Genomic DNA, 60,948 nt, shown 5'->3' on the forward strand with positions numbered 1-60,948 from the left:
TACTGGGACCAACATGGCTACACCACCACTACATACATGAACAGAGAATTGCTATGTACCCTTTTCCACAATACAAAAACCAGAGGTCACACAATGAAATGAATAGTCATCGGGTTTAATACAAACAAGAGGAAATACTTTTTCACACAATGCACAGTTAACATGTGGGACTCATTGCCACGGGATGTTTTGATGGCCAGAAGTATAATTGGGTTAAAAAAAGAACTGGATAAGTTCATAAAGAATTAGCCATGCTGGTCAGGGATGCAATGCCATGCTCAGGACAACTCTGAACCTCTGGCTGCCAGAAGCCAGGGGACGGTCACTTCAAAGCTGTCCTGTTCTGTATACGCTCTGGTACAGGATACTGGGCTAGATGGACCATTGCTCTCAACCAGTACAGCAGCTTTTATGTCCTCTTCCTTGGGAAGATTAGTTACCTCCCTGTTTCCTCTCATGTTATATTTATACAGTAGTGTTAGTGAGGGCAGATCAGTGTACGTGCAATCCTACTGTTATTGACTCCCTGTCATTCATATGACAAAGTTACAGAGTAAAAAACAGGGTTGGTACCATTTCCAATGTTTAAATCTGTAGACTCTATAAAAAGATTTATGAACAACAGAAGTAAACATTATGTGCACATATCATAGAAGGAAAACACCTATGCAGGAAGGAGTCTGAGCAATAACCTATTGCAACTAAATGGTTATTGTCCCTTTTGTGAAATGAACTATATACAGTAACAACAGTAAATCTTCTATCACTCACAGTCATAGAATATCAGGGTTGGAAGGGACTGCAGGAGATCATCTAGTCCAACCCCCTGCTCAAAGCAGGACCAGTCCCCAAATGGCCCCCTCAGGGATTGAACTCACAACCCTGGGTTTAGCAGGCCAATGCTCAAACCACTGAGCTAACCTTCCCCCCAGGCCTCATGCAATGTCTGTCTATACCACTGATTGGGACACCCCAATGATCATTCTTCTCTGGTGTAACATAACATTCCTCCAATTGCTTTCTTAAAGGCTTGCTAAGTAGCCCAGGTTCCTCCTGTGCATTATTCTTCCATTGCCCCAGGGAAGGAAGGCTCAGAAAGCCAAAGCCTGATGTGTGGGAGCTCACTTCCTCTGTTCAGAGCCAAGCTCCTAACAATCTTATTGGTTACCCAATTTAAAGCCCTTCTAGAAAGCTAGGTTCTCTGGACAAGGTGGAAGTGGAGACCCCTCTCCACACCCCGCAAAAGAACAAGGTAAACCCAGCCATCACTACTTACACTGCCTGAAAGGAGTTGTTGGAGAAAACCCACTGAAGGATTTTTGGGAGGGGGAGAAAAGGAGGGAGCGTATGGGACGGGTTGTGCCCCTAAAACAATGTCCAATGTAAGAGGTGAAGGGAAGTGGTGGAAGGAAGGGACGGAGTCTGCTTGGAAAAGAACTTCTAGAAGGCTTTGATCTACTACTTATTTAAACCCTATGTTTCACTTTTATGTAGAGAGCACAAAAATACATTGCCTTTCCCCAATGCACATGCAAACCCATTCTAGGGACATGATTCAGCCTACGGGTTGCTTGCAAACAATCAGTCTTAAATGATTTGCTACTCTTGGAGTGTGGCTAGCCACCTAAACTCATCTGGTGGTAATTTCTGCTGCTAAGTTTTTCAACACAAGGGAAAGTCTGATTTCAAAATGGCCAAACACACACTTGTGGTTTTGTATGGAATTTGGTGCCAGGTTTATGTGTGCACGCATGAGATTTTTGCTCTGCACAATGTTTGCAAGAATTAGTCACTCACTCAAATGTTTGCAGAAAGTAGTCAAAGTACAGCTACAGAAAAGCCAAAAAGCCTCTTGGAACAAATGTTTGCACATATTTCTGTTGTGCAAGACACCGAGCTCAAACCTTGACCGATACCCATTCCTTCCTTGGTGCTTACACCCTTCAAAATACTTGTAAGCAGTTACAATATGATATAGATATTTGGCTAACTGGCTAAATAACTAAATGGCTGGTTAGTTATTTCAGTCTCACTTCATAAATTAGTCCCTCCAGACTCCAAATCATTTGTTATTCTGGGAGCTCCCTCCAGAGTTGGGCCTCTTCCAAATGCTCACGTACATCACCCGCTAGTGGTGCTGGTAGAAAATTGCCAGGTTTAGCTCCTAAATTATTTAGGCCATTGGTTATGAAGGGGGTACCTGTTTCACAGCACTGCATAGCCTGTTTCTGTGATGGGTCACAGGTTCACCCTGTATAGTCCAGGGATATGGCCGAGGCAGCTCAAGTTCCAACCCCTCTGGTCAGTTGATCCTAGACTCTAGCAAAAGGAGACAACTCGGCTCCTTGGTCTAATCTTTCTAGGTTGCCTCCTTCCATTAACAGCAGGGTGTTGGAAAGGCTCCCTTTACTTGTTAAGACAAGGACTCCCAGCTAGTAACAGGTATAGAGACCCCCCAAGGGAAAAGTATTTCAAATTATACATAAAAAGGGCACTGGGCAGCCTGTCATAACTTTAAATTACAAACCAGTACAATCCATTTCCTGATCATCTTCAGCCCCCACCCCCTTACAACAATGCACCCATTGTCAAATACATCCCAGTGCCCTACAATGCCTCGAGCCATGTTCCTCATCCGAATTTTAACCCCGAATGCCACCAAATTCAGGCTACTGTAGACCAAGCTTGGAGGGAATGAGATCAAGGATCACAATGAACAATCTACAACCTAACTGAAATAAGTTGCTGGAGTCTAATGCCGTCTCAAAATTAGTACTTCATGACCGTCTTATTAGCAATCTCTGCCAAGGACTGAGAGCACGTCTACACTACAAAATCAAGTCAACCTAATTTACATCACCATAGAGCTGCCACAGTAATTACATTGCTTGTGTGTGTGTCTACACTTTGCTCCTTGTGTCAGTGGTGCACATCCTCACCAGAAGCGCTTCTATTGATTGTCCTGTCAGTGTGAGCCTCCTGAAAGCTAACAACAGTCGACATAAGCAACGCAGTATCTACACTGACACTGCATCAACCTAATGACATTGACTTTGACTCTACCCCGCTCATGGAGGTGGAGTTAAATTGGCATAGCAGGGCAGTGACATCGGTGGGAGCATGGGCATCGGGTGGAGCCCCCCTCTGCGGAGGCTAGCCCCCAGCTCCGCCCCTTCTGCCCACACCATCTCCACAGTTGGAGTCCCGAGACCCCCTGTGCTTCCCCCCGACCCCCGTGGCCAGACCCACAAACCCTGCTCTTGCCCAGAGGAGCCCTGGTCCAGCTGCAGCCCGGAGCATCCCCCTCTTGGGTTAGAGGAGCCCCTGAGCCTTCCCCTCCCCTGAGCAGAGGAGCCCCAGCCAGCCAGGCCAAAGCCCCGAGCCTCCCCGCAAGCCTGGAGGAGCCCTGGCTGGGCTGGCCGAAGCTGCGCTGTGCCTCCCCTCCCTGGACTCAACCCACCCACCACCCAGGGGAAAAGCGTCTGTAGAAGATGCTTTTGATATGCCCCATGCAGGTTCTGGGGCGGCTGCCAAAGCAGCATGTGCCTCCTCAGCCATCCTAGAATCTGCATGGGGCATAATAAGAGCAAAAACTTTGCCGCCAAACCCTGCAACCGGGGGTCTGGCAGCCATGCCGGAGGCAGAACTTCCCGTGGCCTATTATACTCACTGCCCATGGGTGGGAGTGAAATTTAAGTGTTGACATTTCCATGGTTAGGCTGATGTAAGCTACCCTCCCCGCAGAAAGGTGTCTCCTGCTCATATCCTGTGATGTCAGATGCAGGCGTTGCTAATAGCCTGGGTGAGATTAGCATTCTACCCTCCGGGACGGAATGAGTATTAGGACCCTACGCTTCCCCACTCCCTTGTTTCGGTTACGTAAGCACCCGCTCTTGGCACAATCATACCAAGAAACTTTCCTGGTATTCAAACATATTGTGATATTTTTAGCTGAAATTAACACACATCGCTTGAGTAGGTGAGGCACAGGCAGGAATGTGGGTGGGGAAAGCACTTTGGTTTTCTAGTGCTAGGAATTTTATAGCTCTTGTCATTCCAGCCCGGGAGAGGAGGAAAGGACGTCAATACCTCTCAGGACCACTCCTCTCATGAGGAACGCCCTGTATTCCTTCACAAGGAGTGGTTTCGCTTTCTTTGGAATTTGAGCGTTCCTCTTCTCACATTCTCCCTATAATTAAGTTTCTAGGAAACAGATGATCTTGGATCCCTAGTGCACATGCAAGACAGAATCTGAGATTCACAATCCTCCACTGTGGAACAGGAGCCAATGTCCACTGGAAGGAAGAGGCTTGTGTTCTGGCTCACCTTTTACCCCACGGTGCTCCTTGAGTTGTGGTTTAAGTTTTATCAAAAGGCAGCCCCCTACTCCAACAGCATAGTACCCCTTAAATCATACTGCAATGCTTGTTCAGTACTGACTTGGACACAGGGCTGCCGGGGGGGGGGGGGGGGGGAAGAGAAGCAAGTGGGGCAATTTGCCCCAGGCCCCACAGGGGCCCCCATGAGAATATAGTATTCCATAAAAAAAAGTTGCAATACTATAGAAGGGGCCCCCAAAATTGCTTTGCCCCAGGCCCCCTGAATCCTCTGGGTGGCCCCGCTCAGACAAAAGCTTGCCACACACTGAGTCACCTACACCACTCTCAGCTATATAAAGATTTTCCTTGGCGGCCTTTGAGGGTATATCTACACAGCAATTAAACACCCCAGCTGGCCTATGTCAGCTGACTCAGGGGCACAGAGATGAGGCTCCAAGGCTGTAAAATTGTGGTGCAGACGTTCAGACTAGGGCTGTCACCTGGGCGTTGGGACCCCGTGAGGGGAGAGGATCCCATAGCCTGGGCTCCAGCCCATGCCCCAACATCTACACTGCAATTTTACAGACCTGCAGCCCGATCCCCATGACCCTGAGTCAGCTGACAAGCTCCTATCATGGGTGCTTAATTGCTGTATAGACACCGTCACATACCGACCAGCAGGGCCAACCCTGCTTCGCTTGTGAGATCCTAAGCCAAGGTGGAACTCACACTTATGGAACACCTTAGGAGAGCAATTCCCAGTCTTTTTGTTAAAAGCTCCCTTATTCATTGGTGGATAAACAGGCTCTCCCTCCCATTTCCTCCTCTTTTTCATTCCCCCCTTTCTCTTTATTGTGTGTGTTTATTTTCAGTTTTACTCCCCTTACTCACTGGAAAGCTACATGCTGCTCAGGGTGGGTGGGACGGGGGCATCACTTAGTAGCGCTGGGGGACTGAGATGCTCTCACAGTGTTTGCGCCTGTGAGCTGCTATTGGATCCTACAGGCAGTTGTGTTAGAGATCACTTCAGACACAGGGGGAGAATGTAGATTTTAAGGACAATTTCAGTCGGGAAAACAGTGGATTTAGGGTCATATAACTCTTGCCCACCACCACCACTAATTCTTTTGCCCCCACCCCTGTGACTAGTCTGGAATCTCCAGCAGTGGGAAGCAGTGTTTTAAACATTATTGCTGTAAGGAAGTGGCAGGAGGAATGGAGCACTGGGAATGTCTCACACCTCCTGGGAATACAGAACCATGAAAACAACATTTTTGCCAGGGCAGAGAGAGTACTATTGTTAATGGCCAGAAGATACAGAGACTCTCATTGCCTTCTCATACCACATATCAACTAATATTTAGAATGGACAATAAGACGATTATGCTAATCAGCACGAGTTTGGCAGAGCTGACTAGGTTAGTCATGAGTGATAAAGCTACTAGCTTGGCAGCTCACTAATGAGCCCAAAAAACAAACATGTATAGGGTAGCTTTTAAAAAGCTGTTTTTTATTTTTTTTAAATCTATCCCTCCAGCTGTAAAGCCAAGGTCTATTACCATTGGTTTAGCTGTGTAGGGCTTAGGGAGAAATAAAGTTAAAGCAGTTCTCAAGCTATTTATCATTGTGTAGCAATGTGTTACCATGGGCCGCAGGTTAAGAACCCCAGTGCCCCCCTGCTACAATCCTCCCACAGACCCCCTTGCCCAGAGACTCATCCATAGAGCAGGGCCAGGAGCAGAGCCCTGTTACACTGGGCACAGGACCCAAGCCCTGCCGGGCACCAAGGACCCTGGTGCAGGGCCAGGAGTGGAGACCCACGTAAAACCTGGGGGTGCACCAGCATATCCCACTCCCATAGTTCCCTCACCTATGCTGACCAGCACCCCATACCCTCTCAATGCCCAGAGCCCGCCCCCCCGCCCCCTCCAAGACCCACTGCAGCACTCAGACCCACTGCTGGCAGGAGCACTCCAGCAGGGCTGCCTGCCACTGTCTTCCCCCCAGTTGGCCCTGCCAGGCTGGAGCAGCAAATTTTGAATTGTTTTTTAGCACACCGCTATGTGCTAACTAGGCTGCATGCAGCCCATGGGTTGAGAACTACTGGTTTGAAGTTTTTAAAAGGGAAGGAGCACCTAGTGGTTACAGTACTAGTATGGGTTGGTTTCCCTGTTCCACCACACACTTCCTATGAAACTTGGTGCAAATCACCACTCAGGGTCTGTCACCAAAAACAACTGGATGGCAGCAAGCTGGGTGACTGTTCTTTTGCACCTTGCAGATGCTTGTTAATGTGCTTTCTCAAAAAGAACTACCAGATCAAAGCGCTGTAAGGAGCTGTTACATGCCAGCAGGGTACCCACAAAGAGACTGTAGCAGACTGATGGGGGGTAGAATCGCATCCAGCTTCCTGCAGGCTAATTATTCCTGTAAACAAGCCCTTAGTCTGTGCTTCAATGGGGATAACAGCAATTCCCTACCTCACAGAGGTGCTGTGAAGATTAACTGTATCACTGTAGTATCTGAGCACCAGAGCGTCTTTAAATAAGTACTTGATAGTTTTAGGTACATTTGTACATAAGATCACAAAGTCCAGTATTGTGAGCTGCTCCTGAGACCGAAACAAGTGCTTGAAGTCCCATTGAAAAAAGTGTGAAACACTCCTTTACAATAACATCGCTCTTGTGTCTAGCCCTGATGAGTTACAAGCTGTCACCCTTCCACAGGCTTCAACCAACTGATAGCATTCTACTCTTTTGGGAGGGAATGGACTCAAGAATTTGGTGGTGCACATCCATTTGAAGCTGCTTGGATGTTTGGTATCAGTAAGTTGTTATTGCAAATGACTAGGATAAATACCTGGTAAGGCAGTCAAGGTTAATGATAAATATTTTGCATCAGATGACCATCACCTTAGGCGTATGGTTGTATTATAGGCAATAGAGCTCGTCAACAGTATTGTTGGAAAATGTTATTTAAACTGTACATTGTAAACTGAAATTTTGCAGGAATGTGTTTGATCTTGATGAACTTTCACAAGGAAGTTAGAACACTTGCTTTTGATAAACACTTTAACCTTAACTATTCCTGACTTTTACAAATTGTATTTAATATTTAACATTTTAACATTTACAAACTGGCCCTGAATCAGTATTTCAGAAATTTTTAAATTTCAAAATTTTGGTTTTTCCTTCCCATTCAGAACCCCCTCCTCCAAATATCTGCATTTCTAGGGGAAGGGAAATTCTTGTTTCTGACCAGCTCTAACAGACACTTTGTAAACCACCCAGACAGCAGAATTATTCAGTTGCCTGAGGAGGTGGTATGTTGTTTTAGAAAGTAACTGAAGAGCACCCTTTCAGCTCATATTAGCACTGGTTTACTACCTGTGGGAATTAGAACCAGACTGCTGGTGTATTGAAAAGGAAGTTGAATTCTTTCTTCCACTTTTTACAAAGAGGTTCTCTTGCTTCTTATATTCTACTAAGCTCAGAAGCAATACACAAAGGAGGCACTATTGGGATAAAGAGGAAGAGCCAGAAATAGAACATCTGATAATCAATTACTGTTCTTCCAGCATAAAGGGCTTTGCTGCTTGACTGTGTAAAACTGCCCCCTAGTGTTAGCTCTCAGGTACTACAGGAGCATAGAAAGCCATGTACATCAGTCTGCCCATGCCTCTCTATTTTCTTGGCATTTGTCCTTCAGCAGGAGTAGACTATATGAAGTCACTGCAATGTATGGGACATCAGACAGCTGCCACAGAAAGCATGGTGACAGCATATGCTGAGTTGACGTCACAGTAAGGGTGTGGGTGGAGAAGATGGTGACCTACAGGGAAGGGAAACCCCTTAAAACGGAACTTTGAAAGTTAGCAGAAGTGCCACAATAAGTTAGAATACACAGAAAGGTAAAAAGATTTGTGGTTGAGCAAAATATATTTGGAGTTTTTGCCCCAGCTTGAGTGTCTCTGTTTAAGGCGAGAATCCTATCCTGGAGCATCATATGCATACCCTGGAAAATTTAAGGTGCTTCTCAGTTTTCTTCTTCCTTCCAATTGTCTTATAAAGAGGCACTGGCTGAGGTTTGGATGGTGAGTGATGATAGGCTGCAGCATGATTGGGGGAAAAAAGTGTCCATAGGCCAACATGTCCCATGTAATCCCTATAAAAATGGGCTTTGCCAGGAGACTGTTGCTTCCAGGTCAAGGGGACAGTCCAGCTGCAGGAGACGACTCCCTCTTACAGCCCAGCATTAGAACAGATACCAACCCTCAGTAGGAGGACGGGTTCTAGCATACTACCAGGGTGAACCTGCACCCTATGACTGAAGACGGTGCTGGAGACACAGACATGATGGAAAATTTCTTTCCAACTGGCCTGCCATTTAAAAGTGTAGTTCTGGAGTTCATGTTTGATGGAACTACTTTGTGGTAGGTACCGCCCCAGCCCATGTAAACTCAAAGGGGACAGAAGTTTAAGTATCTGGCTAACGGGCTTTCCTTTTCTTCATTTTTCCACCAGCCACCTTGTTCCTGACACCTGTAGCTCCCTCTGTGTCATCGTCATCATTGGCCTCATCCCGGGATCGCTTCTTTTTCTCTCCCTGCTCCCGCAACTCCTGAAAAAACAAACAACCACCCCCCCATACAAGGTGAGCGATTGCTAGAGCTCTCCACATTCAGAGAGAAATTCAGGGCAATGGAGAGAGGCAAGGGACAAAGTGAAACGTACCATACGAGCAAATCTCTGGGCTTCAGCCACACGCTCCGTTAGCATCATGACCTCCTCCTCCTGTGTGGGGAATACAGGCAGCTTCTTGCCAATGAGGTGCTCAATGCGCTGGAATAGTTCCACATCATACCTGGAAAAACGAAAGCCCGTACAGATCAGTCTTCCCAGGAATACTTTGGTTCTCTTTAGCCACAGCCTCCACCCCGAGTCAGCCAGCCGTATGTAGCTCCTATCAGAGCTCACCACACTGAACTCTGTCTGCTCCTCAGGGCAAAAAAAGAAGCTCCCTACTCATGGAGCAGGAGGACAGGTGTGTCCTACTCTGAAGCAGGCTGGAAGAGGCAGGCACACCCTGATGGTACTTACTGAGTGACAAAGGTGATGGATTTGCCAGACCGCCCAGCTCGAGCTGTCCTCCCCACACGGTGAATGTAATCCTAAAAGCAAATATCTCAGTCAGCAACAGGATGTGCTCCGCCAAATACTGAACTGAAAACAGTCCCTGGAAATGCGCTTTGTGCCCAAGTATACTGAGGCCCCAACAAGCAGCAGGTAAATGGCTACACAGGGAGGACTATTCATTTCCCTAGGACAAAACAGAAGCCATGAGGGAGGGGAGAAACAATGGTCAGGATTTATGCTCAAAGGAGTAGCATGTGTAGCTCCCTGAGAATTGAGGGGATGGTGAAAGCAGCTTTCTAGTTTGTTCTCTGGCATTAACCCATCTCTGAATTATGGTATAAGCCTATAACAGTGCCTCTTCTCATTTTTTCCTTTTCTGACAGTCAACTGCACTGCAAAATCTGCAGGACAAAATTAAACCATGATATAAATAAGGTGAATTATCAAGACATTTTTGGGTACACTCTGTTGGACTGTGGAATAGTCTACAGGACGTGGAAGTTCCATTGCGAGGGTAATTTAATACTAGACAAAAGCTCTGGAGAACATACAGTGGGAAGCAGCCTTGAGTGGGCAAGACGAACTAGATCTGAAGTCTCCCAACTGATCTGAGGAGCACTTGCTGGTTGTATGATACTAATTCATTTCCTAAACCACAGTAAGACAGATAAAAATACTTTAGCCACTTTTCTATACTTGCCATTGGCTTGTTATATGACTGCAAGAAATAAGAGGGGAAGAGGTCTGAGACAGTGAATTGCAAGGGGAGGTGTCCACAACTAACTATTAAGATGTGGTCCACTTTTGAGAAATACTGGACTAGATGACCTAATAGGTTTATTACTCCTAATCTACCCGTAGTCTTTTCATAATTTAAGATCTTCAAGAACAGGGACTATGTCCCTCTTATTTGTTTGCAGAGTCTAGTACACCATAAGCGTTACAGGAAACAATAGTCCGTTTTAATTTCTAGAATACTGAATATTGTTTACCTAACAGCAGGTACTGAGCTATAAGTTAGTCTTAACAAGCGATGCCATCAACTTGAAAAGTCACATCTGATAAAGCTATGCCTTACATAGAGAGATGTCCTAAGATTTTAACAACTCTTCAGGTTTAGTGAAGTGTCTATTTCAGTTTGATAAATTTGTACAATTTCACAGCACTCTAGTCTAATCAGTTTCTCCCTTGCAAAGAAAATCGTTATGAACACAGAACAGAAAAACCCTAACACGGACTGACTTTTAAAAAAAACAAAACAAAAAAGTCCACAACATACAGAAACAGGAATCATTATAAATTGGACTATTTCCCAAGATTAAAGTGGATATTTTCCCTTTAGCATAATGCAACAGAAACTGGAATTTATCCCCCTGGCCCTCCCCCCACGCACAGAGAAAGCATCCCTACTTATCACGCCCCTGTTCTGCAGTACACACCAATCTACCCAAAAAGCAAGACCAAGTAAAAACGTCACCATAGAAAAGAAATGGTACAGCTTCATCTAGAAGAGTGAGCTAAGAGCTCCACTCAGCAGAGGAGAAAGAAGAGAAAGTCTTCTGTACTGAGCCTCGGTGATCAATCTTAAGCATCAGGGGATAGGAACCCCCGGTTATCAAGATGAGTATCTCACCTTGGAATGTGTGGGAATATCAAAATTTATCACCACATCCACATGTGGGATGTCCAGACCTCTGCTTGCAACATCTGTAGCCAGCAGAATGGAACGGGCCTTTGCCTTGAACTTGTTCAGGGATCCCAGTCGCTTATTCTGTGATAGTAGAAAGAAAAATAAAGAAACAAGTTTATAACTCGAAAGTTAAGGAACCAAACAGCAAAGGACTGATCCTATTCTTGTTAAACTATTGTTACCCTTTTGTATACAGAAGGATTGAGAGATTAAGCTTTCACCTGGCACACCCGATACTGGTACACTGGAATTTGGTGGCTGCATTAATGTTAAATTAAGCTGTAGGGAGCCAGCCCTACACACGTTATGGTCATGACACAGTGGCACATCCTCATCTCATATACACCTACACAGCAAGGAGTGGGATAGGCTACTACCTGACTCATCTGTCCATGGAGGGGTATGGCAGTGAAACCCAAGTTGCGGAGCAGGAGAGCTGTCCTTTGAGTGTTGTTGCAGGTACTGCAGAATATCATGAAGGAGTTCCCAGCCAGTTCATTCAGGATATAAACCAGGTAACTGTCCTGCAAGGATCAACAAACACAGCAGTGGTACAGACTACGTGAGAGCAAAGGACAACTTCACCCATAAGCCAGAGAAGGTCAGAAAGAGCAGGAGTGTAACTATGAAGAAGGAGCAAGAATGGCTTTGAGGATGGGGAGAGAAGAGAGTCATTACCTTGAATCTGGAGGGGATGAAAATATAATGCTGCTGCAGTTTTTCAACTGTCTGATATTTGGAGGAAACAGCACATTTAACAGGGTCCTTCAGTGCAGCACGCTGGAGCTTTTGCACCTGAATGAGGAATCAAAATAAGTCAGTATTAGCAAGACGCTAATCCTCCAGCAACACAGCTCTAAGGCTCGGTCTACACTACAAGCTAGGAGAATGATTCCCCTACTTGTGTGCAGGTGCTAGCTCTCAAGATAGTGTGAGCATGAATGGCAGTGTAGCCATGGTAGCACTGGTTGTGGAGGCATGGCTGGGTCATGCCAAGCACGTAGCCATCAGTTTCAGGCAAATTTGTACACGGCCGGGCTAAGCCATGCCTTCACCACCCATGCTTCCACGGCTACGCCACTCTTATACTGGTGCTAGCTCAATGAGAGCTAGCACGAGCATGCATACACAAGCAGGGGAATCACATCCCTAACTCATAGTGTAGATGTAGCCTTAGGGAGGAGGAAAGGGGTGTAGAAACACCTATCAGATAATCCATGACCCCTTCCCCCACTTTCAAAACACACAGGCTGATCTGAGAAAAGTTATGCTCTCACCTTCTTGGTCATGGTGGCAGAAAAGAGGAATGTCTTCCTGTCTCGGGGAATCACTTTTAGGATCTTATCCACCTGTAAAAGAGGGAGGAGGCAAAACCTGCTATTGAGACACAGTAGAAGTCAAGACATGCACCCCTTCAATTAAGTGTTCCAAGCAGAGGATGCAGAAAATACATGAATACAGGCCCATATGCTAATCTGTCTGATATGGGAGGAGTGGCCATTGCAATAAATCCCTCTCTTCTTTTAAAAGAACCATATAAAATGAAGCTGCATTGTGGGCTGAGACACCTAGACAGTCACCATGGACTCCCAAAGTCAACAGGCAGTATATCTGCAGGAGTACGTACATCAGCATGTGCACCTAATGAGGAACACCACCACAAACATTTAGGGAAGAATCCAACAGAATTTAACAGAGATTAGCTCATTTCTAAAGTGTTTAAACCACTGTGTAGAATTTAAGAGAGAATTCTAAGGGACGTTAAAAGTTACATATAATTTACTATTAAGTTTTGTGGGGTAGTTTAATAAAGCTACAGCAACGTTTCATCTTCTATTACAGTGCTTCTCAAACTTCACAGCACTGCGGCCCCCTTCTGACAACGAAAATTACTACACAACCCCAGGAGGGAGGGATCAAAGCTTGAGCCTGCCCAAGCCCTGCCACCCCAAGGGGGCAGGAAGGCAAAGCTGAAGCCCAAGGGCATCAGTCTGGGCAGGAGGCCTTCAACCTGAGCCCCACTTCCCCAGGCTTCGACTTCAGCCCCAGGTCCCAGCAAGTCTAATGCCAGCCTTGGCAACCCCATTAAAATGGGGTGGCGACCCACTTTGGGACCTGACCCACAGTTTGAGAACCGCTGTCCTATTAAGTCTTATAGACATTTAGAATAGTTTCCTTAAGACTGTACTGATTTCATCTGTTAAATTCTATAGGACTTTTCCTTTACGGCGGGTATCGTAGGCCGCACCTCTGTCTCAAAATCCATGTTGAGGATCCGGTCAGCTTCATCCATAACCAGGTACTTAAGAGCTCGCAAGTTGAAACCTTTTGTGTTCTCCAGATGGTCAATCAGACGGCCAGGTGTTGCTACCAACAGACAATCAAAAAGAGAGGTAAAGGTGACAGTAATGGGAAAAATGTCCCAGAATGCAGTCCACGTGAGGAGGGAAGAGGCACTGCAAGTGAGGAGGGAGGGATTCTGCTATAGAATTGGCTTCTTTTGCCTAAGATTGTAAAGGCAGTCGCAGCAGTACAGAGCTGTGTTGGGAACTGAAGATGACTGGTGAGAAGCCAAAGCAGACTGATTTTCCCTCGATGGAAGAGCTCCTGTGCACCAGAGCTGTCTTAAAATGAGACCACCAGACCAGGCTTTTTAAGGGAAAAAGTGGGCCAGATCAGAGGCATCCTGAGAAGAGCTCTAGACCATGGTGCTTGAGTTCTTGGGGGAAAATGGGAGACCAGACCCAAGGCAATGTGGCTGGACCATTTTGAGATGAGCTTGCATTGCATCCACTGTCCCTTCTTCAAAGCCAAGAGGAACATACTGAGGTTACACTCATTGCTCCCTCCAGACATATAGAAACTTCTGACAACCAACACCACCATTTAACATTCCTTAGGAGGCCTGTGATCTTATTACAAGCATCATTCTACATGCTGATTTCTTACCAATTATAACATGCGGCTTCTTGGCTAAGGTCAGAGCCTGTGACATCATGTCAATTCCACCCACAATAACCGCTGTGGGAAAAAAAGAGGCAGAGTGAGTCCCCCTGGAACAGAACCAGTACAAGCCACCACTATAATCAACAATCTACCTATTCCTGTCCCCTCTCAAATCCACCCACAATTTATGTATAGGAATTTAAACCACTTATCTTAATTCTCTTTAACTACATTTTGGCATCCCTGACCAGTAACTGTCTTCCCCCAGATATCCTAATCCAGATTTCAAGCCCCCAGCTCATTTACTGTCATGGCCCTATGTTTTCCACAGTCACAAAACTAGCTGCAAAATCCACCCCTTGCTACTAAGTTTAGCTGCAAAATCTGTGCATTCATTCGGAGTTCCTAGCCCTTATGGTTGCAAACTAAACCTTAAAACATTAATTTGAATATGGAACTGCTGCAGGGAGTCTGCAAAGAAAGCCTGATAGGTGTGAACTCCTCTATTCAGTTCATTGGGGTGGTGACTCAGATTTATGGCGGACAATTTAACATGTGGTTATGGGTGATATTCCCCACTTCCCTCTTGGGAAACGTCCACTGCCTGGATGTACACCTCAGAGAAGACAGACTGCTACGTGCTCTTTTTCACACTGAAAGGTGATATACCACCACCATAAATACTATACCCTCACCAATGATCCTTTCCCAACCCCATGCTCTATTCCTCTATCTCCCCTCATTCCATACTCTCTACTCCCTTCCTTACAGTTTAACAGCTTTCTCCTACTCCCTCAAATTTTCACACAGTAACATCTGAACTGTACAATTCTGAGGCCCATTAGAAGGCTACTCACCACTTTGGACACCAATGGAGGATCCAAGAGCTTCAAACTGCTCTGAGATCTGGAAGGCGAGCTCTCGGGTTGGAGTGAGGACAAGAGCAAAGAGGCGTTGGGGTGTTTCCAGCAGTGTCTGCAGGATGGGCAAAGCAAAAGCCCCTGTTTTTCCAGAGCCTGTCTCTGCTAGCCCGATGATATCCCGGCCTACAAGAGAAGAGGTGGAGGCAAAAGCCTGTTATACTAGAGCCTAGAGAGATGCCCTCCCAGCATCATAAGAAAAAACAGAAACTTATAATGAGATTTGAGAGACCTGTACCAGCAAGTACTCACAGGAGTGAGAAAACAACAGGTGCAAGGACACAGCACCCAAACAGGGAGCCTCCATAGATCTTTGCAGCATTTAAACATGGTTTTATTCCTATGTAACTGTTAACTTGAATCCCACAGCCCCTTTTATCTTCCCACTAGGTTCCAAGCAGCATATAGTTTGTCTTAGAACTTCAGGTCACAAACCCTCACTTTAAATTTCACTAAATCCAGCCATTTTATACACCATTGCCCTCATATGATTAAATATGTCCAAAAAAATTATCTTTGTCACTTTGTGACTGATAAGGAAATCTCGTAAAGTTTTAGCCATGTTTCAGGGCTTAGCAACCTTGCTGCAGACAGATCCAGTAGCAGTACCAACTTTGCTTTTGCCAAGCCACGGTCTGTTCTGAGGCACAGGCACATCTTAAAATAACCCCAATCCTTGACTTCAACCAGGAAAGTTCCTAAAGTGTAACTAATTTTAGAAGTACTAATACCTATGTGGCTTTTATTCAAATATACCTGCCAATAAGTAATAGAACAAGCAAACACTGAAAAAATAACTCACTTTTCTAAACGTGTTATTGAATTGTCTTCCTATCCCAATAGTGTTCACTTTATGAATATTCTAGTGACTGAGTTTAGTGACAGGAATGTTAGCTAAAAACGTAACTGAAATCAGCAATTACAGGATGTTCCCAGAAAGCTATTTTGAATGAGCAATTATTCACTCTGGAAACCTGATGCTAAAATACACCTTCTTTCAGACAGAGAGCAGAAGTCTACCATGCATCTATTAGGGATGTAAAAGGTTAACTGACCATAACTGTTAACCCCAGCTGAATTTTAATCATTTAACTGATTACCTTTTTTTTTAAAACAATATTTACATACCTAGCATCTATGTGACTAATCAAGACAGCTGAAATTTCAAATATTCACTACGAACTGTTAATGAAGTTGCTACAGAGCAAGATTTATTTACTGGCATTAACTGGAAAATAGTTTTGAGAAGATCATGATATACACTAATATTTTACAAAGAAGAAAAATAAAATTTGTTGAATTATATGCTATGAATGTTTCATCCAGCCCCATTAAACAGCATGTTTACACAATGCCATATCTTTATAGTGCACTTCAAAACTAAACAGCAATACAGGCAGTGAGGAATACTGTATCCATCTAAAATCGCAGGGGAGGTTTAGGGTGACCAATTGTCAGATCTGAACTAGAATCTGGACAGGATACTGGAGTTAACATTCATGCTCCTGTGGAAAGTGAAGCACTGTCTTCAATCACCTCAAGAATTAGAGACCTCTGCCAGATTCACCCATGTGAAGTCTACACCCTTCTTCCCACACCTGTTCTCAGAAACAGAAAAGCAGACTTTGCTCACCTTGGAGAGCCACAGGAATAGCCTCAACTTGAATTTTAGTTGGTGTCTTCCATCCCAACTGGTCACAAGTTTCACACAGCACATCTGTTACACCCTGAGAGTGAAAGAAAAAAAGGGGACAAACATCAAGAAATGGCCAAGAACTACCAAGCTAGCTAATCAAATGCAGCTGACACAGTTAATTCCCTCCCAGTCAACCCATGGACACTCAATATTGCACCCACAAACTGTGGGGATCGCTTTTAAGGAAATCCCTCAACTTAAAAAAAAAGTCTAATCTGTCTGAAAATGTTACCCCCTATTACTACAAGTACCTGCTAATATCACTATAACTAAGATCACAGGGGGTGGGGGGGTTCTTTTTTTCCAATTCATGCATTCCACAGCACTTTGTATACAACCAGTTGCATTTCCCCATGTCTTCCCCGTTACTTGGCTGGTTTTTTCATATAGAAACAGGGCAGAGAAAGACAATTAAGAACAGAATAAAGTGATTTTAAAAGAGAAAAATTACCTGGGGGCAGGGGGCAGAGGACAGAGGTATAGCATCTTCATCTACTTTAATTTTTTTAACCACCATATTTTATGTTAATAGCATCTCTTAAGCTCTCATATCAAGAGTAACTGAGGCCCCAAATAAAAGCTGGACAGGCCCCAAAGCTGGACAGTTTGCCAGTTAATACCCCCGACTCCCTTCCAGGATACCCCTGATGCAGAGGCAAATGGTACCAGCACAGCACACCTGGAGGGCTGCGTGTTCAGGTCCCACAGCAAGTGCTGGCACCAGATCTACTTTCAACTCTCAAAGATGAAGCAATAAGCAGCAAGGCTCAGCAGGCGGGGAAGGGCACAGGGTGGCATCACCCTCAGGTCCCAGGCAGGCGGAACGGCAGCGCTCGCCACGGCGCTTGGCCCCGACACCACCCCCGTATCTGAGCCCCGCGCGGTGCTTCCCACTGCGCAACTGGGCAGTGGAGACCGCGGGAGCCGCTAGCAGAGCGGGGAACTGAGCCAGGTGCCCAAGTCCCGGGTTAACCGCCCCCGCCCCCCGCGTGCCCCTCAGGGAGCCGGGCGCGCCGGCGTGTGACGGGGGCGGGGGACGGACACCGCGCGGGGCCCAGAGCAGGGCGGGCCCGGACAGGAGAAGGGGGGCGGGGCTCGTTCTCCGCTTGTCTCACCAGGTCCTTGAAGCTCCGCTGCTCTTCCACTGCCTCCTCCGGCGGCCCATGCTCCGCGTCCGCCGCCGCCGCCATCTTGCGCTTCACCTTTGACCCCCACCGCGGGGAGCGCCGGGACATGTGGTTTCCCGAGAAGCATCGCTTTCCAATGACGTCACATCCCGTCTCATAGCGGCGGGGGGCGGGGGACGGGTCTGTCTCGAGGCCCGGCCAATCGGACGCAGAGCATTGTGCGACTAGTTGTCCCTTCGCCGTGGGCCTCCAGCCAATCAGAGGACGCAACCCAGGGCGCAATGGGGCGGGGCGCGCTGCGCTGCGCTGCGCTGCGGGCGGGGTACGTGAGCCGCGTTCCTTCCTGGTTCTCGGGAGGCGCGTGTGATGATAATACGGCGGCGGGAGGGGGCCCTGGGAGCTAGTGTGGCCGCGCCCCCTGCGCGCATGCTGGGTGCGCGCGCGCGGCGGGAGGGTTTGTGTGCGGGGAGCGCTGCAGGGAGCTCCCGCCGGGGGGGGCGGGGCGCTGAATGTGTCAGGTCTGTCCCCCCGGGCGGAGTTCACCTCCAGTGTCTGCATCAAGGTGAGACCTGGCCGGCCTGGTCTGCTCCGCGCCCGCAGCGCTCGCTCCTCCTGCCTGCTTTGTGCCACCGGCGGCGGCAGTAGCTCAGAGCTCTGGGAAGGGCGTTACTCCCGGCCGGGGCAGTGGGGGTTTGGGCAAGTGTCACCCGATGATCAATATCAAGTTGCCCATAAAGCCGGTGAGGAAGGAAGCGGAGAGCTCAGCGGCGTCTCATTTTGGTGCTATCAGTGGATTGTGCTTGGCAAGTTCCACCAACTTCACTGATCCATGGTGGAGTCAGAAGGCCAGAGGCGAAGAGCAAATCTAGGACTCATCATCCTTCCCTCCAGAGCAGGAGGAGCTTGCTATGCTCTGGTGATGGGCTGGGGTGAAAGGAGGAGAGATAACAGGGAGAAGAGGGAAATACCAGGGAGGTGCTGAGGACAACTGTAATAGAGGCTTAAATTAAATGTATATCCCAAATAATAATAAAAAAAAAGACCAAAAAATGCCACAGTGGCTAAACAACAGAGTAATAGAAGCAGTTAGTGGCAAAAAAGGCATCCTTTACAAATTGGAAGTCAAATCTTTTTAGGAGCATAAAATCAGGTAAGTCAACTGTCCGAGTGTAAGGCAGCCAATACAGAATGTGAAGAGCAGCTACCTCAGGATGCAAAAACTAAGAGCAACATTTTTGTAAGTACGGCAGAAACAGGAAGCCTGGCAGACAATCAGCTTAAAATAATTATTCTCAAATGAAATAGACTATATGCAACAAAGGAAAATAAAACATTCACAACTCATTTATTGGCATAAAGGGAAATCCTCATTCATGGCATCTCTATTGAATATATTAAAATCTATGACAATATTCCATATAAATATAGATGTAAAAAAAGCCCTCAGTGTTTAGGGTTTATATTAATGAAAAGTGTGTTTAGTGAGATCATACTCACTAACTCCTAGGTGCAGGATAAGGGGGTGTCTTCTTTGCCTTCTACTTCTATCCCCAAAGGTCATTGTCTGTATTCAGAGACAGTACAACTCCCTGGGGTTCGTTTTTCCTGTGTGCTGCTGCCCTGTCGATTTCACATTTCTCTATTGACTTTGTATGTAAATGATGCCCACTGTGTTACCTTACAAAGCTTAATTTACACCTCAACAAAGACAGGTGAATAAATATCATTTGTTTGACGGAAAACCTGTTTGTCAACTGTGCCTTAATACAGACTTTAAAACATGTTTTCTTTATATAAATGTAACTCCTTACATAGTGTCTGTACATACATTTCACAATGCTGTTAATAACCAATATGACTCCAGCTTTCATTTAAGACCTCGCATGATATTCTTTGGTGAACCAGAATATAAATACCATAATCAGGACAGTCCAGTAAACCCCCTTGCCAGTTGGCATTAAGAGTTTCTTGGGTCACAATTGCATACAAGCTTCAAATTTCTCAAAGAGAACAAAAATGTCTATATCAGCAGCTCTCCAAGGCCAGGCGGTGGAGCACTGGTGTTCAGCTGAGCGCTATCTCGTGGTCTGCGGAAAACTGGCTGACTTTGTGGAGATGCCTCTTTTCCTTGTTTCCATGTGTTAAATCACACAAAGAGAGTTAAACTTTAGAGCTGGTTGAAATCTTCTGTTTCTGTGGAAAATTTTAACAAATAACCCTCCCCCCCCCCAATTTTCCATTCAAAGTTTTTATTTTCCCCCAGAAGTTTTAAAAAACCAAAATATTCAAGTTGGAAATCTTGCTGCCTCATGGGAGTTGTAGTTCAGGTGCCTCAAGCTCCCATTCTCTTCTATTGGCTGGACTTCCTGATCAGATGATGTCTCCCATGATGCAACATGGTCTCCTCTCTATGAGAGGTTTGGTGGTTTTTCATGGGAATCCCTGGCTATGATCCATTATGAGATGTTGTGCAGCTGGAGAGCCCGCCTCATAGAGGAGAATGGGTATATGAAGCAACTGAACAACAACTGTCGTAAAGCACCATGTCAGCATTTCTAAATCAAAATATTTCAGGTTTTGAGTGAAATATTTTTATTTTGGGGTGTTTAATTTTTCAATGAAAAATCAACTTTTTAAGATAATTTTTGTTTAATCAAACACTAATTTTTCTGTCAAAAACATTATTGTTTTCAGTTAACCCTGCTAAGATTACTTTATAGTCTTTCCAATATTATTTTTCAAAATAAACCATTTTTGATGTGCCAGAGAGAGAACAGCTGGGAGGATGGGTCCATGCAATTATGAATGAAAAGGGAGCTGTTCAGTGCAACAACCTTTCTATTAAGTTGTGCTCCGTACTATGCAAAAGATTGAGAATCCACTGATGTTTACTATTGATTTCAGGCAGCAATGTTCCTATAAATACCGCCTGATGACATAAGAAGGAGTGAAGCTAATGTGGCTGTCTGGCAGATTGAAGTTATTTTTAAAGTTTCAGCCATATGACCTCTGGTTATGTGAGATCACATGGGGTAGTAGAAGAGGAGATGGATCTGTGGTAGCAGGAGCCTGGACAGGTATCAATTGTATCTACTCCAACAGCCCCATGTGTGTAATGCATGTGTGCATACACAAAAGTGCACAGCCAACTTAGGGTGCTGAATATCATTCACCTGACTTAGAAGAAAGGATGCTAAACTGTCACAGAATTTGTGTTAGACTAGTACAGTGATTCTGATTTCAGTGGAACTTGTGAGCTTGTTTCTGATGAGCACTCTCTCAATCTAGAAAACCTGGTTGGGTGGAACTGAGGAAATGGTGACATAACTGAGCATCTGTCAATGGATTCCAAATGTGCTGTTTCCTGTATTCCTAGGACAATGAGGAAAGTGAGGGGAAATCCAAATAATCGTTGTGTGACAGGGAAAGGAGAGGAAGCCTGAAACAATACCTAGGACACCATCGAGAATGGAACTACCACTTCCCACAGTGTTCGGGGGCAGAAAATACTGAAGGGGGCTCTAGATTAGACTCTTCAAAAGTTGGCCAGCAGCCACATCACCTTAGGCTGTGATCTTATCATATGTTAGAACTAAGTCGTGTTAGGCCTGTCAGTACTTAGATGGGAGACCTCAAAGGAAAAGCTACGATGGTGCAGGAAATGGAGTTGGTGATATAGTAGGAAGTCACTCTTCCCTCTGATTGAGTGAAGTCACTGCCCTTATGCTGCCTTCTACTGCTGCAGGTGTTATCTTTTGGAAGAAATGTGAAACCAAGGACCAGATCATTAGTGGCTATTAAGGGTGTCCCTGGAGTAGGAATATTAGGTCTGGTGTCTTGGCTGAATTCCAGGTTATGTAATTCTAGTTTGCCTGAAGATGAGGGGATGGATCACTTGATGATTACCTGTTTTATTCATTCCCTCTGGAGCACATGGCATTGGCCACTGTCAGAAGACAAGATACTGGGCTAGATGGGCCTTTGGTCTGACTCAGTATGGCTGTTCTTATGCTCTAAGATTTCTTTTGGTAAAAGTCTACTTCCTGTCCTAACATGTTGGGTAGAGTTGATGTGTAGTTAAACACCTGCCACTTTCCATGTTTATGGGTACTGTAGGTAAAGTTGCTTGTAAAGCACTTTGGGATTACTGAGGGTGAAAGGGGCTAAACTAAATGTAAAAATATTAGTATTTAGTATTAGATATTTTTTGCTGATGGGGGTCCCACTCAGTACTTGGATCTTCCATTGCATGATTAGTAAAACCCATCTAGGGTTGGGTATGACTTTGAGACCTTGTTAGGACAGTCCTGTGTATCTGAATGTGCACACCAGGACTGGAAGAAACCAAATCCTAAGGTCAATGGGCATTTTGCCTGAGTAAAGATTGAATTAAGACAGAAGTTTCTGCCTGGCTGGCTGAATGTGGAAGTGAACACTTTGACTGGATCTCAGTTTCTAGGCAGCTAATTGAAACGATGTTCCTGGGAAGTTGGGAAAGGGGAGGGGAGGGCAGGAAAAGAAGCAATTTATCTGTATTATTATTGCCACCCAAATAATGAAATGAGTTGGAAAACAGAGTCAGTCTTTCAATGATTTATTTACCATGAAACAAACACCACTCATGATTAAGACTACGTTTTAGTCATAGGTATTTTAGGAACAGTCATGGACAGGTCACAGACAGTAAACAAAAATTCACGGCCCGTGACCTGTTCATGACTTGTACTATATTCCCCTGACTAAACCTTGGGAATGCCGTGGATGCTCATGGTGGGGCATGGGTGCTTGGGGGGGGGGAGCGGCCTGGGAGTGCTGTGGGTGCCTGGGGGGCCCACAGATGTTTTGGGGAGGCACTCCGGGGGGCTAAGCAAGTGTTGGGGGAGTGGTGTGGGGGGCACTGTGGGTGCTTGGGTGGGAGCAACCCAGTATCCCCACTTGTGCTGGGGGACGGTGGGGGAAGAATTGGCAGGACTGGCAGGCTCCCAACTTGGCTTCTTGGAAGTGGCAACATGTCGCTCCCTAAGCTTGTAGATCTGTGTGCTGCCAGTTCCACAGCTCCCATTGGCCGGGAACCGCAGCCAGTGGGAGATGTGGGGGCGGTGCCTGCAGGAGGAGGCAGTGCATGGGAGAAACATTTTGCCACTTCCAGGGAGGCCACCCCCACAAGGTAAACACTGCCCAAAGCCCTCACCCCCTCCCGTGCCCCACCCCACAGCCCTGAGCCCTCTCTCACACCCAAACTCCTCCTGCTGCTGTTGGGGTGAGGGGGGCGGTGACCCGAGACTGCCCCAGCAGTGGCCAGTGCAACTGGCCCAGGGGTTGCCTGAGATGCTCGGGCAACCCCAGAGCCAGGTGCACCGGCTGCTGCAGAAGTCACCGAGGTCATGGAAAGTCACGGAATCCATGACTTCCATGACCTCTGTGACAAACTCACAGCCTACTCATGATGAATATTGAAAAGAAAGGGAGAAGCTGTGATCAGACTGGCTGGTCTCTTCTAGCTGATCTTCCTGTGCTCTCTGGGCTGAATTGCATGTTGCTGTGGATCCAGGGCTGTCCTTAGCTGGCCAGGAGTTAGTTGTGGGGTATTGCGTTGCTAGAGCAATGTTTATAGAGATCACGCAATATGTCTGCACTCACACCAAGATAAAACACTTTCGCTCACATGCAATCCACAGGGCCATTTTCATGCACTCAGAGACATGCGCAAACAGCACTCACGTACTCACACAAGTGGAGATGTGCACAGACTTATACACCCATTACTTATATGGTATGGATATGCGGGACTGATGTTTGAGATCACATACGCATACAATACGCCCGCCCGTCACTCCTCTCACACCAAATATACACAACACTGCTAGTACTGGGTCTTTATTTACAGCGTCTGGTAGCCAGAAAGGTAGCAGGGACCCAGCACTGGGGTATGGATGTGGTAGAATATCAGAGATCACACACATACAGAAATACATATACACTGACACAAAATAGCTTCAGATTCATTTCATTGAATCAGCGTCACATCAGAGTCATTACTCATATGTGGCAATCATTCTCGGATGTGAGATGCTCTCAGTGACAACTGCTTTTGGTTTTTTAAAGTACATAAAACCACATGTTCCCAGAACATGGGAGGGGCATAAAACAAGAACAAGACTTCAAACTTTGCTACTCTGGCTTGGCTTTTCCCCCACCAAGAGTTTCCTCAGTGCTTCATACATTTAAATCCTCCTCTTTAGGTCATTTTTTCATCCCTACACTGAGATTCCGAAGTTCCTTGTGTATAGTTTGTTCTGCATGTGGGACTGAAAATGTACCTAGACCTAAGCCTTTTCCCTACTAATCTAAAGCTAGCTTCCAAGTCCTCTCTCCTACAGTTATCTTAGCTACTTATATGCCCCCCTCTCCCCACAATGTGTAAGCACTTCACAATATGCAAAGTATTGAGTTCCCAATACCCCTGGGGGATAAGGAAGTGCTATTATCCCCATTTTGCAGATGGGGAAGGAGGCACAGAGGGGCCAAGTGACTTGCCCAACGTCACACAAGAAGTCTGGGGCAGAGCAGGGTCTCCTAAGTGCTAGGCTAGTGCCCTAACCACTGGACCACCCATCTCTTCTACATCACTCTCTTTCATGAGTACCAATATATATCCCAACCGCAGAATCCTCCACAGCACTCGCTAACAGTGTATTGCTGTCTCATGAGACCTGCCACCTTCACACTGATACCCCAAGACACCTAACTATTGACATCTCTAGCTATCGAATCCCCTGCCACATCTTACAACTGGAACATCCTTTTTGCATGAGGAACTGTCACTCTCCTCTACATATTTCAAGAGGCGAGCCCTCCTGTTCAGGGATTTGTTCCCCATTTCCACTTTTTCCCCCTCCCATCCCGAGAGCTGTACTTGGTTTCCTGCAATCTACATGCTTTGTGCCTATTTGAATTCAGACAGTTCTCTTCCTTTGTTGATAGGGTGTTGGGCTGGCTGGTGAGTCAATAGGAGACTTTCCATCAGATATTTGCCCTGTGGAAGACTTCCCTCTGGAAGTCTGCGGATACAGACTAACACGGCTGCTACTCTGAATCCCTCTGGGTTGGAAGCCATTCTTTTTAACATTCTTAAACATTTTTTCTTCTTTAAATACAATTCTAAAGGCTTAAAATAACTCTATATAAATAAATAGGAAAAAATATATCACAATTTCCACTTTGTCCCACAGCACGTGGCAAAGAAAATATCTCTTTAAAAGGGAAAGAATAGTTTTTGGTGCATAGCGCCTGCTGAGATATTATGTGTGCTGTACTGCCATCTAGTGGATATGGTTTGTCACATCTCTGGCTGCTTTAGTAGGAAATTTGTGAGTGCTGGATATATCAATAGATCTCACTCCCTTTACCTCTATGAGAAGAAGAATTCACAGGTTATTTACAACAAGGGAGCAAGACCAGGCAAGGAGCCTTTTGATCTGACTCCAGACCCATTCCTCTCTGCCATCATGGAGCAGCACCAGATGGGAGCCAAGGAAATGTGGGCAGATTAGCCTTTAATCCAGCATTTACCCTACTGGTCTTCCACTAAATGTAGGCTCTGGAGTCGTTCTTGTCATTTACCCTACAGGCTAGATCTCCATCATAACCTCAGATTTTAGTTCAGTGCTGCAAGGAGGTAAAAGCATCAGCTCCCTTTTAGAGACATGCTTGCTGTCATATTTAAATCAGAACCTTGTAACTTGTTCTCAGCTGTGGGGATGGGTGCCACAAATGCTTGTAAAAATAACAGCAGTAATAAAAATAGTGACTAATACGGTATCTCTAACCACACTTTTGGTTTTGGCTGTTTCAGTTGGATGATCCCTGGGGTTTGACAGTGATCCTGGCACTTGAGCTGGGGTTTCTTGTGTTGGAGGAAAGTTCTGCTCTGGATTCTAAGAGTTCACAGACTTCATCCATTGCTCTGATGCAGGACTCAAGGTTTTCAGCCAGTTTCTGGATTTTTGCCTTTAGCACAGCTTGGCTCACCTTTGTGACCTCCCTCGTGTACTCTGGCACAAGAAAGTTGCGCGAACCGTAGAATACCATGAAGCAGATGGAATTGTACAGCGAGATGGAAGCGTTTTTCTCTGACTGGAGCAACAGGGGGTCCATTGGGCCCTGTCCACGGTGGAGGAATTCTAGGCAGCTCAGGATTTCCCTCATCTGGTTCTGACAGTTCACTGCAATCTCCTGCACCCTTCTCAGTTCCCTGGAGTTAGAGAGCACTAAGGAGAGATCGGAAGTGACATTGACAGCCCCTCCGGCAGAGGCTACGCCCAGGCCCACGGCAGAAGCCAGGAGAGATGCCCCTAAAGTGGCAGGGCTCAAGGAGAGCCCTACGATGGCTGTGATTGCTCCTACTGCACTCAGGGAACTCCCAGTGATGTTTGCAATCAGGGATCGCCTGCGCAGCTTGTTGATGTTTCGTGCAATCTCGCGAAGCTTCCTGATCTGGCCATGCAGCTTGCTTCTCTGATTCAGCAGCAGCATTTGGAAGTGGCGTGTAGGGTCCAGTGCTGGAGGAAAGGTTATAGCATCTCTCTCCATGGCCCTGTCAGGAAATACAAACAGATGAGCTTTACTCAGCCAGTCAGTCTTAGGAGTGTGTGTTTGAGGCTCTGTCTGCTGTTTCAAGGTAGTGCAGGTACCAAGGAGGTGAATCCCAGGCACTTGTTCCTTCATGGAGATCCCGTGGGATTTATCCTGGGTTCTTTCTGTTTAAAGGTGGTGAATACAGAGACTGATGAGGTGAAGCCTAGAGGGATAATGCCTAGGACATGGATTCTCAGTGGAGGTCAGGTTCCCCATGGGGTGTTGCAAACATATTTCAGGAGGGTCCCACATCCATCATCTTTTTCTTTAAGGTTCGTTGTGAGTGAGATCCTGAAACATTTTTCTATTGTCACTGTATGAAAAATGTTGAGAACCATATTTCTAGAGTGAATTTGAATGGGAAGATAGTAAAATAAATGATTAAACAATCAATTTGTAAGCCCCTAGAGCAGGGGTCCCCAACGCGGTGCCCGCGGGTGCCATGGTGCCTGCAGGGGCATCTAAATGCACCCAGGTCCTGGCCGGCGGTGGAGCATCCGCTGAAATGCCGCCGAATTTCTGCGGTGTTTCGGCGATGCCGCCTCTCGGTGATGTCACTTGTTGGCGGCAAGTGACATCATTGAGAGGCATCGCCGCTGAAATGCTGCAGAAATTCAGTGGCAACACCTCTCGATGACGCCACTTGCCGCCGACAAGCGACGTCATCGAGAGGTGTCACCGCCAAAATGCCGCCGAAATTCGGCGGCATTTCGGCAGATGCTTTACCGCCGCCACAGTCCTTCGTCTGGCGCCCGCTAGACGAAAAGGTTGGGGACCACTGCCCTAGAGGATAATAAGGTGATGAGTAATAGCCAGTGTGGATTTGTCAAGAATAACTCAGGCAAAACCAGTTTAGTTTCCTACTTTGACGGGGTTACTGGCCTAGTGGATGGGGGGAAGCTGTAGACATGATGTATCTTGATTTTAGTAAAGCTTTTGATACAGTCCCACATGACATTCTTCAAATATGTTAAGGACTGTAATAAAGAGGATAGTAATTGATTATTTTCCAGGTCCACTGGAGGTAGGACAAGACCTAATGGACTTATTCTGCAGCAAGGGTGATTGAGGGTACGTATTGGGAAAATATTTCTGATTATAAGGATAGTCCTGTAATAGGCTTCCAAGGGAGGTTGTGGAATCCCTATAATTGGAGGTTTTTAAGAACAGGCTGGACAAATACCTTTCAGGGATAGTCTAGGGTTACTTGGTCCTGACTCAGTGTGGGGGATTGGACTTGATGACCCCTCGAGATCCCTTCCAGCCCTACATTTCTATGTTCTCTTTTCAGGCAGTGAGCATTGTGTGATCATTACTGTGCTACTGGTGTCCTGTACTTAGCTTAAGGGAACAGAGAAACAATCTAATGATAATGCCTAGCTCTTTATAAAGCATTTTTCATAGTTGATTTCAAATCACTTAGCAAAGTATCATTATCCCCATTTTACAGATAGGTAAACTGAGGCACAGAATGAAATGACTTTCGCAAGGTCACATAGCAACAGAGCTGGGAATAGAACCAAGTCTCCTGAATCCCAGTGCAGTGGCCCCACTGCCTCCCTAGCTAGAGCAGTTTTGCAAAGGAGCTACAAATATGTGTACACTGCAGCCAGTGATGTGATTGCAGCATGTGTAGCTATCCTTGAGCTAGCTTTAATCTAGCAATGGTGAGTACCAATAGCAGTGAAGTTGTGGCAGGATGTATTTCAGCACAAGCTATACAAATCTGCCCATGATCCTGGGTATTACTTGGGCAGATAGGCTGCACTGAAGTCCATGCTGCCGCGCCTTCACTGCTATTGGTACTTGCGCTAGCTAGAATAAAGCTTGCTTGGGTATGTCTACACGACCTGCAGTCACACCTCACACCTACAGTGCAAGGGGTTCTTGGGACAAATTATTTGGTGGCCTCAGAGTGTGGCCCCCAACTCTTGCTGCTCTCGCACTTTCCCCTAAAATACTTAATTCGCATTAGGAAAAACAAATAAATATACACATATACACGTCCATATGGTTGTAATTTATTTATTGCTAACTAGCAAGTCTGCTGTGACAAGTGGTATTAACAAATATACAAATATCACTTGTCACAGTAGACTTACTCAGCCCCAGGAAGTCTGGGGACAAATTAAGCCCTGGCTGGTGGATCTGGGGAGGCAGCAGGGTGCAGGGGCGGGGAGGGGGGAGGTGTTGCCCAGGGGAGGCAGCGGGGGGCTGGAGCCTAAAGCCCTGTGGCTGGAGCCTGAAGCCTTGCGGCCAGAACCTGCCTTCCCTGCCACGCCTGGGCTGAAGCCCAAATCCTGAGCCCCACTGCCCCTGGGAAGGTGGGGAGTTCTCCAGCTGCTGCCCAACTCGTTCTGGAAGCCCCAGCAACCAAGGCTGTCCTTCCAGGAACACCAGGAGGCTGTGGCCACAAGAAAAGCCTCTGGTGGTCACATGCAGCCACGGTGGCCGCATTTGAGAAACAGGGAGACAGACCCTTAGAGGTTGTTTCCTGTCTGATACAACTTCATGTTGAAAGACAGGCAGCCACTAGAGTGCCAGAGGGTGAAAGATTTCTGTGGCAGGGATCCTAACCCACCCCATCTCTAGAAGACACAGGTAACCAAATCAACGCATTAACCCTATTCTCAACCACCATTCCTGTCCCCTAAACTGACAAGCACTGAGCCAAACATTTGTGCAGAACATAATCTGACATGATAATAATATATAAGAAATCAATTCTGGTAGCCCCTTAATCATTTGTGCTAATGATTTTCTTGCTGAGAAAATGAACATTTTTCTAAAAAGAAAACTGCAGTCTCACAGACACTACTAGTAAAATAATAATTTTAAATATATCCCCCTCCATTCCAGGCTTTCCTGTTGTCTCTCCCAATTTATAGGGAGAACAGAATCTCCAGCCGCTCTCTCCCTCCCCCGGTTTTCAGAAAAAAAGTTCCCTATGTATTTAATTATTTAAATAGTAGTAATAATAATATAATTAATAATAGAAAAGTGCCTGAAACAGACCAAAAATGTTTCTGGACAGAATACTCTTTCCTAATCATTGGTGCTGAAGGGGTCCCGAGGAATATTTCCAACTTACCTTTCGTTTCCAGCCAATCTCACCAAGGACAAATTTTATGCTGTTTCTGGATTAACCCAATTTATAGTTCCCACGAACCAATTGCTGCAGTGGGAATGCTTTGCCTCATAGTGGGAGTTTGCCATTTCCTGCCCCCCTCGTCCAGAAGGATGTGACACACTGGAAAGTGACCTGGAGACAGCGCAGCTCACATCATGTTCAGGAAATGATCCCGTCAAATGAACATTGTGTGTTCGCTTTTCCTGAAGTGCAGAAAAAAAAATCAGACTATTCCTGGCTCTGAATGAGAGCAGTCATCCTCCTAGGGGAATCACTGCCCTTCCTCCCCTTTAAATAGCTAGTGACTTTATCCAGTACTACACCGACTGGGATGAGTGCTAGCCAGTCAGCTTGCTGGATGAGTGAACCCTCATGTGCGTGTAACAAATAAGGAATAAATAAAATACACTTTCAACCAATCAGTTTATTTGCTAAGCCTAGTGTACTTTTGAAAACTGAACTCTGATGGAGATCCTAGTCCAGGGGTGAGCAAACTTTTTGGCCTGAGGGCCATATCAGGGTTATGAAATGGTATGGCGAGAGGGGGGGGGGGGAAGGCTGTGCCTCCCCAAACAGCCTGCCCCCCACCCCCTCTATGCCCCCTCCCACTTCCCACCCCCTGACTGCCCCCTTCAGAACCCCTGACCCATCCAACCCCCCCACTCGTCCCCCTGACCGCTCTCTCCTGGGATCCCCTGCCCCTAACCGCCTCCCAGGATCCCACCCCTATGCAACCCCCTTCCTCTGACCGCCCCCTCCCGGAACCCTTCCCCAGCCCCTTTCGGAATGTGGCCCTGTGAACATGGGCAGAGGACTCAGGAGGAGCAGGGACAGCTGTGCAGACGGAGAGAAGTGGCGGTTTCCCCTTCAAAGCGCCACTTCTCTCTGGCTGGCCGTGCAGCTGCCTGGTGCTCCTCCTGAGTCCTCCGGCCGCGTTCCCCGTGCTCCCGCCACCCACACTGCCTGCCTGCTCCCCTCCCCCTGCAGTGCAGCCCCTCCCCCGCGTGGGGGGTGCGCCGGTGCTGAGCTGCCCGAGCGCCCGGACCTGGGGCCCCGTGTTGTTGGGGGGCCCCAAGCCAGGGCACCCTGTGTTCCCTTGTAAATCTGCCCCTGAGCCACGCTGCCCGGCTGGAGCCAGCGACACCACCGTGCTGCTGGCACAGTGAGCTGAGGCTGCAGGGGAGGGGGGACAGTAGGGGAAGGGCGGGGGCCGGCTGGGAGCTCAGGGGCCAGACAGGACGGCCCTGTGGGCCGGATGTGGCCTGTGGGCTGTAGTTTGCCCACCTCTGTCCTTGTCCCTGACTGGCTGCAGCAGACACACGACGTGAAAGAATCACTGGCCTACACCAGGGAAGCTGTCATCGGCGGTGAGTAATCGGTGTAGCTGCACCAGTGCTGACTCTTGAGTGTAGACAGGATCATGCAGAGGTTTGTAGTGACTGAGCTAAAAGAGGTTTATCCCTTAACCCGACTTTGTTCTGTTTACAGTCCTTACCTGTCGCGTCATATTGAATTGAAGCTGTACACTCCTCAGGGTAGGGACTGTATTTATATTTCCTTTTGTTAGGTGCCTAGCATGGTATAGGACGTTCCAATAATTTGTGCCCAGAAAGAAGGGGTGCATTTGCTGGATAATTAGTCATGATGAATTAGTCACCCAGCTCTAGTCCTAACACACCCTCTGGTCTGCCTTTACACAAACAACATTGGCAAAGAGCAGAGCATATTCCAAGAGAGGGTAGCCTCAGGGGTATTTTTTGTATTATTGACAGTGTCACTGACCAAACCCCAAGTATAAGCTTAAAATCCTCTTGTAATAGCCAGCTATCTACATATGCACACAGGATGTCCTTTCAGTTAGTAGTCAGGTGGTCTCTCACCAGAAGTGTTATAAATAAGCAGAGCTGAGGATGTGTTTGTTGGTCTGAAGGTTTGCATGGCACTGAGGATGGGAGGGATGGATGTGGCTGAGGAGATGGTGAAGACAGAACAAGCATTAAACAGCTACAGGCGACCCCTGCCGATAGTGTGTGTGTGGGGGGTGGGGGCGGGAGTGAGAGCAGTGGCTTCAGCAGTGTTACTAAGCATGCTCAGTCAATGTAAGCATGCTCAGTACAAGCCAAGCAGCAAATCGGGGTGGGGTGGGGCACACGTCTCCTCTGGACTATTACCATGCATATAACAATAGGCTGTTAAGGACAAATATACTGGAAGTTGGTCCTGTGGACAGCACATTAGGATTCCTTCCCTGGCACATCAGACTGACAGAGATCATTTCTTTGCCTTCACACCTGAACATCAGCTATGAAGATTTTTTTTTCTGCCCTCCATCACTATGCAGCCTGTGAGCAGCGCTGGGGAAAATGACTTCTTGTTGAACACTCTGTCAGGCTTTCCCAAAGGAGGATCAGTAGTATCTCTGTTTTTACAAGCTGTGTGATCTGAAGTCAAGGTTCATAGTAATTTTATTTTTTTAATAAAAAAAAAACTAAAAAAAAAAAAAAAAAAAAAAAAAACAAAAAAAAAAAAGTACTGACCTAGATATCTGTGATGAAATGAACCCCAGCATGTTACATTTGTAGAGCTCATTGGATTTCAGCCCCCACCAATGGAAACATTTGACTTTTCAAAAATCTCAAAACTGAAAAAAAAATTTTTTTGATTGGTAAGTTTTGACCAGCCCTGTGCATTTGGTTTGCAACCTCTCTTGCAGAGCCTAACACTTGATGAGGACTGGTGTACTGCTCTGAGCACAGGGCTAGGAACCAGGCATGTCTGAGGGTTAATTCTGACTCTGTTGCCGGGGACAAGTCAAGTATCATCGTGGGCTCATGTGCCTCCTCTGTAAAACGGTAAGAATATTTATCAACATCACCCAGGTGTTGTGAAGATTCATTAATTAGCATTTGTCACATGCTTTGAAGATGAAAAATGCCAGGTAAGTGCCAAAAATGTTTTGGTGGGGAACAGAATGTGCACAAATGCAGCTGTGAATGGAATGTTGTGTTGGGGCTTCAAATACGTCACCAACTTCTGGAGCTTTGACAGGCAAAAAGGGTGCGTTTTTCCATTGTAGTTGCTCAATTGAATTAGCGTAACACAACTAAAAACCCTCTAAAATTCTTGTACGGCTACATTAGGAAAATGGTTGAGTTGTTTAAAACATGCTAGCCAATACCTTTTCAAAACCCAGGTCTAGTCTACACTACAAAAGTTTGCTGGTATAACTATACAGGTATAACCTGCCTAGCATAGGTGTAGTTTATACCAGCAAAAGAGGGCTTTTGCCAATATGGCTTATATCAGTTCATCAAACAAAATATGCTATGCTAGTTAAATGACTTTTTTTGCAGGTATAACTGCATCGGCGCAAGGGCTTTTGCTAGTATCAAAATGTCATAAAATCCACACCTCTAACTGGCATTATTACACTGACAAAAGTTTTATGTGTCTAGCCAGGGCAAGTTGTAGTTTTTAACACGTTATCACAGCTTGAGATGTGTTAACCTGCCTTTTAATAAGAGTTATCAGGGTTTTCAGCTGTGATGAGCCGACGTCATTGAACAAGCATGACTGGCAACACATTATCTTTGCCTGTGAAGACAAGGCCTTCTAGCCTACAGAAGACTATTTTCTGTAAATCACGGAGGATGATTACAGCTCTAGTATCACCATCATCCCGATGGACATTGCAGCAATTTCAGCTGATTTGTGCTTGATCTTGTCTGCAGCATTCCTCCCCGTGGGACTGTGAGCGTGGAAAAAATGGCTGTTTTCACAACTCCTTGTGGCCTTGTCTAGGAAAAAAAGGTGCTTTTTCAATCATTTGAGCCACTGGTTTTAACTGTATCTATGTTGGTGCTAAGTGGTGTTTTCAGTTGAGCTAACTGGATTGAACCCCCCCCCCCACACACCTCTCTTTTCCTAGTGTAGACAAAGCCATAGAAGCCCAGCGGTAAAACACAGGGCAAGTAGCAGGGGGAGGTTGATTGGCCAGTACCTTACATGGCCAGCTGCCCCCACCCCCAACTATAAAAGAGGCAGAGAGGATGACAGATTATTGTCTTTTGCATGAGCCTGGCTGTAACACTCCCACCCTCCCTCACTCCTTTTGGTGGCCAGGTGGGAGCCAGAGGCAGCAATCTGTCAGAGATAAGCACAGAACCCTTAGGAGTAGCTGACTGCTTCCCAGAGCCAGGAAGGATATTTTTGCTAGGGTGTTCCCCACCAATTTTTAGTCTGGCATGGAGGTTTCCCCTCCCCCCACCAAGAATGCAAGTATTATGCCTTCCTGGAAGGACTGATCAGTTCAGCTATTCAAGGGATTTCACAGGAGTTTTCCATCACTTTTCATTCTCTGTCAAGCAGCCCTTGGAGGAGCTGCAGATCACTCGGTTAAGCTAGGGTCTGACGACTTGAAGGCTAGTCGTTTGGTATTTTTCTCTTGCAGCAAGCAGTGGGGCAGAAGGTCATGGCTGTACGGGAAAGTGACATGGGACCAAGCAGCACACCTCTGGTGCGGGGAGCCCCACCAAGCAGGATCTCCCACATCTGGATTACCTAGTTGTGTGCCAGTGCCAGGGATCATAGATTCATGAGATTGTTAGCCTCACTGTAGTGATGGGCTGCCCTGAATAGGAGGTCACATGTAGGCACTGGGAATTCAGCTAATGGAGCTGGTCACTGGGATATGATTGACAGACCAGCTATTCCCACCCGCATGACCTTTTGCACAACCATCCAGTTAGCTAGAGCTAAACTGTTACCTATTGTGGATTGCCACGGACTCGCAGGGGCGAAAGAAAATGCAGGCCTGTTATACCAGGGCTGCAGGCGTGGCAACATATTATTGATAAGGGGATGCAAGAGAGTGTGTGTGATGCAAAAAAAACACACAACACACACACACACACACACACACTAATTTAAATCAATTTAAAAGTTTTATTTTACAAGGGGGGGAATCTCAACACCTATAAAGGTCCTTGCAAATCTTTGCACCACATATCTGCATAGTGTACTTTAGAGACAAGATTGGCATTAACATGTGTGAGCATGGGACTAAGCTGTCTATAAGGGCTTTGCCATCTCTAATTTCTGTCTTGTAAAAAAAACACCCACACATTTCTAGAGTTTTCCACTCCATTCCTTGTTCTATTTTATTTCTTGTGCACACGTAGGAGAAATGAAACATTAGACTGTCAGAAGCCCTTTCATTCACATTACACTCCAGTTACGGTTTGGATGGCACAATCACAATACCCGTACACTTATATGATAATGATTTCCAGTCAAAAATATTTCCCTTGGGAAATGAGTGGTCCAGGTAAACATTCTGGATAATGGAGGGTGATAAGACACGGTCCCACATATAAAGGTCACTTATTTCTCCCACAAAGCTTTGGGCCTTCTCAAACCTGCCCCAGAATGTATCCGGATCTTGCCCCAGCATGACAATGCCCTGTGGTTGGATCCTATGCCCTGGTCTCAGCACTTTTCTTAAGCTCCTTTTACCATTTACCCAAAAGGCCGTGAGACCAGATTTGGATTCCCAGGTCACACACATGTGACTCCCAAAGGTGTTGAGTTTGGGGAGGGTGAAGTGCACTCCAGGACCACTCAGGTACAAACTAAAGGTGCCATTAAACTCTTGCCACACATTGAGTTAGTCATAATACTTGGTGCGGTAGGAGAAAAGAATGATTTCACGATTGGATGGTAACTCTGAGGCCACCTTCATGCAAAGTGTGAATGCTCCATGACTCAAGGGCTGTGCTGGAGACAGGACAACATAGCTAGTGTCTGTTTCTTCCAGGAAAATAAAGGCTTTTCCAAGGAGACCTAGGACAGAAATCATAGCTAGTTATAATCACACCTATCCCACAGCAACTCCAATTCTTCCATCAACTAACCCTCTTTGAAGAATGAATGGGTTTGATCAGAATAAGATCAGGAAAGAAGACAGAATGTGAGTAAGACAACATGACCAGAAGTAATGAAAAACCCTCCATAAACATGTGTCCATCTTTCAAACCGAGCATTTGATACTAGCTGAAGAGAAAAGGATTTAATTTTCAGTATGGGATTTCATTCATTCTCCTTCACAGCCTTTGTGCTGCATGATAGGGTGGTTTGAACAAGTATTGCCAAATGGTGTGTCACCCTGGGGAAGGTTGTGTGATCATGCTTAGTCATAATAAGTGATGGAAGAACCTTGAGGTGTTCTGAGGTTGCTGGGATTTGATGAGATCACCCATTTAAAAAGCCATACACTAATATTAGGAGGAAGGATGGTTCAGTGGCTGTCTCTTTTCTTATACTTCGATTGTAAACTCTTAGGGGGCAGAGACCATCTTTTTGTTCTGTGTTTGTACAGCACCTAGCACAGTGGGGTCCTGGTCTGCCACTAGAGCTACAAGGCTCTATGGTACAAGATAATAATAATAACCCCTGCCACTGAGAAACAGAGAAAAGGATAACTACTTGCGTGAGCCTTTTCTCCCCTTTGAGGGCGAAAGGGAGTCTGTGGTGGAAGCTTTAAAAAACAGAAAATGATAAAGAGGAAGAAAACCAGAGGTTTTTGCTACAGTTAGTGCAGGATACAAATGATCACCCATATATCTTAAACTTGACATAATTTCAAGAGACACTGTCACAGAGTTTGGGCCAAAACTAGACCTTTAAAATTGTTGTACTGTAACCCACACTCTCTCATGGCTCTCCTTAGAGCCCTGTCCAGATGCAACATCTGCATCTGATCCATGATCTGAAAACATGATCCCCAGGTATAAAACTGAATATGCTTAGATATGCAGGGCTCTAGCTCTCTCTACTTTTCGAGGAGATAGTCAATAGAAGATCATGCTTTTAGGTGTCGAGGTCTTTTGGGTTCGCTGCTGATCACCCATCCAGAGGCAGCATGTTACAATAGGGAGTAAATAAATAATAATATGAGTATAGCACTGCCATTGCAAACAACATAATTAAGACTGAGAAGACAAAGTTGGGGGGTAGGTTAAGGGGCTGAGATCAGGAGCCCTAGGTTTTATTTTCAGTCTCACACTGACTCACCCTTTGAACATGGATACATTACTTATCCTTTCTCCAGTTCATTTCCCCCAAGCTGTTAAAGGAGAATAAAATTACTTGCATACCTCAAGGGGGCACGAGAGGTAGCAACACCTAATGCTTTTAAACTGCTCTGAGACCCTCAGATGTAAGTACTGTATAAAGTGCGAAGTGTCATTACTATTTGAAGGAGGCTCTGCTCCATACAGGCATGGGGTGGGAATAGGAGCAAGGTGGCTTTATTCCACATATGTGACTCCCCACAGTCTGGTGCTTTTGTGGGGATCTACCTGGCTCCTGGCATAAATTAAAATAACCTCCGAGATGCCCTAATAATTTATGCGTGGCTGCCCACCACAGTCCTTAGGGGCCACTGTTGTACCTGAGACTAGCCACAGTGAATCTGTGCTTCGGCCACGTCCCCTTCCCACAGGATGCCTTCTACACTGGGGGCTGTGAGAGGTGGTGGCACAGAGAGCTTGTGGGGGATAGGGAGGACGCTTGGGGGAAGGTTAAGTGGTTAGAACCACCCAGGGAAGCCCCTGTGCTAGAGGTATTCCCAGGAGGGCAGAGCCATTGTCTTTACACTCCTTTTAGACAGTACTGAAAGCAGCATAAATCAAGAGCATCAGCAATACTTCAAACACCTTCTTTATTTAATAAAAACACACATTTATGTCTTTTGTTATCTTTTTTCCTTTCCATCTCCCAGTTTTTCTTCTCTCTCCTTTTAAAATCTCTATCTGCTGCTTTCCTGCCTTTCTCTTTTCTCCAGAGTTCTAACACTTTTCATTGTTCTCTTCTATGTGTTCATTCTCATTATTCTCTTTCCTGTATAAAAGCGACCATGATCCCCTGGAGTGTAGAACAACGCTCCCTCTCCGTGTGCTTTAGCACTGTGTATGTGGGGAAGATGCATAAGCTTCATAGGAGGAATGGTATTAAAGTGAACCTAGGGGATCTGCAGTGATCTTGTCTGCCACATGAACACTGGGGTAATAATGAACAAGAGGGTCTCACTGAAAGTCAGCCAGCCTAATCCCTAAAGCCAAATGTGACTGAAATCAGAATTTGGCCCCAGGTATCTGCTATTACTACAGAGAATTTGAAACGATAGATATGTATCAGAGGGGTAGCCATGTTAGTCTGGATCTGTAAAAGCAGCAAAGAGTCTTGTGGCACCTTATAGACTAACAGACGTTTTGGAGCATGAGCTTTCGTGGGTGAATACCCACTTTGTCGGATGCATAGATATGTAGTGTGGAATCTTGGGTGACATCACGGAGTCATCCTGCCTAACTTTCAACTGAATCTTATTCATTACCCATTAGACAGAGAAGATACTGTGTTTCCCTGGGGATGGGTGAAGAACACATATGGGCAAATCATTTGGCCTGCCTTGTAAACCCATAGGGAAGGGGAAATGGAGATGCAGATCTGCACAACTTCCTGACAAAGCTTGGGAAAGGAAGGGTGATCAATAGGGTGGCTCCAGTTATCTGTGTAAACAGTGGACAAAGAGGACTTTGGGTGATCTGGGAGACTGATAATCTATTCATACTACAGAGGGAGATAGAAAGAGTGTGTGTATATCACATATATGCTCCTGTAGTAAGTGTTTACATACTTTATTTCCCACTCCTGATTTTGATCTATCTGCTGTTTTTTCCTTAGTGCATAATTTAAAACACTAGAAATAAGAACAAACCTGCAAATCTCCATAGTTTTCTGACAATTACTTTATAGATTATAAAGAATCAGAACTGTGGAGAACAGTGATCAACCTGTGCTAACTTGCTGTCACTAGGTTATAACTAATGTTGAGGAGAGAGAATTCTATGCCCCAAGTAATGATACGGATGAAGCAGTGGTTTGGAGGCAGCATAAGAACATGAAAATTACCCACTAAGCTTATGTTTTTCATTTATCCAGGAATACAAATCTGCTTTGTACTCCACTCCAGGCAAGAGCCAGTGGAACCATACCCTGGTGTAAAGCCATTTCCTGGGAAGATATTCTAAAATCTTTGGCCTCACCAGCCTTTCAAAGCTTCCAGTTTCCAGAAAAAAACAGATCAAATGGCTGCTATTAATTAAACTGCGAAGAGCATCTTCAGTCTAAGGGACCATCCACCATCCAAATAAAGAGACTTAAATTTGCTAAGTATATTTCAAGTAATAATACAGGGATTTATTTCACATTGTTGCCAGTTAGTTCTGCACAATGAGGTGTTTAACTAGAACGGGTCGGCAACCTTTCAGAAGTGGTGTGTCGAGTCTTCATTTATTCACTCTAATTTAAGGTTTTGCGCCAGTAATACATTTTAATGTTTTTAGAAAGTCTCTTTCTATAAGTCTATAATATATAAATAACCTATTGTTGTATGTAAAGTAAATAAGGTTTTAAAAATGTTTAAGATGCTTCATTTAAAATTAAATTAAAATGCAGAGCCCCCTGGACTGGTAGCCACCTGGGCAGTGTGAGTGCCACTGAAAATCAACTTGCCTGCTGCCTTTGGCACGCTTGCCATAGGTTGCCTACTCCTGAACTAGAATTTCTAGAGTTAAAATTCTTTGTCTCATCCTGGGCATACAGTAAATGCCATCCACATCTATTACTCGCCTTTTCCTACATATACAGAATTGCAGCATCTCCTAATATTCTTCATTAAATGAGGAATTGATCTTCATGTAGCCTAAGTTTTGTGTGTGTGTGTTTGAATTAACCAGACCTACCTTTCTGTTTTACTGGATTCTGTTCAGGGCTAGTTTTGGGAAGTGGCATCAGCCAGTCAGCCTCAATGCTCAGGTAGCCTGAGAAATATGAGAGGTACAGTATTGTTGTTACCTTCTATTATTTGGAGGTACACAAATTACCTTCAACTATTTAGCATGGTGGTTCCCTTCCTACTTGTATGTGGGCCAGCTTCAGTCTATTGAGATTAGACATCACTTTCTCTTTTGTAACTCCTGTGGTCCAAAAGGTGTTTTCATCCCTTTGTTTGTAAATGGCAAATTTAATTACTCTCTTGTCATTTCAGACCCTAAGAACCATTTCTCCCCAATGCAGGTTAAGCATCTCCATCTTGCAAAAGTCCATTTTTGAAGCAACTAACAGTTTACCTTTTTATCTCTAGCTTCAGAAGCAGGTTTTCAATCCCATAAAAAACTATAATCTCCACCACCCACAAAATCATCCGTTCACAGGGGCTTTAATTAAAGCTCTGACCCAGCAAAGCACTTAAACACATGCAAAATATCAAACATGTGAGCAGTTCTATCAATTTTGATAGGACGTAATCAAGTACTTAAATTTATATACATGCCAAAGTGCTTTGCTGGAACAAGGTCTACAGAAGGCTATCAACCAAAAGGGCACGGTCTTAAAAATGTAATTTCAAGTTACCACTGGGTTAAAAAAAGACAAATCCTGTCTGAATAGAGTTAAATAAGCAGTTCTGATTATGATGATTGATTATTATTTATATTAAGATAGTGCCATGAGGCTAAGTTTGTCTCTAAAGGAAACTGCATTCTAACCTTCCTTCTGGTACAGAAATAAGTAGGATAACACAAGTCTGATTATTTGCTTCTCCATCCCTGTATTCTGCACTCTTTCAGTTTAATCATCCTGGGGACTTTGTCAGAAATCATTGCATCAGCATGTGTGTGAATGGACGTGAAAAGAATCCAGAAGACTGGATTTTGATAATTAAACACTGAGTCCTCATTAAGATTTAAATTACACAACAGAAACTAAGGCTAATCATTCAAGAAGTTTGCCTCTCAGCAGTGGGAGAATTACATTGGCTGCAGGCCTTGCCTACAAACAACGAGAATCTTCCTCAATTCCGGCCACTGGTGGGTGGAAAACAATGTAACTGCATCTGTCCAAATGCCAAGCATAGGCAAGGCAAACTGCTTTCAAGGAGAGATAAGTGGCACTCATGCAAATTGCAGTTGAGCTTGTCTACACTATGGGTATGTAGTGATCGATCTATCAGGGATCGATGTATCATGTCTCATCTAGACACAATAAATTGATCTCCGAATGCAGTCCCCGTCGACTCCAGAACTCCACCAGGGTGAGAGGCAGAAGCAGAGTCGACGGGGGAGCGGCGGCCGTCGATCCCGCGCCGTGAGGATGCGAAGTAAGTCAATCTAAGTTGATCTAAGATATGTCGACTTCAGTTACACTATTCTCGTAGCTGAAGTTGCATATCTAAGGCCATGGCTACACTTGCAAATTTGCAGCGCTGCAGCAGGGTGTGAAAACACACCCTCTCCAGCGCTGCAAATTGCGGCGCTGCAAAGCGCCAGTGTGGTCAAAGCCACAGCGCTGGGAGCGCGGCTCCCAGCGCTGTGCGTTATTCCCCACAGGGAGGTGGAGTACGGACAGCGCTGGGAGAGCTCTCTCCCAGCGCTGGCGCTTTGACTACACTTAGCGCTTCAAAGCGCTGCTGCGGCAGCGCTGCCGCGGTAGCGCTTTGAAGTGCAAGTATAGCCATAGCCTTAGATCGATCCCCACCCCGTGTGGACCCGGCCTATGGGTTTGCACTGGTGCTGCTACCTGGTTGGTGGCTAGTGATGGCTGGGATGGAGGCAAACCTCCAGTGTAGGGAAGACATTAGCCTGAATAGAGATGGCCTTAAGTATGTGCTTCAGCACTTTCCTGAATCAGGGCCTGTCACAATATGTTATTGGCATGCTTGCTGTAGGCAGCACTATACACGTGTGCACCCTCCCTGTGACGTGATATTGGGGTGTACTGTGGATAGATGCTATTTGTGTGTGCTGTAGGCAGGTAGAGATGAAAAGATAGCTCAAAACCTCTATGAAGTGTTAGTAAAGGGAAAGCTGGAGACTAAGATGTGCTGCATTCCAGTCTGCAAGTTCCAGCTATATTGTATTTCATATGGCTGAGCTTAAATGAGGTCTGAAAAACCTTATCAAACATTGCGAATTGTCCCAGACTATCCTGGCTCCTGTCAAAGACTCTTGAGGCGACCCATGCCTGTCAATAGGGGAGGGGGGTGGAGTGACGGCAGCCAGCTTCAGCAGTGTTACTGAGCATGCTCAGTCTGTGTGAGCATGCTCAGTACAAGCCAAGCAGCAAATCTGGGTGGGGTGGCCAACCCTGCCCGCTCTTCCCTCCACCCCGGTGCCAGGCTCACCATGTAAACACTCTCTGATGGGCTGGGCAGCATAATCCAATGCTATCTGCCATGCCTGGTTGGTTTACTAATGGGTAAGGCTGCGAGTTTGTCATGGAGGTCATGGCTCCATGACTTTCTGGGACTTCTGCAGCAGCCGGGTGATGTGCCTGGCCAGGGGGCCACCTGGGCCAGCTGCACTGACTATTGCTGGGGCAGTCTTGGGCCACCCCCCTCCTCAGCAGCAGCAGGAGTTTCGGTGTGGGAGGGGGCTCAGGGCTAGGGGTTTGGGCGTGGGAGGGGGTGAGGGCTTTGGGTGGCACTTACCTTGGAGAGCTCCCCAGATGCAACGACATGTCCCTCCCTCAGCTTCTAGCTCCATGCGCTGCCTGCCCTGCAGCTCCCATTGGCCGCAGTTTCCAGCCAATGGGAGCTGCGGAGCCGATGCTTGGGACGGGGCAGCACATGGAGCTAGGAGCTGAGGGAGGGACATGTTGCTGCTTCCAGGGAGCTGTGAGGAGCCAGGTAGGGAGCCTGCCAGCCCCGCCAATCCCCCTCCAGCATCAGTGGGGGCCCCGCCAGCACTAGCGGTGGTTCTGGGCTGCTCCCCCTCCGAGCAGCTGTTGCACCCCCGGACATCCCCCCCAAGTACCCATGGCATCCACAGACTGCCCCCCCAGCACCTGCGGCGCCTCTTAGGCTTCCCCCTTACGAGCACCCGCAGCACCCCCATGCTACCCCCAAGATTTAGTCAGGGGTATATGGTACAAGTCCTGGACAGGTCACGAGCCATGAATTTTTGTTTACTGCCTGTGACCTATCCATGACTTTTACTAAAAATACCCATGACTAAAACAAAGCCTTACTAATGAGTCTTGGCAGTCTCTCTGTGGCCATACAAGCTAGAAAGCAAAATGTTCAACCTGGGTAGGAGCAAGGGGTGAAATTCTGACCCTACTGAAGTGAATGGTAAGTTTGACATTGACTTCAATAGGGCTAGGATTTCAGCCAGGGTGAAGCGGAAGCACTCCTCCCAAGTAGCAGCCTATGCTACCTGTTCAGTCCTGGTAACCTGTATACACCCCAACGCCTTGTGAATTAATGATGAGACTTCTCCTGTTGTTTATTCTGAGAAGATTTATTTGCTCAGTTCCCAAAAGGCTTCTTCACCCTTTCACAGGTACGGTTTATCAGTGCTCACTATAGGTGTGTATTAGCAATGTGATGGAGATTTGCAGTTTCGGCATGCTCTGCATATAGGCAGGAGCTGAACAAGTAGGCAGAAACTGTCTAGTGGTTACAGTGATTAAAAGTCAGGAAACTTGGAGGCTTGCCACTGACTTGCTCTGATAGTCTGGTCAAATTGTTTAATTTCTGTGTTCTTCAGGTTTCCTTTCTATACATATAATACCCACCTTGGCAAAATACTTTGAAATCCTTGGATGAAATGCACTGTATGAATGTAAAATATTATTGTTACCTGATATAGGTTAGCAGCATTATTTATAGGCCACTGGGCTAGGCATTTTTCCATATATGTGTAGAATAACACATGGTATATTTGTGCTCTCTCTATTACAGGTTGGGACTATAAAGCATGTGTTCTAGGTCAGTGGTTTTCAAACTTTTTTTCTGGTGACCCAGTTGAAGAAAATTGTTGATGCCCACGACCCAATGGAGCTGGGGATGAGAGATTTGGGGTGTGGGAGGGGCTCAGGGCTGGGGCAGAGGGTTGGAGTATGGGGGTGAGGGCTGAGGGGTGGGGCCAGGAATGTGGGGTTCAGGGTGTGGGAGGGGGCTCTGGGCTGGGGCAGGGGGTTGGAGTGAGGGAGGGGGTCTGGGCTGGGGGTGCAGGCTCTGGGGTGGGGTTGGGGATGAGGGGTTTGGAGTGCAGGAAAGGACTCCAGGTTTGGGGCGGGGGGGCTCATGTCTGGGGCAGGGAATTGGGGTGTGAGGTTGAGGCACGGGCTTAACTTGGGCATCTGCTGGTCAGCGGCATAGGGGGAATGCTAAGGCAGGCTTCTTGCCTGTCCTGGCGCCGCAGACCGCGCTGTGCCCCAGAAGCGGCCAGCAACAGATCTGGCTCCGTGCAGCTCTCGCCTGCAGGCACTGCCTCCCCCGAGTGTGGAACCAGTGCTTGGGGTAGGGGCAGCGTGCGGAGCCCTGTGGCCCCTGCCCCGCCTAGGAGCTGGACCTGCTGCTGGCCACTTCTGGAGCGCAAGCCAATGTCTGAACAGGTAGGGACTAGCCTGCCTGAGCCGGGCAGCACCGCCTATGGGACTTTTAACGGCCCGGTTGGCAGTGCTGACCAGAGCTGCTGTGACTCAGTGCCTTACATTCCGTGACCCAGTACTGGGTTGCGACCCACAGTTTGAAAACCACTGTTCTAGGTTCTATAAAGCACATGCCAAATTGTTGCTCTGCAAGCCTGTGCCACATGAACATAGACTCCAGTCTGTCTAGCTATATTCCATCAACCATATCAAATTGGCAGCATTTACCTCCTGTTGTTGTCTTTGGTGCTCGGAGTGTTTCACCTGCAACATAGTTAAAAAACCCAAATCATTACCCGAGCTGATCACGTAGTAGAAGGGAAGCGTGAATGTGTTTGTTCTTATGTACTGGGGCACTTTTCGAAAGAAAAAAAGATGCCTGAATCCAAAATTTTGCTCCTGGACATGTATATTTGGTTTCTCAGAATCACTCCCTTATCCAAGCTTTCCTTTGGCTCAGCACTGCATTACATACAAGTCTTTCCTGTGAGGTTTTCAGGGCACTGGATGCTGATTTTGTGATTGACATCTAACACAAAACTGAGGGGATCTGTCTGTAGACTTTGTTGATCGTACAGCACTTTGAATATGTATTATGTTATGTGGGTGATCATCTCCACCACCACCAGGATAAATGTTTTCTATTGGATATTGAACATTGTGCCCTTGGTACGGGGCTTTGTTGTGCCACATCATGCCTTAACATTACTGATATGCTTTTCATTACACTGCACCCAACACCTTGCTTCTGAAGCATATGGTGCTTGTCTAACTTTTGCCTAGAACTAAATAATTCTGCAGCAATGTATCATCGCTCATTTAGCCATAGCCCTGTATGTGAAAATCAAATGACCCAGAGCCCAGAGTCTGGCGCTGCATTTCATCCCACTGTTATCCTCCCCTCCCTCATCTCAGTCTGGTGTTTTCCATCTGGTTGAAATTATTTGTCCCTGGCTGGCACTGTTGGGCATAAGGACTCCATTAACGCGGCTGCTAGTGATGCTTGATGAATAGGCTGGAAAGGAAGGCTGAAGGCCAAGGTGAACAATAACAGCACCAAAAGACCTAGTGAAGCATATCAAAGATATGGTGGAGAGCAGGCCCCCTAAGGTCAATCAGTTCCAGTATCCATGAGAGATCTCCCAATGAACCTCTTTTGGATGTAGACATCCCCTTTCAGTGCTTTGGCCTTGACCCTACTTTCCTATGAAAAGACAATGGTCCTGATTCTCCACTGCCTGGCACCCTGTGTAGTCATTCACATCTGTGCAAAGGGAGCAGATCAAAGTGCACTATGGAAGTTTTAGTGTGTGACAGCTAGCATGTTGTAGATTTACACCCCATCTTACTAGGCATGAATTCTCTATATAGACAAGCCTTAAATCGGAATTTTTTTACTCACTTACCCCATTGATAGTGTTTTACGCTCATTCTTCACTCCCTCTGCACAGGGCTCCAGTAGAATTTTGGAGTTAACTTTCCCCAAACACAGCTACAGATCTATTGTGTATGAATTCAGTAATTGTACTCACCAGGGAAAATCAATGGCAGACCAAACACGTGCACTTCACACAGAGTCAGGTACTCAGCTCGCCTTGGGATGGTCATAGTCACATAACACCCTTGCATTCCATGACAGTCAAATGAGAGTGTTTGCCCAAGCTCCATGGAATCAACTGTAGCACACCTGGAAATGAACAGGATCTTATTCACAGAGAGATAAGAGCTGGTATGGATTCTGAACCTGAGCGAGGACTAGCACCATGAAGTCTGTATCTGTGGAATGGAAGCTCCTGTCTCTTGTATGCTCACGCACTGAAATAAGCACGTTAGCTGGGATTTTCAAAAGGGCCTAAAGGACCTGGGTTCCTAATATCCTTAGGACTTTTCAAATGTCCCAGCCATGGGAATCAGTTGATCACTTAAAAGTGTTTCTGTTAATGATTTTCTTAAATTAACATGAAGTCAGTGAAACACGAACGCCATTCATGCAATAGTATGGTTGAGAATGTAAAGGTCAAGAGAAGCATGGTTATACCACCAGGGGCGGCTCTAGGCACCAGCAAAAGAAGCTGGTGCCTAGGGCGGCCAAATCTAGGGGGCGTCCCCTGCCGCCGACGGGGGGCGGCAGGCTGGGCCGGCGGACCTGCCGCAGTCATGCCTGCGGGAGGTCCACCGGAGCCCCCGGATGATCGGACCTGCCGCAGGCATGACTGCGGAGGGGGCGCTTGTCCCGCGGCTCGGCTGGACCTCCTGCAGGCATGACTGCGGCAGCTCAAGCGGAGCCGCCGCGTCCGCGAACCGTCCGCAGCCGCGGGGGGTACAGCCGAGCCACGCGGGACCAGCGGACCCTCCGCAGTCATGCCCGCGGGAGGTCCACTGCTCCCGCGGCTCCGGGGCGCCTCCCGCGCATGACTGCTTGGGGCGGCCAAAACGCTAGAGCCGCCCCTGTATACCACAAAACCAGGGACCCCATGTGCTTCGTAGCCACCCAGAAAACCAAAGAACTGATTTTTCAGTCACAATGCTGCATAATTCTCTGCATTGCATCATTTTTTTAAAGGAACTACAAAAACAAAAGACTATTTTCTCGCCATTCTCTAGCTCTTCATCTTGTCCAAGTGTTGTTTTAGGAGCTCTGCAGGACAGAGTGTCTGGCTGGAAAGTAAGAGCATCGGGGTGGAAGAGGCTGAAGCCCTGCCTTCTCCGAACTGCACTGCATTCTGCAGCATTCTTCAGCAATACTTCTTATTCATAGAGTTTAAAGCCAGAAGGGACCATTAGGTCATCTAGTTTGAACTTCTGTATATCACAGACCATTACATTGCACCCAGTTACCCCTGTAGTAAGCCCACTAACTTGTGTCTGGCTAAAGCCTAACGTCCAGAAAGGCAGCCAGTCCTAATCTGAAAACCTCAAGAGATGGAGACTCCACACTTGCCGTGGCAGTCTGTTCCATCACTATTAAAACATGTCCCTTAGCTAGCTATTAAGAAATTGTTTGATAACCTGTGTGGCTCCTAACCTTGAGAGATCAAGAAGAAAGCAATGGCAGGAAGGGTTGGAGCATCGTCTAGGGACTAGTCTACATTGGGAAATTACATTGTGTCAGAATATGACTTTGAGGAGTTGTGGTAACTAGCAAGACGGGGACTGATTCTCATGTACACTGAGGCCACTTTATGCTGTTGACAGTGTAAAATCCCTGAAAGTGAGCGTAAATTACTGTCAGAGCAATATAAAGGGGCCTTAATATAGACAAGAATCAGGCCTTAGCTATATGCAAGGACTGTCACACTCATCATGGTGTCAGCTGGGTTATTCATGACCCACTGACACAAAGTTAAATACAACAGTCCTGTGTCCAGAGAGTGCAGTTTTGCTTAATATTTAATTACTTACCATGACTTTTCAGGGCTGTGTTCTCATACAACATATGGTAATTTTCCAGTGTAAAGTGCAGCTCACCTGGAGTAAGGGCACCAAATCTGGCCTCCTTGTTTGTAAGTGCTCCAGCATTATTAGTACAATACTACTTTAAATATTTCTTGACTTTGGTGGGTTTTGATTAGCAACCATAACTGCAAAGTTAACAGGTTTTTCACTTGATTGATGCACAAGGCTTGGATAGTAACATCACATACAGAAAATGACCATCTGAGAAGACTGACTTTTCACCACTCTGCAGAAGCATGGAAAAGACTGCACATAAAACCTGGACTCGTGACCTGTACAGGAAAGGTACTCCATTACTTTCATTCAGTTTTCCTCTACATGCTCACATACTTCCACAAAATACAATAGGTCAGTACCTGGGGTTCAGTGTCCCACCAAGCTCTGGTGAGTTCCCAATCCGAATCTCTGCACCACTGATCCTCTCTTTGCAACAGTCGCCTCGATTAGTGATCACCACTGAGGACACAATGAATGTTGCGTTCAAATCCACTGTCCACCATGGCTGGAAATCTCTGCGTGTTTGTGAGCACTGGTGGCTCGGGGAATGGTTCAATAAAGATCCATCAATGGCCCTCCTAGGATTGTCCTCAATCTCTCCGGCACTGGACTGGGAGACTGTTTTCCCCAGGGCTACATTAGGAGCTGTAAAACAACAAACACAGTTCTTATGCATCACCTGCTTTGGAGAGAAGTGCTAGAGTAGGAACAGCTTGATTATCACTGCAGAGAGGAAACGTGGCAGTTTATAAGCTGCACTGAGTAAACGAGCCAGAATTCCAGTCCATTTCCTCAAGGACAGGAGTTCAATTCACAGCTCCGGTCACCATTTGCAGTTTCAGCAGAGAGAAGCCAAGGACTGAATGGGCCTGGAAACTGAACTTTCCTATCACCCCTATGAAGCTCACCCCTCCCACCCCATCAGGTTAAAGCACCTTGGAGAGAAAGTGAGGAACTACGTGGGGGAAACTCGGACTGCTCTCTGCTCAGGGATCCAAAGCGTACTTCAGTCTTCGGGAGCTGCCAGTCCAGCACTTAAAGGACAAAATTAATTTTGAATGGCAATTTACATTACAAATGTCATGTTTGTGGTTCAGATATAAGAGCACATTTCTGTAGCTTCTGTTGCCCAATTCCTCCAATGCAAGGACTCTTCTATGGGGCTAAAAATTACCTGAAGGCCAGACAGCCCTGATCAAAACTGTATAAATGGAAAGTGAACTATTCCAGTGGGGACTTATGATTTTTCCCACAAAGAGAGAGAAATTTCTACTTTCCCAGTAAGGCTGTAGCAGGGGATGTAGCTGACACCACAATGATGATTCGCTCAGGAAACCAGTATCATGTTTAAAAAATCCTCCAATATTTACCTGCTCTAGAGTTATTCAGGATGATCCATATATCTGTTTCAAAATGATCTGAAAATTTAAGCAGAGCAAGAGTCGCAAAATGCATTTGAGGACAAGGATCATTTATCCTATTGCATGTTCCTTGTTCCCAGTACTAGAGCACAGCCCATGTCTTCTCTCTGCTGCTTTTCCCAGGCAGGCATTACAGAGAAACCTCACTTCCTGGTAGTTTACCCATACAAGGTACCCGCTTCCTGGTTATGATATAGACCTCACCTCTGAACCTATTGCTCTCCGTATCCTGTGTCTGCCTGTGACTCTCTTGTAACACAGCAACACTTTAATTGGGGCAGTGTCCCTCTCAAAATGCTAACAGAGTTAGATAATAATGGAGAGAAAGGAACTGGGAAAATATAGGCCCAAGACAAAGTGTTTTCATATGAAATTTGAAATAAGGAGAGTTCATGAAAAATGCACAGAAGCTGGTCAGAGAGATTCAGAAAGGCAGGAGCTGCAGAGGAGAAGACTTTTCCACTAACAGTGGCAACGTTATGGGAAGGGCCAGAGAAGTGGAATGGCTAGTTCTGATGTGGCGAGACGAATTAAATGAAATACTGGGTGATCCAGCCCATTTACATGACTCTAGAACTGCAAAGAGATCACAATAGGTCAGATCTCCCTAGCTGAGAATTCCCGCAGAATGGAGTCTTCAGTGGCATGGCCCTGTCACAGATGGCTCCTACATCACCCCCATCTCATCATCTCAGAGCAGGGGCCAGAGTGCTGCACCTGTGATCCATTGATTCTCAGCAGGGGCCATTGCTACCTGGGATAGTCTGAGAGCTGCTTTGAACTCCTTTGAGGCTAGATTTGGTTTAGTACCTTTCTGAGAATCAGAGAGCCACAGCCCACTCTCTTGTGCCCAGCAGAGACTGGGTGCAGTCAAGAATCTGGCTCACAGTCTGGTTGTGTGGCTGGAATAAGTCCATGGGAGTTTTGAACTGGATTTTGAAGTGAATGGGAGCCAGAGAAGGCATTTGTGCAGGTTGTGGGGAGATTAAAGGGCTTGTCTAGAAAAACAGTTAGTGTGTGACAAGCTAGGGGGTAAATCTACGACACAGTAGTATGCCACACACTAACTGGCTGGGTGGACCCTGCTCCAAAAGTTCCCCAGTGTGCTTTGATTGATTCCTTTTTGAAATGAGAATAAGTCAATGCTTCAGTGCATATGGGAGAAAATGGGCAGCAGCAATCTGCATATTCCAGGATCTGGAAATCTGGGGAGACCCTCTTCACCATTTGGCTGAGATCTATTCTAGGATCTGCTCACAGGTATGTCAGCTTTAAAAAAAAACAGATTTTTCTGTGAAAATTGTTTACTTACTAACACTTATATTTACTTGAACTGAAAGAGACTACAGGAAAAAAATAGTCTCTGTTCTCTATTTTTCTCTTTATTTTGTGCATTTGATACACTTTGATACTGTTATGATGGAGGTTGGGTGGAACATGGCTGAAGCTGGTGGCTGTGATAGTTGCCCTTTGTTTAGGACAAAGGTAAGCAGTTAAGCTCCTTTTTGGGGTAACATAACTGAAACAAGAGGGACCACAAAGAAAACACAGACCATACGCAAGGCTGGTCAGAAGCTAAGCTATATGTTTGGAGGGGTTTCACTGGCAACTGAATACCAATACAGTTGGCTGGGTATTGTTTGGTGTAGGTGTGTGCATCTGTGAGCAGAAGCAGCAGGAGGCAGAGAAGGCATCAGGAAAGCTAAGGAGACAGCAAGAGGAGCTCTTCCAACAAGACAAAGCCAAGAAGGAGAGCTTTTTGGGCAGAGTGCCGGCTGGACAGTGGTTTGGAACTGTGAGCAAGGAAACTGCCTCCTGCTGTTTAATTCCTACTCTGTTCTGGGAAACAGAACTCTGTGTACATACCTCGTAAATAAACAGGAATGAATACCTGACTCCATAATCAATTTCTTCTCTTAATGTCAACAACCCACAGGACTCCAAATACTGGCTAACCTCTCAGGTAAAGGAATAACAATACCATGAATTTCATGGTCTCCCCCATACAATTAGTCTGCTTCATCTGTTTGGATGCATTGTTCACACAGCAACAAGGAAGAGGAAAAGCATTTTAAAAACAAAAAAATTAGATTGTAAAAATCTAGGACTTTTAACTCATGTTTTGAAATTGACTGGCTCTCAAGTTGATGGCATCCCTTTAATATCTAGTAAGTTCTATAATGAGTGGCTATGTTTATTAATAATAATTAATACACATGTAATTAATCTACATACTGAACTTTGAAGATGTAAAACACTAGATGAATGCTAATGATTATATTGTGCTTTGGCAAGAAGCTAGATTATAGCCTAACAGGTCTTTTCCTTCTGTAACTGCTAAGATCCAAAAGGAGTTGCAAAACTTAAAGAGTGTGAAGAGGTGAAGGCAAAGCTGGATGAAGTTTGTATCAGTGAAATCAAGCAAGTGGCATACATGGGCAAAGTTCTGGAGGTGATAAGAGGCTTATTTACAGACAAGGAAGATGTGAGAAAAGGAGAAAGAAAAGTCAGGACAAAGGGAGAAGACAGAGTTGGGTTCGATGATTCTCCTCTTGCCCAACAGAATCACTTCTGGTTCTGGAGACATCTAGCTGAAGAAATAGAAGTGAAACAAGCAAAGTAGACCAGGCCTGTCACATCACATTTCATCTCTCTTATAAGATTCTAACTTACCTCCATTGGGGATCCTTGGACCCAGAGTTTCATTGAGCATGAGGTCTACAAAAGAATGAAAATGAAAGCAAAAGCAAACAAAAACTATTCAGTTTCCATCCTGAGTGACACAAACTAGTGTTGTCCAGAGGACAGTAATTCCATTTTGCAGCAATTTTTGAGGTTTCTGAATTGTTTTCGTTGCACATTGGAATGAAAAAAAATCCCCACAACCTTTTGAATGTCTTCACTAAACAGAATTGTTTGACATCCATTTTCAGACTGACAACCTGAACTTTTCAATTTGACTCGGTCTCTCTCCAGTCAGAAGTGACCAAAGAGCCCTGGACTAAAACAAAAAAACAACTGCCCTCCCCCACACAACACCGGTTCCAGTGAAATATTTGTCAAAACTGATCTGTTTTGGCTTTGACAAAATCATATACTGTACTTCAACATTTCATTTAGTCAAAAATGTTCCAACCAGCTCTAAAACTAACTCCCCAGTCTGCCTGTCTGATAGTGCATAAAAATGGCCAGCGAAACAAACTAAGACTTATATACATTTCTTCTGGATCGCTAATATAAAGTTAAGGTGTGTCTGGGAAGGAATTCACCTACTTCTGGGATCCCCTCTGTCATACACACCGACATTTAGAATATCCACTAATGAAGCTGAAACAGTCATTCCATTGCTTTACTCCTACCCTACACTTCTCTCAGATGTGTGACTGGTTCAAGAGGATCAGCCAGCCAACTTGCCTGTAGAGAGCAGAGAGCTTGCACCAGCTCTAGAAAAGAGACCAATTACACCCAGCCTTAGGTGTCAGCATTCTGCTTTTGTGCTAAGGATTGTGCACCATCCAGTTTGGTCTAGTGGCTCACCCTCATTTTAAGCGGGATCATAAAAAAGACTCACCTGATGGCATGGAGCAGCAGAGTCCCTGAGAGAGAAAAGGAGCTCATCTTGGAGGCTGGTGCAGCAGTGGCAATAAAGAAGGAATTTAGGGTATGTCTACACTGGGGCTGGAAGGTGTAATTTCCAGCTTTAAGAGACATTCATGTTAGCTCTGAAAAGCGCTAGCTGCTGAAAATATGATTCTATCTAAGACAAGAGGTTGGTCCTCAGGGCAGTTAGCCCCTCCCGTGCTTGTGCAGCTATGGCCACACTTCTATTTTTAGTGCACTAGCTCTATCAGAGCTAGAGTGGGTATGTCTCCTCAAGCTGGAATTTACACCTTCTGGCTCCAGTATAGCCAGACCCTTGGTCCAAGGTTAGCACAGAGCCAACCTGGCTCCACATGGTGCCTCCACCTATTGACTGTCTACCACTCTCACAGGTGACAGGAGGACCTACAAGCCCAGCAAACTTTTTAGGCCCACCTACTATCTTCATTCAGCAACAATGCCAGGCAATTCAAAATAATAGTAACGTTCTTTAGTCCGGATTTTTCAGAGGAGCCCAAGGCAGTCAGTCATCCAAAGCCCACTAGAATTCACTGGGATTTGGGCCCCTGACTCCTCTGAAAATACCTTAGGAGACAAAAACAGTTTCAGGATTGTTAGCACCATTTTAGGGTTAATGTTTCCCAATGGCATTTCACCAGGTATTTCATGCTGGAAAAATTGTAAGCCACAAACCTAGTTTCTTAGTTAAATGGACATCGTCAACTAGAAAAAAAAAATCACATATTTGTCTGCCATTTTGTATGTTACTTTGGTAACGAGTAACAGCTAAGATTAACTTCCCCTGTTTGTTTACACTGGGCTTAGTCTTACACTATCTAAGTCCAGGAGGGTTTTGTCACTGACTCCAGTGAGAGTAAGTGTAGGCCCTTTGTGCATTTGACAGTATTTTGTGCATAGTCAGTTTCAGGGTTCCTTTGTATGTTACACATCTACAGACATCTGTAAACATCAACAACTGGGAAGCAGAAAAAAAATCAAGTCATAAACGGCTGTCTTTCAGGAACTGGAGTTTTTAAAAATGAGAATGTGAGAGCAGAGAAGGAAAATTAAACAAACAAACAAAAATTCCCAGAAGCAGCCGCTAAAGCCAGAACCCAAGCATAAGGCACAGAACACAAGGGAGGCCAAGGAGAAAGATGGAAGGAAACAGAGGCTATGTCTACACTAGAGGCCTTACAGCGGTACAGCTGTAACGATGCAGTTGCGCCACTGTAAAGTCTCCCATGTAGCCGCTCTATGCCGACGGGAGAGAGCTCTCCCATTGTCATAATGAAACCACCCCCAATGAGCAGTGGTAGCTATGTCAGTGGGAGAGCTTCTGTCCATGGGGCCGACTCCATGGGTGCTCCAGTGCTGGAGCACCCACAGGGAGAAATTAGTGAGTTCTCTGCACCCACTGGCAGCCAAGCTCCCCTCCCCCCCCCGCCCCACCTCACCTCCTCCTCTGTCTCCTCTCCTGAGTGTGCTGTATCCCCGCTCCTCCACCTACCTCCCAGTGCTTGCAAGCTCCGGGAGGGAGGGAGGAGGAGTGGGAACGTGGCACACTCGGGAGGAGGCAGTGAAGAGGCAGGGCCAGGGTGGAGATGGGGGGAAGGAGTCGGAAGAGGGGCAGGAAGGGGGTGGAGTTGGGCCAGAGACTTTGGGGAAGGGGTTAGAATGGGGGCGGGGCAGGGGTCAAGTCGGGGCAGGCCCTGGGGCAGAGGCGGGTCAAGCACCCATCAGCGCGAGCAGAAGTCAGCGCCTATGCTTCTGTCAGTGTAGCGTATGTCCAGCTAGGTGTGTTTTTTTTCCCACAGCCCTGAGCGACATAAGTTTTACTGACAAAAGTGCTAGTGTGGGCACAGACAGAGAAAGCCAAAGACACACAACCTGTTCTTTAAAAGTGTAGGACAACATTCATACCAATCCTTACACAGTTCCAGGCGTCTCACACTTCGTTTACCATCTCAGTGGTCACTGTCAAATTGGAGACTTCACTCACAAACCTCATCAGAACTCTTTGCAGCAGAAGAGGATCTCACATTTTCTGGTGTGTCCTTTTCGGCACACCACGCACCTGAATATGTTTAATTCCATTGATCAGAAAGCCGTGGTGCATGTACACACTTCTATGTAGATCTGATTCTCTCCAGCCAAGGGGAGCCAGGCAGCTGAACACAAGCCAATACATTCCACCAGGGCAATGCTCTACTTACCAGAAGAATTTACTGGTAGACCAAACACTTGGACTTCACACAACGTGAGGTATTTTTCTGTGCCTGGGATGGTCACAGTCACATACTGCCCTTGCATTCCTTCAGTCAAATGAGCGTGTTTCCCCACGGCCCATGGAGTCTATTTGGGCACATCTGGAAATGAACCAGATTAATAGCCATTATTATTATACTTTGACAACAACAAGAGCTCAGATCACGGGGGGGGGTGGGGAGGGAGGATGAAAAATACAAACTGGCCCCATAATTCAGCAAATAAATGTAATCATCATCCTATTTTTCCTCAATTATTTGTTAAACAGTGAATCACTATTAAGGCAGAACAACACAAGCAGACTATTTACTCTAGTGTCAGCTGTAGTAGTACTATAGATAAGGTTGATTCTACAAGTTTGGCATGAGGATCTTAGGGCCAAATTCTGCCATCTTTAATCACATTGTGTAGTATCTCACTCCTCAAGGAGTTTCCAGGTAGCGGAGCGGCTGGTGGAGTGGCTCATGGTGAAGGCTGCAGCAGGACCCCATGGAGAGGCAGGGCAGTTGGCCTTGGACCATGTAAGGTGCCCCTTAACACTGCTCTCCCTCCCTCCCCTCCCCGGGCTGGGAGGTCACATTCTGCAGATAAACTTTTGAACTCTGGGGCTGCACTGACCAGGGACAGAGACTTTTGGATTGTTGGACTTTTGGGACTTTGGAATTAAGACCCTGAGGGGAAAAGGATACAGCCAAACTTACTGGGCGGGGTCTTTTGCTCATGGTTTGTGTTATGAATCCTGTTTGTGGTGTTTCCCCAACATAATGCCACATTGTTTCTCTTCTTTATTAAAAGGATTTTGCTACACTCAGACTCTGTGCTTGCGAGAGGGGAAGTATTGCTTCTTAGAGGCACCCAGGGGGTGGTATGTAATTGTCCCAGGTCACTGGGTTGGGGCTCGAGCCGGTTTTGCATCATGTTATTGAAACAGAACCCCTAGATACTGAACCTGGCCCTTGTTGCTGCCAACTCAGCTGGGCAGAAGGGATACACAAGTAAGAAATAACCACCTCTAACAATTACTTGTGTGTTCAAAATTAGGTCTCTGTTGCCTTTCAAATGGAGAAACCTCAAACTACAGCATCTAAAATGTATATTAGGCTGGAAATGGAAAGGAGTTTGGTGATTTTCCTTTGGGTTAGACACTGTCTGTCCTCACTCACGCTCAATCATCATACAAGGCTGGTCTATTTTTAGGTTGAGCAACTACATTCCTACCCCCACAGGCTCAGTTTAGGGGAGGACAGACTAACAAATGAGCAGCGTTACACAGAGTGTTAGCAATTACTAAACCACCTATTCCCTATTGTTGCTCAGGGTATGTCTACAGTGGCAGAGTTACAGTGCCGGCAGTTATAATGCCGCTCAGAGAGTGCTGAAGGGAAACTGCTGTTGTGTGTTCACACTGTCAGCTGCCTGCGCAATAGCGTGTTCACCCTTGCGGCACGTGCAACGGTATTCAGAGTTGTCAAGGTTCCTTCCCCACTCTTAACTTTAGAGTACAAATGTGGGGACCTGCATGGACATTTCTAAGCTTAATTTACTAGCTTAGATCTGGTACACTGCCACCAACCAGAAGTAGTGTCTGGTACACTCCCTGTCCCCCCAAAACCTTCCCTGGGGAACACAGACCCAAATCCCTTAGATCTTAACACCAGAAGAAATTAACCATTCCCCCCTCCTTTTCCACCCAGACTTTCCCCTCCCTGGGTTGCCTTGAGAGGCTTCACACAGATCCAACTCCTTGGATCTTAAAACAAAGAGGAATTAATCAGGTTCTTAAAAAGAAAGCTTTTAATTAAAGAAAAAAGAAAAGGTAAAAATTATCTCTGTAAAATCAGGATGGAAAATGTTAACAGGCTATTTAAATTTATATAGCCAGAGAAATCCCCTCTAGCCTCAGGTTCAAAGTTACAGCAAACAGAGGTAAAAATCCTTCCAGCAAAAGAAACATTTACAGGTTGAGAAAACAAACATAAGACTAACACACCTTCCTGACTAGGTACTTACAAATGTGAAACATGAGACTGATTCAGAAAGATTTGGAGAGCCTGGATTGACGTCTGGTCCCTCTCAGTCCTGAGAACGAACAACCCCCAAAACAAAGAACACAAAGACTTCCTTCCAACAAGATTTGAAAGTATCTTGTCCCTTCATTGGTCCTCTGGTCAGGTGTCAGCCAGGTTTACTAAGCTTCTTAACCCTTTACAGGTAAAAAAGACATTAACCCTTAACCATCTGTTTATGACAAGAGTGGTGCACTTTGGGCAGCTATCCCACAGAGCACCTCTTCCACCACTAAGAGTTGTGGGAAGATGGAAGGGGTCGCGGGGCATCCTGGGTCCTTTTCCAATGCCCCGTGATGCATTGCTTCACATCCCAGCAATCCCTGTGCTTCCTTCCGCATTTGGCACCATCTTTCAACCTTTTGTGTACTGTGCACTCTGCCTCATCGGTCTGCAAGAATGGACCCTACACTGTTGGCCAATATGTTGCTTGCTGTCTTTAACACGTCATGAGTGGCAGTAGAGTTATTCCATAAACTACAAAGGCAAGAGGAGTTCAACATTGATTTCACACGCATAGTAACTATGACATGAGATTGCTTGTGGCATTCACGGAGGTGCTGGCCACAGTGGAATGCCGCTTTTGGGCTTGGGAAATAAGCACTGAGTGGTGGGTTCACATCGTCATGCACGTCTGGGATGATGAGCAGTGGCTGCAGAATTTTCAAAGGAGGAAAGCCATGGGACTGTATGATGAGCTCGCCCCAGCCTTGTGGCACAAGGACATGAGAATGAGAGCTGCCCTGCCATTGGAGAAGTGTGTGGTGATTGCACTGTGGAACTGGCTACTCCAGACTGCTACTGATCAGTCACTAACCAGTGCGGATTGGGAAAGTTGACTGTTGGACTCATGTTGACTGAAGTGTGCAGGGCCATAAATCGCATCTTGCTCTGAAAGACCGTGACTCTGGGCAACGTTCGTGACATTGTGGATGGCTTTGCCCAAATGGGCTTCCCTAACTGTGGAAGGGTGATAGATGGCACGCATATTGCAATTCTGGCACCAGACCACCTAGCCACTGAGTACATTAATTGGAAAGGGTATTTCTCAATGGTTCTCCAGGTGCTTGTGGATCACCGTGGGCATTTCACAGACATTAATGCAGGCTGGTCTGGAAAGGTGCATGGTGCATGCATCTTTTGAAACACTGGCCTGTTCAGGAAGCCAGAAGCAGAGACTTTCTTCCCGGATCAGAAGATCACCATAGGGGAAGTCAAAATGCCTATTGTGATCCTGGGAGACCTCGCCTACCCCTTAATGCCATGGCTTATGAAGCCATACATGGCGTACCTTGACAGCAGCAAGGAGTGGTTCAACAACAGGCTGAGCAAGTGCAGAATGACTGTTGAGTGTGCTTTTGGCATTTTAAAGGCCTGCTGGCCACGGCCAGTGCAAGGATGTTTTGCGCCCTAGTGAAACTTCCACCTTGCGCCCGTTCCCGAGCCCCTGCCCTGAGATGCTCTCCCCCTGGGGCAGCTCCCCCCCTCCGCCCTGAGACGCCCCCCCTGCAGCAGCTCCCCACCCTCCGCCCTGAGGCACCCCCCCGCCCCAGCTCACCCCTGCTCCGCCTCCACCCCGAGCACGCCATTGCTGCTTCACTTCTCCCACCTCCCAGGCTTGTGGCGCCAATCAGCTTAGGCAAGTGAAGCAGCCACGGCGTACTCGGGGAGGAGGTGGGGCAGGGGTGAGCTGGGGCGAGGAGTTCCCCTGCATGCTGCCCCCCCCTTTACTTGCTGCAGGCGGCCCTCCCTGCGCTCCCCTGCCCCAGCTCCCTCCGCCTAAATGCCGGCGGTGACCGGGGTGGCTGAAGATCGGGCCGCCGCAGTCACTGCTGAAGAAAATGCCGCCCCTCCAAATCCTAGTGCCCTAGGTGACTGCCTAGGTCGCCTAAATGGTTGCACCGGCCCTGCTGCTGGAACAGCCTATATGGGAGGCTGGACCTGGCCAATGACAATATTCCTATGCTGATAGCTGGGTGCAGTACATTCCATAATATTTGTGAAGGGAAGGGTGAAAGCTTCACTCAGGCCTGGACCACTGAGGCTCAGCGCCTGGAGACTGAATTTGAACAGTCAGAGACCAGGGCTATTAGAGGGACATAGCACAGCGCCATAAGGATCAGGGATGCCTTGAGGCAGTAACTTGAAGCTGAAAGCCACTAATATTTGTTTCTATGCTCAGGGGTGCAGTGCTTGCAATGCTAGGAAGTGATTGTGATTGATGCAGACAATGCACTGTGAAGGTGTAAGAACATTGCCTGTTGCTTTGCAGGGCTCCGTTTGCACATCACCACTGAGGGGGATGGGGGAAGGGAGGGTACCAGGAGGAGGCGGGCTCCTGGGATGGTTAAAAATGTGTGTATGTCCAGGTATCATATCCAACCGTATCCTCTGGAGTACAGTGCAGCGGATAGTGTTCTTCAGCAGGGCTGTACTGCAGAGGGACAGGTGTTGAGTGCAGTGGGTACTGGGAGTCTGCAGGGCTGGACTGTGACGGGGCAGAAGTGGAATGCTAAGGGTAGAGACTGGAGCCAGGAGGTTGATAAGAGTGTGCTGGCGGTGTCTCAGGGGGCGCATGCATCAGCGGCTCCAGGGGAGGGTGGGCGTGCTAGTAGCGCCTGGAACGTGTCTACTTGGCACTCCACAATGTTTAAGAGCCACTGTGTGGCTTTGTTCTGGCATGCCGCGTTCTCCGTTTGGTTCTTCTCGCTGTCCCACTACTCCTTCAATTCTTGTTTTTCAGCTGCGGAGTGCATCATGACATCATGCAGAAAGTCCTCTTTAATTCTTTTTGTCGCCGCTTTCTAATTCTGCGCAACTGTTCAGCCAAAAATAACAAAGAGGGAGGCTGGGCTCCCAAGGTCGTATCTGTGAAGCCAAAATGCAACATTTTACAGAAGCAGTATTGTTTGTAACACATAGACCACTGATTTAAAACACAGCCACTCTTCACATACCAGTCACTAACTGGCTGACTCCAGGCAAGCACACATGAGCCACAAGACCCCCAAAATAGTGAGTAACCACAGGGGCAGGGGAAATCCATGTTCCAGGACCATACTGTACACTGGGCACATGGCTCTTGGGGAGAGCCAGCACTGGGTGTGTGTGTGTGGGGGGCTTATAATCATTCCTGTCCCCACATTTTCCACAGGCTGTGTTCATTATGGAAGATATCTCGCTGCTGCGAGTGAGCAGGGAATCAGGAGAGGGTCTTCTCCAAAAGTGCGGCTTCTGCCCTGGCTCCTATGTGGCTCTCCTGTGTGCAGCAATGGTACCCCACCTCCCCAGTGATGGCAGAGTGGTGTGGGAAAGTTATCCTCAATGGGGCAAGAAACAAAGCAGCTCTGCCAAAGAACCTGTGGCAAAGGATTGCCCAGTATCTCCATAAGAGTTTTGTGGAGAGCTCTGAGGGAGATTCCCTCGAAGTGAGGGAGTCAATCAACACCCTGTTCCACCGCTCAGACTAGGCATGTGGTGGGAGACAAGCCTGCTTTCTGCAACCCTCCTGCCCCCAACAAATCACTTCAACAATTCCCAAAATCAAAGCCACTTACCAGGGGCCTCCTCTCCTGTTTGTGCTTCGCCAAGATCTGACAGCTGTGACTGGCTAGCCTCCTCTGGGTTAGAGAAGAGCTCCTGGCTATATGCATCTCTGACCTCTGAGTCATCCTCTGCCTCTGGGTCCCCTTCCCCCTTCACACCCTCATCCAAGATTTCCTCTGTGATGTTGCATTCTATATGATTTTATGAAAGTATGCTGATGAGTGTGAACATAATGTAACTAAAATATGCTTCATGCAAAAGGTCTCTTGTAAGGTATTGTTACAAAGCTTATAATCTACTGAGTGTGGCCATCCTATTTTTATAAATGTACCACTCTTGTATCTGAAACTAGAAATATGAAATATAACTCTGAGGGCCTATTGTAATTATGCAAAGTGTGGGCCATTAATGGTGGTTTGGAATCTTGATGGCTCCCATTAACCAGGACAATTGACTGTAGATGGCTCTGTTTTACTTGTAAGTCTTCCTGTATAACTGTGT

General features: G+C 46.5%; 4 protein-coding genes and 1 long non-coding RNA gene across 5 annotated transcripts; 1 reads left to right on the forward strand and 4 right to left on the reverse strand.

The window, feature by feature from the left end:
- Nucleotides 1–6,992: 6,992 nt before the first annotated feature.
- Nucleotides 6,993–18,052, reverse strand: DDX47 (DEAD-box helicase 47). Its single transcript, XM_039520533.1, has 12 exons — nt 17,822–18,052; nt 16,644–16,737; nt 14,948–15,136; nt 14,094–14,165; nt 13,393–13,511; nt 12,422–12,493; nt 11,823–11,939; nt 11,522–11,668; nt 11,088–11,225; nt 9,419–9,489; nt 9,053–9,182; nt 6,993–8,939 (listed from the first exon to the last, which is right to left on the reverse strand). Exons 1-12 carry the CDS (start codon nt 17,939–17,941, stop codon nt 8,808–8,810), a joined length of 1,401 nt encoding a protein of 466 aa, XP_039376467.1. The 5' UTR covers nt 17,942–18,052; the 3' UTR covers nt 6,993–8,807.
- Nucleotides 18,053–23,384: 5,332 nt separating this feature from the next.
- Nucleotides 23,385–32,200, reverse strand: APOLD1 (apolipoprotein L domain containing 1). Its single transcript, XM_039538731.1, has 3 exons — nt 32,138–32,200; nt 29,562–29,803; nt 23,385–26,429 (listed from the first exon to the last, which is right to left on the reverse strand). Exon 3 carries the CDS (start codon nt 26,423–26,425, stop codon nt 25,685–25,687), a length of 741 nt encoding a protein of 246 aa, XP_039394665.1. The 5' UTR covers nt 26,426–26,429; nt 29,562–29,803; nt 32,138–32,200; the 3' UTR covers nt 23,385–25,684.
- An 897-nt stretch (nt 32,201–33,097) lies between these two features.
- On the reverse strand, nt 33,098–54,862 carry LOC120396132 (pentraxin fusion protein-like). Its single transcript, XM_039521072.1, has 8 exons — nt 54,784–54,862; nt 51,641–51,685; nt 48,917–48,964; nt 47,906–48,191; nt 45,626–45,780; nt 44,322–44,357; nt 39,404–39,481; nt 33,098–33,397 (listed from the first exon to the last, which is right to left on the reverse strand). Exons 2-8 carry the CDS (start codon nt 51,678–51,680, stop codon nt 33,255–33,257), a joined length of 786 nt encoding a protein of 261 aa, XP_039377006.1. The 5' UTR covers nt 51,681–51,685; nt 54,784–54,862; the 3' UTR covers nt 33,098–33,254.
- LOC120396133 (pentraxin fusion protein-like) lies at nt 34,613–36,704 on the reverse strand. The gene is given in 2 exon segments (XM_039521073.1): nt 34,613–35,441; nt 36,672–36,704. Coding segments are annotated over 2 exon segments (627 nt in total). The 5' UTR covers nt 36,691–36,704; the 3' UTR covers nt 34,613–34,833.
- Nucleotides 49,604–50,870, forward strand: LOC120396134. Its single transcript, XR_005593004.1, has 2 exons — nt 49,604–50,227; nt 50,617–50,870. It is a non-coding gene; the product is annotated as an uncharacterized LOC120396134 (long non-coding RNA).
- Nucleotides 54,863–60,948: the final 6,086 nt, after the last annotated feature.

Source organism: Mauremys reevesii, linkage group 1 (assembly GCF_016161935.1).
Source record: "Mauremys reevesii isolate NIE-2019 linkage group 1, ASM1616193v1, whole genome shotgun sequence".
Lineage (NCBI taxonomy): Eukaryota > Metazoa > Chordata > Testudines > Geoemydidae > Mauremys > Mauremys reevesii.

Excerpts from the sequence above, each read along its gene's own strand:
- APOLD1 (XM_039538731.1), bottom strand. The coding sequence starts at position 26,425 with ATGGAGAGAGATGCTATAACCTTTCCTCCAGCACTGGACCCTACACGC.
- LOC120396132 (XM_039521072.1), bottom strand. The coding sequence starts at position 51,680 with ATGCTCAATGAAACTCTGGGTCCAAGGATCCCCAATGGAG. Across the intron at positions 48,965-51,640 it reads TCCAAGGATCCCCAATGGAG|ATCATTTTGAAACAGATATA; the intron begins GTAAGTTAGAAT and ends TTAAATTTTCAG. Across the intron at positions 39,482-44,321 it reads ACCAAAGACAACAACAGGAG|GCTACCTGAGCATTGAGGCT; the intron begins GTAAATGCTGCC and ends CATATTTCTCAG.
- DDX47 (XM_039520533.1), bottom strand. The coding sequence starts at position 17,941 with ATGTCCCGGCGCTCCCCGCGGTGGGGGTCAAAGGTGAAGCGCAAGATG. Across the intron at positions 11,940-12,421 it reads CTGCCACCATGACCAAGAAG|GTGCAAAAGCTCCAGCGTGC; the intron begins GTGAGAGCATAA and ends TTCCTCATTCAG. Across the intron at positions 8,940-9,052 it reads CCCAGAGATTTGCTCGTATG|GAGTTGCGGGAGCAGGGAGA; the intron begins GTACGTTTCACT and ends TTGTTTTTTCAG.